The sequence below is a fragment of the Trichosurus vulpecula genome, chromosome 5 (assembly GCF_011100635.1).
Source record: "Trichosurus vulpecula isolate mTriVul1 chromosome 5, mTriVul1.pri, whole genome shotgun sequence".
In the NCBI taxonomy this organism is placed as follows: Eukaryota; Metazoa; Chordata; class Mammalia; order Diprotodontia; family Phalangeridae; genus Trichosurus; species Trichosurus vulpecula.
The window spans coordinates 207,996,770-208,068,858 of NC_050577.1; the positions used below are offsets into that span (position 1 = coordinate 207,996,770).

A 72,089-nucleotide genomic window follows, 5' to 3' on the forward strand; every position below is an offset into this window, starting at 1 on the left:
GAAAACTGATGCTCTGAGAGATTAAGGTGACTTGCCAATGGTCACACAACTAATAAATATCAGAAATAATATTTGAACCCAGATCTTCATGTCTTTCAGTCTAGCACTGTATCCTCTATGCCATTCTAGAGAGATAATAAGAAAATAACCTTTGATTAGTTACATCTTAGGGGTATTGAAAGAGGGGTCAAATGTCTTTGCTGAGCCACTGTCAGTGACCTCTGACAAATAATGTGTAGCAGGAGGGATACTATAGAAAGGCATATGTTGTCTTCCCTTTTTGAAAAATCAGGACAGTATAATCTGCAAATGGTAAGCAAGCAAGTTCGACTTTTATTCCTGACAAAATTTTAGGTTTGGAATAAGTTGAATATAGACCGAAAGAGTAGTTATTAATAGTCTGGTGTCAAATTAGAAAGAGATCTCTAGTTAAGAGGGCACCAGGAATCTGTGCTTGATGTTTTTATTAATAACATGCATAAATGCATAGATGGCATGCTTTTCAAATATGCAGATAAGACAAACATGGGAGGGAGAGCGGGGTCAGGATTGAAAAAGACCTTGACAAGCTAGATCACTGGACTGACAAATAGGATATAACTCTGAATATAACTCTGAACTCAGGATAACTCTGAAATCAATTTCACAAGTAAAAGATAGATGGGGTAAAGCCACTCAGTAGTTCATCTGAAAAAGTTTTAGTAGACTTTAAGCTCAATATGAGTCAGCAATGTGATGTGGCAGTTAGAAAGACTTTTTCAGTCTTGGGTGACATTTAGAAAGCAATATGTGCCCTGTCCTGGTCAGACTGCATCTGGAATACTGTCTTCTCTTCTGGATATCATAGTTTTAGAGGGTCGTTGTTGAGCTAGAAGTCATTAGAGATGCATTTCTCTATAACAAAGTGCTTTTAACATGTAAGTTCATAACATAGGATTATTGAATAAAGGAACTAGGGATATTTAACCTGAAGAGATTTCATGAGTGACATATTAGATATTCTCAGATATTTGAAAGGATTACTGTATAGTAGAGTATTAACCACTGATTTTAGGCACAGCATCCACATGAGCCTCACTTTTCTCATCTGTAAAATGTAGGAAGAAAGTAGGAAGAGAGAGAGAGAGAGAGAGAGAGAGTGTGTGTGTGTGTGTGTGTGTGTGTAATACATGGTAAACTGAAGTGGAGTACTAGTAGCAAGGGGACTGGGATAAGAAGAGGTAGTGATAAAAGTGGGAGTGCGTTCTAGGATGCACAGAAAGTAGCTTTACACAAATATATTTAGGAAGGAGATAAAGCATCAAATTTGGGGAACAGCTAGTAGTCCATTTTGGATGGTTCCTAGAGTGTATGAAGGGTACTTGTGTTCATACTCTTGAAAGTTGAAGTTGGAAGTGACTAAGAGTTTATACTCTAGATCTGAGTTAGTAAATACTTGGAGATCAAGTACCCAGAGACCACATTGCTCTGTAGCTACATGTTCAGAAGAGACAATTTGAGAACATATCCACACATGACACATCCATGTTTTATGTCAGGCAGAGTCCATATTCAGATGGTTGTGCACTTGGTAAAGTGCAAAATACTTGTATAAATGTAAACTGTTATTCCTTTACTACTTCACATATCTGTGATTTCATTGATATGAATCCATGCACAGAGATTAGATTCCCATACCTATATGAGTTAGTGAATAGTCTTAGAAAGTTGTTGTGGCCAAAAATTCATCAATCTGCAACCAACCTCATGATAAGCCTCTTATAATGTAATTAGGCTAGTTAGGGCAAGCCAGCAAATGTTTATTAAGTTCTTGCTATGTTCCAGGCCCTGTTTTAGAGATACAAAGCCTAAAACACGGTTTCCTACCCCAAAGGAGCTATGTAATATAAGATGTTTAGAGGATTACTTGGAAATAATTTCAGAGGAAAGGCGCAAGCAATTGGAATTGGGGGTGGAGGTGGGGGTCTTTTTGCAAAAGGTAGGATTTGATCTGGGTCTTGAAGGAAGACAGGAGGCAGAAATGAAGAGGGAGTGCATACCTGTTATAGAGGATAGCCAGTGAAAAGGCACAAAGTTGGGAAATGAGGAAAAGTAAGAAGGGGCCAAGTTGCAAAGCTCTTGACAAATAGAATTTTATATTTGATCTTGTTGGTAAGAGAGCCATGGTCAGACCTTCACTTGAGAAAAATTACTTTGGCATCAGAGTAAAAGGTGGACTCAAGTGAGGAGAGATTTGTGACAGACAGACCCACCAGGAAGCTATTGCAATAGTCTAGACGTGAGGTGATGAGGGCTTGCCTCAGGCAGTGTCCAAGGAGACAAGGAGGTAAGAGATGTTGTTGATTCATTTTCAGGAGTGGATGAGTCCTTGTGACCCCACTTGGGGTTTTCTTGGCAGAAATACTGGAGTGGTTTGTCATTTCCTTCTCCAGCTCATTTTACAGATGAGGAAATTGAGGCAAACAGGATTAAGTAATTTGCCTAAGGTCACAGAGCTAGTAAGTTCTGAGGCCAGATTTGAATTCTGGAAAACAGGCCTTCCTGACTGTCAGCCAGGCACTCTAGCCATTGCACCACCTAGCTGCCCTCTCTAGAGATGTTAGCAAGGTAAAATTGACAAGCCTTGGCAAAGGTTGGATGGGAGGTGGGGGGAGGGGGCGGGGGGGGCAGTTGAGAAAGAATACAGAATGTAGGATGATGCCCAAGTGAGGAACATGGGAGATTGAGAGTACGATGGTGCCCTCAGCAGTATTAGAGAGGTTTGGAAGGATGATAATAAGTTTGGACTTACTGGACATTTGAGACATACGTGAACTGATGCAGAGTGAAGTAAGCAGAACCAAGAAAACAATATATACAGTCACTACAACAATGTAAATGAAAAGAACAACAATCGCAAAACAATCAAAAGTGAATGTTGCAAAATCACAAGAAACAAACACAGCCCCAAAGAGGAGATGTGATAAGACGTCCTTCACCCTGCTCATCTGCAGAGGTGGGAGTTCAGGGGGTGTGGAACACTGCATTTGTTTTCAGACTTTTGTGGTGTATTTATTGATTTTGTAGGTGTTTTTTCTTTTTTCTCTTCCTCTTTTTCTGCAAAAACTATTTGTTAGATGGGATGGGTCTGGGAGGGTTGGAAAGGAAGGGATATTGAGATAAGTTTTGTTAATACCTAAACAAAAGATAGCAAGTTAAAAGTACTTATTCTTTGCCAACGTGGAGAGATAATGACTGAAGGAAAGCCAGCAGGTTGGATGGTAGTAGAATATGAATGCAGGTTCTTTGGGTACTCAAAATGGCCATGGGAATTAAGGCTTTAGTTATACTTAAATAAGGCACAGAGGCTACAGAGGCAAACAGCACAGAAAGTACAGAGAAAGGCAGTGAAAGGGTTACAGAGATAGACCACATGGAGACTGGGAAGGGTTGATGGAGGAAGGCAGGAAGCCTAGGGAAGAGAATGGGGAGGAGAGGCACAAAGAGTAACTCACATAACCATGAATTAGAATTAGGAGCATTCTGCAGCTTAGACTGATGGAGATGGAAGAGGGCTGGGGGAGGGAGGCCAGAGTTCAAGGTCTCATTTTTATAGGTTTCTCTTTTGGGGGAGGGAGACACAAACCCATTTTTGTCACCTTGGCGTTATTCCATTAACATATTCATGTCATCTCAAAATTGTCAGTAACGTGCTGGTCTTAACTATAAGATGTCTGGAACTTATCTGAGATTTACATATCATTGGGGGAAAAAAAGGCCCCTGACAGTGAAGCCTAAGTGGCTTTCCCTAACTTAGCACATAACTCCAGGATGTGAGTTTTGGTTAATTCTTAATACAGTTTGCAAATTATGCTCCTTTGACATTTGGAACAGTCAGTATGTGACTTGTAGGCTTCCCTTTGCAATCTTACTTCCTGCTATTGTTACTTTATAGAAGCTACTTATAAACTTACTGTACTGGGAGGGAGGGGGGTGCAGTGGTAAGGGGGCCCAGAACAAGATAAAATTTTAACATTTTAGATCAAATCTTAGTAGAAAATATCTGTTGGTATCAGAAAAAAAAAACAGTACGTGAAGGATCTGTGATTTTGTTTGCATGAGAAACTCTCTCTGTGGGATTTCCCACTTGTAAGATGATAGTTTTAGACCTGGAAGGGACCTTAGAAACCATTGAGTCTAACTCATACCATTTTACAGATTAGGAAACTGAAGTACAGAACAGTTAAGTCCCTGTATCCTCCCTCCTTCCAAACCTCCCTAAATACTGTTGAGGGTACCACGGGACTCCCAGTCTCCCAGGTTCCTCACTTAGGCATCATCCTCCATTCCTTACTCTTTCTCACCCCTACCTGCCACCACTGCCATCCCCCAATCTTTTGCCAAGGCCTGTCAATTTTACCTTGCTAACATCTCTTAAAGAGGGCAGCTAGGTAGTATAATGGCTAGAGTGCCTGACCAAGAGATTCCTCTTCCTGAGTTTAAGTCTGGCCTTAGGCACTTACTAGTTCTCTGACCCTGGCCAAGTCACTTAACCCTCTTTGTCTCAGTTTCCTCATCCATAAAATGAGCTGGAAAAGGAAATGACAAACTACTCCAGCATCTCTGCCAAGAATATCCCAAGTGAAGTCATGAAGAGTCACACACGAATGAAATGACTCAACAACATAATAAAATAAAGGCAGCTCCTATTTGTCAAGAAGCTCTGATTCTGGGGAAGATAACACATAAAAGAAAATTCAGCTCCAGGCCATATGGAAAGGCCCCAGCTATCCTAGATAGGCTCTTTCTCTGTCTCCCTAAGGGATGAAGCAGAGAGGCAAGACAGGGAAGGGCACTTTCAGTGGTGGAAAGAAAAAATGATTGTGTTTTAAGACTTTTTCAGTGGTGTCCAATTCTTTGTGACTCCTTTTGGGGTTTTCTTGGCAAAGATATTGGAGTGGTTTGCCATTTCCTTCTCCCATTTATTTTACAGATGAAGAAACTAAGGCCAACAGGCTTAAGTGACTTGCCCAGGGTCATACAGTTAATAAGTGTAACTTGGTCTTCCTGACTCCAGTCCAGGCATTCTATCTACTGCACCACCTAACTACTGGAATTGTTTAAAAGCCAAAAAGTTGAAAATAGTTTACAATTTTCAATCTTAAATATAATAACATAAATATTACATTGAATAAGTATTACATCGAAATAGCATGTAAAAAACTTTACTGTTTTGAGTAAACAGTTAAACATGACCCATCTATTTAGAAACCCTATAACAAGAAATTAAAAAATTTTTTATTACAATTTAATATTTCTCCTAAGTGGCTAGTTTATGTTATAAATCATCACTGAACTATGGTCATTTCGTATTTTTTTTTCTTAGCTAAAGTCTTATTATACTCAGTTGTAAATCCATCCGCCTTTACTGTTTTATTAGGTTTTAGATCAATCATTTTGAAAAGAACACGATGTTTATCTTTCTCAAGGTGTGTCCTTGTTAGCAGCCCTTGCCATTGTTATCGAAAAGAAGACACAAAAGGTACTGTTTACCTTCAGGAAGTAAAATGATACCATGTTGAGAAACATTGAGTCAGGTTGTTCCTTGACCAAAGTTCTTCAACTGTGATCAGCAGTTATTAAACTGGATTTCTTACAAAATAAATTCTATTACTTAGGAAACAAATGTTAAAAGATAATGTTTTGTTTTACCCCTTTTTAAAATTTTTATTTTATGGAATAAAACAAGCAATTCCATGACATAGTACAGTAAAAAAAGATGATTGCACATGAAACTGCAAATCTACTATGCACAACCTGCTATTCCTTTCAAATGTACAACAAAATTGTCATGTAAATTTCTTTTTTTCTTCCCTCTCCCACGCAGAGGTGGCTATCATTAGACCCAAATAGGGTATGTGTGTGTGTGTGTGTGTGTGTGTGTGTGTGTGTGTGTGTGTGTGTGTAAAATTATTCTGTACTTCTACTTATCAGTTCTTTCACTGGATGCAGATAGCATCTTTATGTCCTTTAGTGAATTTGAGTATTTATAATATTCAAAATAACTTTTTAGGTCAAAGTTGTTCTTAAAACCAAATTTCTGTTACTATATACAATGTTTCCTTGGTTCTGATCATTTCACTCTTTGTTATTTTGTGTAAGTCCTTGTTATTTTGTGTGAATCCTTCCATGTTTTTCTAAAAGCATTGTGCTCATCATTTCTTTTTTTTTTTTTGCTATTTTATTTTATTGTTTTTAAATTTTTAATTATTTATTTAATATTTTTAGTTTTCAGCATTGATTTCCACAAGAGTTTGAATTACAAATTTTCTCCCCATTTCTACCCTCCCCCCACTCCAAGATGGCATATATTGTGGTTGCCCGGTTCCCCAGTCAGCTATCCCTTCTGTCACCCCACTCCCCCCCCATCCCCTTTTCCCTTACTTTCTTGTAGGGCAAGATAGAGTTCTATGCCCCATTGCCTGTATATCTTATTTCCTAGTTGCATGCAAAAACTTTTTGTTTGAACATCTGCTTTTAAAACATTGAGTTCCAAATTCTCTCCCCTCTTCCCTCCCCACCCCCCCTCTCTAAGAAGGCAAGCAATTAAACATAGGCCACATATGTATCATTATGCGAAACCCTTCCACAATACTCATGTTGTGAAAGACTAACTATATTAAATATAAATTCTGAAAGAATTTTAACATTTTTTATAAAATTTTGAGTTCCAGATTTTCTCCCTCCTTCCCCTCCCCTCTTCTCTCCTTAAAATGGTAAGCAATTTGATATAGGTTATATATGTGCAATTATGTAAAACATACTTCCTACATTAGTCATGTCGTGAAAGAAGAAACAGGCCAAAAGAAAAGAAACACAAAACAAATAAAGTGAAAATAGTATGCTTCAATATGCATTCAGATTCCATCAATTCTTTCTCTGGATGTGGATACAATTTTCCATCATGAGTTTTTTGGGATTGTCTTGGGTCATTATGTTGCTGAGAAGAGTTAAGTCAATCATAGTTGGTTATCACACAATGTTGCTGTTACTATGTATTATGTTTTCCTTATTCTGCTCATTTCACTTTGTTTCAATTCATGTAAGTCTTTCCAGGTTTTTCTGAATTCCTCCTGCTTGTCGCTTGTCATTTCTTATAGCACAATAGTATTCTATTACATTCACATACCACAACTTGTTCAGCCATCCCCCAATTAATGGGTATCCTTTCAAGTTCCGATTCTTTACCACCACAAAAAGAGCTGCTATAAATATTTTTCCACCTTTTAGGTCCTTTTCCCTTTTTTACAATGCCTTTAGGATACAGACCTAGTACTAGTATTGCCAGATCAAAGGATAAGCAGAATTTGGTTGCCCTTTGGACTTAGTTTCAAATTCCTCTCCAGAATAGTTGGATTGGTTCACAACTCCACCAACAGGGCGTTAGTGTCCCAATTTTCCCACATCCTCTATAACACTTATCATTTTCCTTTTCTGTCATATTAGCCAATCTGATAGGTGTGAGGTGGTATGTCAGAGTTGTTTTAATTTGCATTTCTTTAATCAGTAGTGATTTAGAACATTTTTGCATATGACTATGGATAACTGATTTCTTTATCTGAAAACCATTCGTATTCTTTGACCATTTATCAATTGGGGAATGAACAGTATTCTTATAAATTTGATTCAGTTCTTTATATATTTGAGAAATGAGGCCTTTGTCAGAGACACTTGCTGTAAAAATTGTTTCCCAGCTTTCTGCTTTCCTTCTAATTTTGTTTGCATTGGTTTTGTTTGTGCAAAATCTTTTTAATTTAATATAGTAAAAATTATCCATTTTGTACTTCATAATGTTCTCTTTCTCTTGTTTGGTCATAAATTCTTCCCTTCTCCATGGAATCTGATAGGTAAGCTGTTCCTTACTCTCTTAATTTGCTTATGGTATCACTCTTTATGTCTAAATTATGTATCCATTTTGACCTTATCTTGGTTTATAGGTTAAGATATTGATCTATACCTAGTTTCAGCAATACTCTTTCCAGTTTTCCCAGCAGTTTTTGTCAAATAGTGAGTTCTTGTCCCAGAAGCTGGCATTTTACGTTTATCAAACCCTAGATTACTATGATCATTTGCTACTGTCTTGTATATCTAATCTATTACACTCATTCACCACTCCGTTTCTTAGTCAGTACCATATTGTTTTGATGATTGCCACTTATTAACATAGTTTTAGATCTGTTATGGCTAGGTAATCTTCCTTTGCATTTTTTTCATTAATTCCTTTATATTCTTTACCTTTTATTCTTCCAAATGAAGAATTTTTTTTTCTAGATCTATAAAATAATTTTTGGTAGCTTGATTGATATGGCACTGAATTAAGTAAATTTAGGTAGAATTGTCATTTTTATTATTTTGGCTTTTAAGCAGTTGATATTTTTCCATTTGTTTGGATCTGACTATTTGTGTGAAAGTGTTTCGTAAATATGTTCATATAGTTCCTGGATTTGTCTTAGTAGGTAGATTCCCAAGTATTTTATATTGTCTACAGTTATTTTAGATGAAATTTCTCTTTCTATTTCTTGCTGCTGGGCTTTGTTGGTAATATATAGAAATGTTGATGATATATGTGGGTTTTATATGCTGCAACTTTGCTGAAGTTGTTAATTATTTCAACTAGTTTTTTAGTTGATTCTTAGGATTCTCTTAGTATACCATTATATCATTTGCAAAGAGTGATAGTTTTGTTTCCTCATTGCCTATTTTAATTCTTTCAATTTCTTTTTCTTCTCATTACTGAAGTTAACATTTCTAATACAATAGTGAATAATAGTGATGATGATGGGCATCCTTGCTTCACCCCTGATCTTATTGGGAAGGCTTCTAGCTTATCCCCATTACAGATAGTGCTTGCTGGTGATTTTAGATAGATTTTAAGGAAAGTACCATTTATTCTCCATCTCTCTAGTGTTTTTAATAGGAATGGAATGGATGCTGTATTTTGTCAAAAGCTTTTTCTGCATCTGTTGAGGTAATCATGTGATTTCTGTTTTGTTATTTATATGGTCAGTTATGCTGATAGTTTTTCTAATATTGAATCAACCTTACATTCCTGGTATAAATCTCACCGAGTCATAGTGTATGATCCTGGTGAGATAACTGCTTGTAATCTCCTTGCTAGTACTTTATTAAAATTTTTTGCATCAATATTCATTAAGGAAATTGGTCTATGGTTTTCTTTCTCTATTTTAGCTCTTCCTGGTTTAGGTATCAGCACCATATTTGCATCATAAAAGGAATTTGGGAAGACTCCTCTTCACCTATTTTCACTATTAGAATTGATTGTTCTTTAAATGTTTGGTAGAGTTCACTTGTAAATCCATCTTGGCCCTGGTGAATTTTTTCTTAGGAAGTTCTTTGATGGCTTGTTCAATTTTTTTTTTTTTCACTAAAGTGGGGTTATTTAAATATTCTATTTCCTCTTCTGTTAATGTAGGCAATTTATATTTCTGTAAATAAAAATCTATTTCATTTATATTGTCAGATTTATTGGCATACAAGTGAACAAAATAGCCCCTAATGATTGCTTTAATTTCCTCTTCATTGGTCGTGAATTCATCCTTTTCATTTTTGATACTGGTAATTTGTTTTTTTCTTTCTTTTTGAATCAAATTAACCAATGGTTTATCTATTTTTTTTTCATAAAACCAAATTTAAATTGTATTTTATTAATTCAGTGGTTTTCTTACTTTAAATTTCATTAATCTCTGATAGGTAAGCTGATTTTCAGGATTTCCAGTTTGGTGTTTAATTGGGGATTTTAAATTTGTTTTTGTTGTTTTTTGTTGTTGTTGTTGTTGTTTGGTTGGTTGGTTGGTTTTTGGTTTTTTTTTTTGGTTTTTTGCCTAAATCTTTTTTAATCCATGCCCAATCCTTTGATTGTTCTTCCTCTGTTTTATTGATATAAGCATCTGGAGATAGAAATTTTTTCCCCTAAGTACTGCTTCGACTGCATCCCATAAATTTTGCTATGTTGTCTCATTGTCATTCTCTTTGGTGAAATTATTGTTTTCATGAGTTGTTCTTTGAACCACCCATTCTTTAGGATTAGATTAGTGTCCAGTTAATTTTAAATCTGTCTTTCCATGGCCCTTTATCAAATGTAATTTGTGTTGCATTATGATCTGAAAAGGAAGCATTTAATCTTTCTGCATTTGATTGTGATGTCCTAACACACGGTCATTTTTTTTGTGTCGATGCTATATACCATTGAGGAAAAGGTATATTACTTTCTGTACCCATTCATTTTTCTCCCAATGTCTATATCATATCTAACTTTTCCAAAATTCTGTTCACCTCCTTAACTTCTTGTCTTTATTGTGGTTAGATTTATCTAGTTCTAAAAGGGGAAAGTTGAGGTGCCCCCACTAGTATAGTTTTATTGTCTATTTCCTCCTGTAATTCATTTAACTTCTCATTTAGAAATTTAGATGCTATACCATTTGGTGCATATATGTTTAGTATTGATATTACTTCATTGTCTGTGGTACCTTTTAGCAAGGTATAGTTTCCTTCCTTGTCTCTTTTAATTAGCTCTAGTTTTTGCTTTTGCTTTGTCTAAGATCATGATTGCTACCCCTGCTTTTTTTTTATACTTCAGTTGAAGCATAATATATTCTTCTCTAGCTTTTACCTTTATTCTCTGTGTATCTCTCTGCTTCAGATGTTTCTTGTAAACAACAGGATTTGGATTTGGATTTTTAATCCACTCCGCTATCCATTTCCATTTTATAGGAGAGTTCATCCCCTTCACATTCACAGTTATGATTACTGCCTGCCTATTTATATCCACACCCTCTGTTTATGCATACTTCTTCTAACTAACTGCCCTAGTGGAGATACAGTTCTTAAGAGTTATAATTGTCATCTTTCCGTGTGAGGATATAAACAGTTTAACTTTACTGAAGAACTTGTTTTCTCTTTCCTGTTTACCTTTTTATGTTTCTCTTGAGTCTTGTATTTGAAAATCAAACATTCTATTCAGCTCTGGTCTTTTCATTGGGAATGTTTGAAAGTCCCCTATTTTGTTGAATGCCCATTTTTTTCCCCTGAAAGGTTATGCTCAATTTTCCTGGGTAGTTGATTCTTGGTTGTAATCCAAGCTCTTTTGCCTTCTACAATATCATATTTTAAGCCCTCCAGTCCTTTAATTTATTAGCTGCTAAATCCTGTATAATCCTGACTGTGACTCCTGCATTTTGAATGTTTCTTTCTGGCTGCTTGCAGTATTTTCTTCTTCACCTGAGAGATCTGAAATTTGGCTGTAATATTTCTGGGAGTTTTCATTTTGGGATCTCTTTCAAGAGGTGATCAATGGATTCTTTCAATTACTATTTTAACCTCAGGTTCTAGGATATCAGGCCATTTTTCCTTGATAATTTCTTGAAAGATGCCATCCAGGTTCTTTTTTTGGTTGTGGTTTTCAGGTCATTCAATAATTCTTAGATTATCTCTACTGGATTTATTTTCTAGGTCCGTTGTTTTTCCAATGAGGTGTTTTTCATTTTATTCTATTTTTTAATTCTTTTGATTTTGATTGACTGATTCTTGATGTCTCATAGAGTCATTGGCTCCCATTTGCCCAATTCTGATTTTTAAGGAATTAGTTTCTTTAGTTAGCTGTTGTACTTTCTTTTCCGTTTGGCCCATTATGCTTTTCAAGGAGTTCTTTTCTTCAGTGGATTTTTGTACATCTTTTTCCATTTTTTATGCTTCCTGTATCAAGCTGTTAATTCTTTTTTCATGATTCTTTTGTGTAAACTCTCATTTTTTTAACCCAATTTTTCTTCTTCCTCTCATCTTTGATTTTTAAAGTCCTTTTTGAGCTCTTCCAGGAGGACTCTTTGGGCCTGAGACCAATTCACATTCTTTTTAAGGCTTCTCATGTAGGTGTTTTGACGTTTGACATTTGATCTTCCCAGTTACCATAGTAGCTATCTATGGTCAGGGCTTTTTGTTGTTGTTGTTGAGATGGTTTTTTTGTTTGGGGTTTTGGGTTTTTTGGCACATTTTCCAGCCTATTTTGTGACTTTCAAAGTTGGTAGTCCAGGACCTCTAGGGCTAGCAACTTGCCTGCTGCACTGGAGCTAGAGGCCTCACAGCTGACTCACTGTGCAACTGGCCTGCTGAGCCAGGACCCCAGAGCCTTGGTTGCTGATGTGTGCTGGGGCTAGAGGCCTCTTGCTGGTTTGCCCAGACACTGCCTGCACTGGGCTGTGCTCCCCTTTCACCCAAGTAAGATAGACCTTTCCTGCAGTGTTTCTAAGTTATCTTGGGCTAGAAAATTGTTTCACCCTGTCCTTTTGTAGATTCTGTTGCTCCAGAATTTGTTTTGAGACTTGATTGAAAGTTGTTTTGGGGGAAATTGGGGAGACTTCGGTCAACTTCCTGCCTTTTCTCTGCCATTTTGGCTCCACCTCTTTATTTCAGTATTAAGTGTATTTATAATTTCATCATGGTGGATATTCCCTCCAGCTGTACAGACCACAATCTGCATATGCATCCAGCGAGATCCTAAACTCTTATAAATCTTCCTTAAGGAGTTAACCAACATGTACTAGATGCTTCGCTCTAGGTCTTACTTGTGTGCCAGAACAGGATACAAACTATCCATCTTTTAGTAACCTTTTTTTACTCCTTTTACTTGACCAGCCCATCTTCAGTCATACACTACTTCTTGTGTATAGATTGGTAATATATTGTAGCCTATTTAACCTGTTTCTTGCTTTGGGATAGCCCACATTATTAATTCTTTAGAGAATGTGTTGTTCAATGGTTTGTAATCATGTAACATCAGTGGAAATGTTTTAAAATGTTAAAAAAAAAACATAGCCTTTTTGTTATCCAGAAATGTATTGTTGAAAGGGGGTTGTAGAATTTCCCAATTCCTATTCTAGTTCACTTTCTTATTACTCAGTTGTAGAGCCAATTCATTTTTCATCTTTACTATTTCGACTAATGGATCAGCTCAATGAGTTACCCATCCAGTTGTCTAGTCTGGTTGTCTCCAAAGTGGGGTTCATGTATCTCAGAAGATGCACAAAGATATTAAACTCAAGTTGTGAGAAGACAATATCAGAACTTCTAATTTTACCTAAAAAGAATGAAATTGAACTTTACGCTAGTGCTCTCACTTAGTCTGTATGTTTGATATTCATGTGTCACATATGGTACTAAAGGTATCTGGAGGAAAGAGTGTGGAAGGACTGACAGTGGTGCCTTTACTAGTTCTTTTACTTTCAGCATGTTGTAATATTGGCATCTCCTACCTCTAGTACAAGTTCTTTGTAAGCCGTGTTTAAGAGGTATAAACAAAACGAAAATCTAATGAGGCCTAAATAATTTGGAATTGCCCAAGATTTGAAATGAAGATTTCAGGAAGAACTGAATTCAAATTCGGCCTCAGAGCCGTGTGCCCTAGGACAAGTCATTTAAGCTCTCTCTGCCCCAATTTCCTCATCTGTAAAATGAGGACAGTAATAGCAACTACCTCCCAGGGTTGTTGTAAAGATGAAAGGAGATAATATTTTTGATGTACTTCTTAGCACAGTGTCTGGCACATATGAGACACTATATAAATGTTAGCTTCTCCTCCCCCCTCTTCTTCCTCATTCTCTTCCTTTTCCTGATAGTAATAATAATAATAATAATTTATATCCACTGTCCTTAACACTGAACCACTCCCTTTGTGCATATTTTGCACTGAGATATCATCTAATGATAGTATAAAGCCATCATGATTAGCAAAATATTTAAAGGCTTCTACAATTCTTTCAGGTTTAAAGTCATTTGGTCCCCAGTCCAGTGCTTTACAAAATTTTACAAAATTCAGTTAAGAATGTTTAGAAACCTCTTTGGGGGTTTCTTAATAGCAAAAGACATTGGGAAAACATTTTTTATAAGGTATTACATGAAAAACAACATGATAGCAAAAAATAAAATGCATTTCTTTTTTCAGCAAATACACAAAGCGTTGCTAAAGATGTGAATAAAACAACTTATGCAGTATAGGAGGTTTTCTATGCAGTTGAGTGAAAATATAGATGCTTTTGATATCTCAGTTTATGATATTTGCTAGATTCTGTTTCAGTAAGGAAGTACCCAAAGAACTGTTTTCTCCCTTGATCCACTAAACAATGATTTGCCGGAGAGATAAATTCTGAAGAGTTACTGTTTGTATGCGAATCATTTGTGGAATAACTAAACAAAATATAGTATCTAAATGTAACGAATACTCCTGTGCCATAAGAAATGATGGGGACCATTCCAGAAGAAAGACTTGTATGAACTGATCCAAAGTGAGGTGAGCAGAACTAGGACCACAGTTTATGAAATATTTAAGTACTTTCATCAGCTCTTTGATCAACCATGATTCCAGAGAACTGGTAATACAGGTTGTATAACTTCCTGAGAGGTGATGGATTAAATATACAGAATGAGACACACGTTTTTGACATGGCTAAGATTGGAATTTGTTTTGCTTGACTATGCATATTTGTTACAAAGATTTCTCCCTCAGTTCCTCCATTCTTCCTTCCCTCCTTTTCTTCCTTCACTCCCTCCCTCTCTCCCTTCCTACTTGTCTGTATTCCTCTGAACTTCACCATGCCCGAAAAACCTTTTTATCCTGCAAGATTTATTCAGTCCTTGAACTCATCCCATCAGTACCCTGTTGCCCCCACCCTTCTTCCCTCCAATTGGAGAGTGGGGAGCTTGTCCCAGAACCTCCAATTAAGGAGGCATACCTAGGCTAGATATCTCTTCATTTACCACTAGCTGCACTCTTCTGGACTTCATCATGTCCCCACATACTCCCCAGCCCCCTTGTTCCTCATGCCCCACTTTTCAGTTTCTTTTCATGTATCTTCTCCCATTAGATTGTAAGCTCCTTTCTTTATATCCCCAGAACTTAGCACAAGTGCCTGACATTTAGTAAGTATTTAATAAATGTTTGTCTAACTGACTTCATTTTTATAGGGTGTAAGACATGGAAGTAAAAAATTAGGTCCTTGTTTAATAAAAAAAATTAATTTAAAAAAGTAAATTCATTTTTATGGAAAAACTGTGTAAGTGTAGTCACTAATAGAATGACTCCTTTGGCCAGAATTAATAAAACGATCTGGAAAAAGATTATAGAGATAGAATGTGGAATTTGTTCATGGACAAGCTATTGCAGCAAAGATGTTGGAGCCATGGTCTACAAACCGCTACCAGATATGGTCTGTTTTATAATAATTCAACCTTTAGATATTAGAACTATACAATAATAATAAAAAGCATTTATGTAGTGCTTTACCATATGCAATTGTCATCTCATTTTATCCTCTCAATAGCCCTGGGAGGTAGGTGCTATTATCCCATTTTACAGATGAGGAAACTGAAGCTAGCAGAGCTTAAGTAACTTATGCAGGGTCACACAGCTAGTAAGTATCTGAGATCACATTTGAACTCAGGTCTCCCTTACACTATCTATTGTTACCTAACAGCTAATTCTTTGTAATGAGGTAGAAAGTGACCATGAAAATCTTTTGTGTCTCCCAGAGGTTCAGTGGTTATCTCATAGCAAAGTACTTAAAAGAACTGTTTAACTTAAAGATAAGTTACACATACCAAAAAGAAGTGTTTCAAACTTATTGGTCTCTTCTATGGTGGCAAGTTTCTCTTGATCATATGCTACTTAGCAGATATTTTTGAAAGAAATAAACATACCCTCCCTTCAAGGAAAAAAATCTGTGCGTATGGGAAAGAGCATTTTGAAAATGGATGTGTACAAAAATTTTCATTTTTATGTGATTTTATTGACCAAAATGATTCATTATCTATAAAAATCATCGAAATTATCATATCTGTACCTTTAAACTGGGAATAAGACTATTGTGGCCTCTTCACAGATAATCTGAAGAGTTTCAGTCGGTTTTGAGCCCAATTGTTTTAAAAAAAAATGTAACACCTTCTAATTAGTTTTCAAGAACAACTGATAAGTATTAGGGAAGATGGAAATAACTTCACTGAATTTCAACAAAAACTTTTGTGTAATTAGTGATCACAATTGGAAATATATCTTTTTTTAAATAAGCACAACCAGCCATGTGCTTCTTCCATTTGGATTTTTCTGAGTTATCTCTTTCAGCTATGTATCAACTAAGTGTCATACTAAGTTGTTGAAACAGTAAGGCAATAATTACAATGTAGATGATACCATATTTCCCCATGTATAAGACGCACCTTAATTTTGGGACCCAAATTTTGAAAAAAAAATTTATTAAAGTTATTGAGCTCAAGTTTTATTCATCCGCTCATAGCTTTCAGGCACCTTTTGGGCAAGTCTGGTGCATACACATGCTTAGTCCATTACATTTCATGAACCTGAAGCACCAATTGTGTCCTCCTTTGAAATCAGTAACTTCTTTTTCATCAGCAATTCTTCTTCCCTCATGCTGAACCATCTTTGTGGACACAGGAATTCCAATTGCCCTTTGCTGTTCAACCCATATCTTCAGTTCCCTCTCTAAATCAGGCCATTTTGCTGACTTGCCTCTCATGGCCTTCTTCTGCCGTGGCCAGTCTCGGATTGTTTTTTCAGTTGGAGGAGGATCAAACTTATGTTCAGCAGCATGACTGTCATTCACTTTTGCAAACTGGATCACTTTTAACTTGAATTCAGCACTGTACGAAAATCTTTTCTCAGCCATTTCTGGGCAGAACGTGGCAAAACATAACCTAATACACCGGTAACAAATGCAAAACAATGAGTGCAAAGACAACAAGCGCGAAAAAGTGGGAAATGCAAGTAAAAAAAATCTACAACCACTGTATAAAATTCACCCAGTTTTTAGACCCCAAATACATGGGGAAATACAGTAATTGTCAAAAATATCTTACATAGTCTCTATCACAAAGTATATGAGACTCTCCATATAGAAGGTAGAAGAAGTATTTATTCAGACACCAGAGAACCGTATCCCACAAGCCATTATCCAGTCTACCACAGAGGTAAAACATTCCACATACCATATCACAACCTGAAACTTGCCATCCCAAAACCTCTCTGACCCCCTGCTGGGGTCTTCCCCAAAACAAACTCATAGTACAGCTGAGTCAGCCTGTTCAGTTCTAACAATCACGAGGGCAGCCACTAGCAGCCATAACATCTTAATCTATCTCTCTCTCTCTCTCTCTTTCCCTCTCTCTCTCAGGATTTTCTGAAACATAACTTCCTTGTTCCTGTCAGGAAGCTCCTCCCACCATGTAACTTGGGCTTCCTGTGATGTAAGCAGGTCACATGGCCTATTAATGGGTGGGAAAGATCTTCAAATCTAAATTGCTAATATCACTGTGTATTCAACTAAGTATCAAAATAAACTGAACTTACAGTAATTCAAAAGTGTGATTCTATATCACAAAATGTTAAACCAAGATTTTGAAACATAATAAAGCATATTCAACCAAATTAATTTCATCAAAACTATTAATAATAATAGTTTTTAAAATATTGTTTATTTAACCTAATCATTAAAAAATTTCTAGATTTGTTTTATAGTATACATATGTAGTAAATAATATATAATGTATATATGTAATAAACTACTTTTAAAAAGTTGTACATATACACAATATATAAATATATGTAAATATGTACATACATGTCTGTTGTGCTCAAAAAAATTTTGCTGATAAAGTATATGATCAAAAACGTTTGAAGACCACTTATGTAAGACAATAGATATTTTTCATCCACTTAGAGTTTTTATTTTGTAGATTTTTTTTTAGATTTTTTTATTTTTAGTTTACAACACTCAGTTCCACAGGTTTTTGAGTTCCAAATTTTCTTCCTTTCCCTCCCCTCCCCCCAAGATGGCATGGAATCCAATATCTGTTCTACATATACCTTCACATTAAACATATTTACACAATAGTCAAATCATAAAGAAGAACCATGATCAATGGAGTGAATCATAAGAAAGAAGAAATAAAACCAAAAAAAAAAAGAGAGAGAGAGCAGAGTTTCCTTCAATCCTTATTCAGACTCCGTAGTTCTTTATCTGGGTGTAGATAGCTCTTTCCATCATGAGAGCTTTGGGGCTGTCTTTGAACTGTCTATTGCTGAGAAGAGCCAAGTCTATCAAAGTTAGTCATCACAGAATCAATATGGCTGTGGCTGTGTACAATGTTCTCCTGATTCTGCTCCTCTCATATCATGTAGTTCTTTCCAGCTTATTGTGAAGTCCGTTTCTTAATAGCACAATAGTATTCTATTATATGGTATTCCACTATATTCATATATGACAACTTATTTAGCCATTCCCCTTGATTTCCAATTCTTTGCTACCACAAAAAGAGCTGCTGTAAATATTTTTGTACATATGGGTCCCTTTCCCCCTTGTGTGATCTCTTTAGGATACAGTCCTAGAAGTGGTATTGCTGGGTCAAAGAGTATGCACATTTTTATAGCCCTTTGGGCATAATTCCAAATTGCTCTCCAGAATGGCTGGATCTGTTCACAGCTCCACCAACAATGTAACAATGTTGCAATTTTCCCACATCCTCTCCTCTTTTGTAGATTTTTAAGCCAGTGTTCAATTCATGGTGATGGAATTTGTAATTTGTCTGCTAAGATATATTGGGGGGAAGGGAACAATAGAAACAGGGGACATGAAATTGTACGTAAGGATCCCTGTGGGCTGCATATTCATTTTGTTGTTCAGTTATGTCCAACTCTTCCTGACCCCATGGTCCATAGCACACCAGACCCTTCTATCCTTCAGTATCTCCTTAAGTCTATCCAAGCTCAAGTTCATTGCTTCTCTATTCATCTCAGCCTTTGCTTGCCTCTTCTCCTTTTGCCTTTAATCTTTCTCAACATCAGGATCTTTTCCAATGAGTCCTGGACTCCATTAAGTCCAGTCATACATGTGGCCAAAGTTTTTCAGTGTCAGTATTTGTCCTTCCAGTGAAGGTTGTTACTGTTGTTGGATTGTTTCAGTTGTCTTTCTGACCCAGTGCTCTATCCACTGCACCATCCAACCACCCATTCAAATGAATAGTCTGAATTAATTGCTTTAATTTATTCACTGATTTGATCTACTTGCTGTCCAAGAGACTTGCAAAAGTCTTTTCTAGGACCACATCGATTCTGTGGTGTTCAGGTATCCTCATTAATCCAACTTTCACAGCCATACATGACTACTAGAAAAAACATAGCTTTTACTAATATGGACCTTTGTCAGCAAGGTGATATCTCTGCTTTTTAGCGTGCTGTCCAGATTTGCCATAGCTTTCCTTCCAAGAAGCAGCATCTTTTAACTTCATGGCTGCAGTCACCATCTACAGTGATCTTTGAGCCCAAGAATATAAGATCTGACACAGCTTCTTTTTTTTAATGTTGAGCTTCAAATCAGCTTTTGCATTCTCCTCTTTCACTCTCATCAAAAGGCTTCTTAATTCTTTTTCACTTTCTGCCATCAGAGTGGTATCATCTCCATATCTGAAATTGTTGATATTTCTCCCAACAACCTTAATTCTGGCTTTTGATTCATACAGCCTGGGATTTCACATGATGTACTCTGCATATAAGTTAAATAAACAAGGTGACAATATACAGACTTATCTTACTCCTTGCCCAATCTTGAACCAGTCGGTTGTTCCGTGTTCAGTTTTAACTGTTGCTTCTTGGCCAGCATACAGGTTCCTCAGGAAACAAGTTAAGTTGATCTGGTACTCCCATCTCTTTGAGGACTTGCCACATTTTATTGTGATCCACATAGTCAAAGTTTCTGATATAGTCAGTGAAACAGAAGTACATGTTTTTCTGGAACTCCCTTGCTTTCTCCATAATCCAGCAAATGTTGGCAATTTGGTGTCTAGCTCCTCTGCTACTTCTAAAACCAGCCTGCTCTTCTAGTAATTCTCAATTCACATATTACTAAAGCCTAGCTTGCAGAATCTTAAGCATAACCTTGCTGGGTTGTGAAATGAGCACAGTTGTTTGGTAATTTGAACATTCTTTGTCATTGCCCTTCATTAGAATTAGGGTGTAAACTGATCTTTTCCAATCCAGTGGCCACTGTTGAGTTTTCCAAATTTGCTGGCACATTGAGTGGAGCATTTTAACAGCATCATCTTTTATCATGCCCATTTATGAATGAAACATTCCCTTGATATCCCTAATTTTCTTGAAGAGATCTCTTGTCTTTTCTATTCTGTTGTTTTCTATTTCTTTGCATTGCTTATTTAAGAAAGCCTTCTTATCTCTTTTTGCTATTCCCTGGAATTCTGCATTCAATTGGGCATATCTTTATCTTTATCTTTTCTTCTTTCTTCAGCTACTTGTAAACCCTCATCAGAAAGCCATTTTGCTTTCTTGCTGTTCTTTTTCTTTAGAATGTTTTTATGGTTACTGCCTATACAATATTATGAACCTCTGTCCATGGTTCTCTAGGCACTCCATCAACCAGATCTAATCCCTTAAATCTATTCATCACTTCTACTTCATATTCATAAAGGATGTTATTTTGATCATACTTATATATTCTGGTGGTTTTCTCTTCTTTCTTCAAATTAAGTCAAAATTTTGCGATAAGAAATTCTTGATCTGAGCCAGTTAGGTCCAGGTATTGTTTTAATGACTGTTTAGAACTTCTCCACCTTTGGCTGCAACCAATATAATTAATGTGATTTTGATATTGACTATCTGGTGATGTCCATGTGTAGAATTACATTTTGGATTGTTGAGTGTTTGCTATGACCAGTGAGCTATCTTGCCCGGCTTCATTTTGTACACCAGGGCCAAACTTGCCTGTTATTCCAACTATCTTTTGGTTTCCTACTTTACCATTCCAATCTCCTATGATGAATGTGACAGTTTTTTTCTTGGCGTTATTTCTAGAAGATTTTTTAGGTCTTCATAGGCTTGAGCAACTTTGGCCCTTTGGTATCAGTTGTCAGAGCATGGACTTCTATTATTTTGATGTTAAATGGTTTGCCTTGGATTTAAACAGATGTCATTCTGTCATTTTGAGATTATACCCCAGTACTGCTTTTCTCATCCTTTTGACTGTGAGGGCTTCTGCATGTCTTCTAAGGGATTCTTGCCCACAGTAATATATATGTAATGATTGCCTAAATTAAATTCACCCATTCCCATCCATTTAAGTTCACTGACATCCAAGATGTCAATGTTTAATCTTTCCATCTCCTGTTTTACCACATGCAGCTTACCTTGGTTCATACATCTTACGTTCCAGGTTCCTATGGAATATTGATCTTCACAGCATTGGACTTTCCTTTCATCATCACAGTTCATACCCACAGTTGAGCTTCCTTTTGGCTTTGGCCCAGGCACATCATTTTTTCTGGGACTACTTGTAGTTGTCCTCTCCTTTTCCCCAATAATGTGTTAGACACCTTCCTATCTGAGGGGCTTATCTTCCAATGTCATATATTTTATCATTTCAATACTGTCCTTGTGGTTTAGTTGGCAAAGATACTGGAATGGTTTGCCATTTTCTTCTCCAGCAGATCACCTTTTGTCTAAAACTCTCCACCATGATCTGTCCATCTTGGGTAACCCTGCATGGCATGGCTTATAGATTCATTGAATTACACCCTCTAATACAGCAAGGCAGGAGGGGGTATATTCACTTAGAAAATCACATTAACATTATGTACATTCTATTATATTTTTGTTTATATCTACTACCTATATTTATTTCTATTTATAACATTTTAATCTGGTTCCTTCTACACTCTGGACTGTTGCAGCCAAGTGTTTGATGCTTCTGCTCCAGAATACTAGTCCAGTGCTAGAAGTAGGGAACAGGTGTTAGTCTTTCCTTTCTGGCAACCTTCAATCCCTCTACCTAGACCTCACCCAGGACTTGGCCTGAAGTGATTTGGTAGAAAAATAAGTGTGGGAACCAGGGTTCAAGGAAGATAAAATAGAATTCACATATATTGGTATTGAAGGGAGGCGGTGTATTCCTCAGGGGTGTCTGTGTGTTGGGGAAGAAAATTAGTATGTAATGATTGATTCATGGTTGATATGACAACAGTACCCTATTGGTTGAGATTCAGTGTTGAGACAAAATGAGGCACTCATAGGTCATTGAACAGTTAACCAGAGGAGGTTTACTTAGCCCTAACATAGCAAGGATATGCTGTAGCACTTAGCTTAGGGGTAGCATCTCCATATGGAAATGTTTCTGGTCATGTAGACTAGGCATGGTGACTCATGCTGGCATCAAGAATCCACCTAAGTCTGTAAAACTCCAACTCCAATGTGGATGGATATTTCCCTAGGTGATCAGGAAGTCACATCAACAAAACCAGGGGTCACCAGGATGTTTTCTCAAGAAAGACATAGATTTGAAACTTGTTCCAATCAAGTCATGGCTGTGTGGCCTTTTAGGGAAAATTTAGGCTAATCCATGCTGTGGGGAGAAAGGAAGAATTGGTCCTCACACACCACTCCGTGATGGCAAAATCCCAAAGATCTCTTAGGCATAGAGATCTTCCACCATTTGAATTCTTTTAAGGAATCCTCCTAGAATAGATAGTACTAAGAAGAAAAACATTTTCCAACACTCTCCTTCCCTGTAAGAATCACCATAAAGAAAAAAAAGTTGAAATAAATAAAGCCAGAAACTCCCAAGTTTGTTCACCTCCCCCACCTGAATATCAAGTTGCAATCTCAACAATCTAGTCCATGTGGTATGTGATACCACATTTTTGGGGTTCACAGTAGATATCCTAATGCAGGGTGGTAATAGTTAGCTAGAACAGCATCAGTAACATCAGGGCAATAGCACAGATGTTGATTCTTCTGCCAAAGTCAACTAATTCTTATCATACATCAGGGTCATCTGTAGTAAAGTGGCTAAGAGGTCGTAAACCTCTTGCATGCAACCTGTCCCAGGATCTAAGTTGATACCAGTGCTCTCCCTGTACCACCAACCATACAGTATTCCCTAGCCCACCTGCCAAAGTCTCTCCCTCCCTTAGAGCTATACCAGGGAAATCAAACAACATCTTTGTCCACTTAGGGGCCTCTGTGGAGGGGACTGCCTCCTTCTACAAGGGCTAAAAAAGGACTCTTACATCCAGGGGGTCAGAATCACTGCCAGATCAACTGAGCTTGCTTCCAAATAAATACACACCTATGATAGTTATATAGCAACAGTTTCACCTCTCCTCTGCTATTAAAATGCACAACAATACCACCCCTTTGCGGGGGGGGGGGGGGGGGTCACTAAGAGGAGTGTAGTTTCCCCCCCTTTTCTGTCAGTACTGCCTGTATCAGAAAGATTGTTTAGTAAAAGACCTGAAAGAAGTTAAATGAGAGAAGGTCCTTTGTGAGATCCTTCAGACCTTGCCCCTCTGGGATTGGTGTGGACATGATCCTCCATTTTCTCCCAACAGGGATTAGTTTTTCTTAAAGGGCATGTCTCACACCTATTCACTTTTCTCCATTCACATACTCATATGCCCATTTAAAGCCTTCATTAATCACTTTTTTGCCTAGACTTTTGTAATAGTCTCTTTAACTCCATTCTTTCCATTTCCAATCCTCTACAGAACTGCTAAAATAATCTTCCTGATGCACCGGTCTGACCATACCAATCCCTAACTCAGCAACCTTCACATTGATCTTCCTAAGGCACAGGCCTCCCTAGGACCTAGCACAATGGCTCCGTGTTGCCTCTAAAATCAATTATAATGTCCTTATTATGGATTTAAGAATCTCCACCACCTTTCCAACCCTTTCTCACATAATTCCCCTTTATATATTATACATTCCAGACAAAATGTACTATTTCCTGAACTCAGCTATCCCTTCCTCGTCTGTTCCTTTGCCTTTCAGAATCTTCCTTTATGAATCAGTTCAAATACTATTCTTTTCTTGAAAGGCTTCCCTATTCCCCCCCCCCCAATTTTCAAGCTTTCTTCCTCTCCTCAAAGTTTCCTAAACAGCTTTGATTTCTTTCCTTCTGTCACTCCTTACCTTGTATTATAGTTATCTGTATATATGTTGTTTCTGTCTAGTAAAAGGGTACAGACTTTCATTTCTGTGTTTGTATCCTATCTCAAACGTCTAGTATAGAGGTCAACAATTATTAAACACCTACTGTGTGACAAGTCTGTGCTTATTTCTGGGGATACTAAGGCAAAAATACTATCTACTCCCAAAGAGTTCATAATCTGATGGGGGAGACAACATATGAACAACTATGTGCAAACCAGAAATATACAGGATAAATTGGAGATAATATTAGAGGGAAAGGCATTAGCGTTAAAGGGGATAGGAAAAGACTTTTTGAAGACGCAGAGACCTGAAGTAACCCCAGAGATGGATATGAAAAGGAGAGGATTCCAGGGAGGAAAACCAGCACAACTTCCTGGAATTAGGAGATAGAGTATCTTTTGTGAGGCCAAAGTAACTGATTTGCAGAATATAGGGAGGGGAGTAAAATATAAGGAGACTGGAAAGGTAGGAGGAGACCCAACTTTAAAACCGGAGAATTTTATACTTGATCTTACAGGTAAGCCACTAGAGGGAGCCACTGTATTTTATTGACTAGAAAGGGTGACATGGTCAGACTTGTAGGAAGATCAGTTTGATTAGTAGAGAGGAGGATATTTACAGCGATGAAAGGCATAGAGCAGGGAGACCAACAAGAAGGCTAAGTAGGGGGCGGTATCAGAGGAGAGAAAGGTGCTTTGATTTTTCTCTTCCTTCAATACCAGTCCTATCCCTTCTTGAGTATCGATTAGCAAACAGCTAGTAAGAACCTACTAAGTGCAGTGCACTGTGTTAGGTGCTAAGGATACAAATATAAAAATGCAACCCCCTGAGTTCAAAAGTTTACATTCTCCTGGTGGGATACACAGCTTACAGATAAGCTCATCTCTTGCTCCAAACCAGAGCACTTGAGGTCATGGGGAGGTGCCAAGCCATTAGACTTTGTTATTCCCTAGAACCTTAGAAACACGTCCTGGCCTTTTTCTGCCCTGTGTGTGTCCCACCCCTTTTCACTCCGCTTCCTAAGAACTATAATCTTTGCTACCTTTGCCTTAGAAAAGGCTGTGTTGTGGACTGCCTTATCCCACTTAATTATTGTTGTGACTTCCCTAGCCACCACTCCTCCTTATTAGAATGTAAATTCCTTGAGGGGCAGGGTAGAAATATTTTGTCTCTCTCAGTAGAATGCACGTTCCTTGTAGGCAGAGCTTGACCAGCTTAAGTATTTATATCTCCTGAGGTTGAGTTTGTCACTTTCACTGTGATAACCAATAAGTGCTTCTCATTCATTCATAAGTAAATGCAAGATAATAAGAAAAATATAGTGCAGTGAAGCATTTAAAATTACATATAAAAAAGCATGTGAAAATTCTGAAAAGAACTTAAGTTTTATACATTTTTTTAAAGAGTCAACAAGCTTTAAGTCCAGGGCTCTATGCTAAGCACTGGGTAAACAAAGAAAGGCAAAAAATATGGTCCATTCTCTCAAGGACCTCACATTCTAATGGGGTTGATGTAACTGTATATTTTGTGTGAATAGCAAATAATCTCAGGTAAGGGGGCAAAGGTGGGGGTAGGGTGGGGTCAGCCAGCAAAGAAAAGAAGCCTCTTATAGAAGATGAGATTTGAGCTGAGTTTTGAAGTAAACCAGAGGGGCAGGTGAGCATTCCAGGACAGCCAGTGACTATTATAGTTTCATATACAAACCCCTTTTTTAATGTTCTTTGTACATTAGAAAGGTTTGTTGTTGTTGGTTTTTTTTGTTTGCCAAGCTAACAAAATATCTACAAAGGGAATGAGGAAGGGCATAGGTGGTTATGACAGTTGCATAAATTACTTATTTATTTTAACCTTTATGCCAAAGGTTAAATACTAAATTAAATAATTTAGTATTGGTATGGTATTATATATTTAGTATTAGTATAATGTTAGTATTTTGGGGGAAGCATTTTTAAATCCTTCATTATAATGTAAGTATGCTGAAGGAGTTTCAGCTATACATTAGGAACATCTATCCTACCCAAGCCTGGTATCCTACAGAATAAGAAAATATTCATTGAAATAACTATATACATTCCACATGTCTTGTATAAAGGATTTTCTCCTACACAGTGAAAACTGAGTAGCCTAGGTGTGCCAGCAGCTGTCAGTTAACCAGTGTCATGTGATTCCTGGAGCCAGCCTATTAAGCTAGTTTGCTGCTGCTGCTGCCGCCCCTCCTCCTGAGGTTCCTGTACTTTGAACTCCCTGAAGTTAGTGAAGCTGTGAGCTTTACCACAGCAAGAAGCTTGGGCAATGGCAGATAAGGGTGGCTGAATGCTTAGGCTGAAAAAAAAAAAAACCCATATAATTTCATAGTAATTCTTTGTAGACCCAAATCTAATGTGGATTATTTCAAAAGATCGTTTGCGAAACTTGGTAAAGCATGGTGGCTCATGATGAAATTGGAAGTTTCCTGCCTATCAAAAGGACTATTCGTGTCCTAGATGTTAATAATCAGTCCTTTAGAGAACAAGAGGTAAGGCTTTGAAAATGATTTTAGTGCTTTTCTCAGTTTTAAATGTTACAGTCTTACTTCTGTGAATGTTTAAAGCTGATTTAAGGGCCAGAAATGTAAATTTAATTACTGTATATTTTTAGTTTAAAATGTGTACATTACTTTAAAATTTATAGTTTAAAATGTGTACATTACTTTAGATGCCAGGCTATTAAGTACTTTAAGAAATATAAAGAAGAATATGTTTCGTAGTGGGAATTAGAAGTAGAAAATAGTCTGTCTTAACTTTTTTGATTCTTGATCTGTTAGCTTCTTTTTTATGTTGTGTCCTTCCTCAAAAGGAGAGCAATATGTTAAACTGTTGAAAGCATAGAATCTTTTAAATCCCCAGTCTTATTTTAACTGAGATAGTTACTTATAAAATTCCTTGTAAACATAGCTTTAAACAAATTAGTGAGTGTTTTATCTGACAGTTTTTAAAGCAAGATTTGTGTGTTAGACATTCTCCAGTTGTTTTTAGAAAGGCAGATTATGAACACTGACAAATGCCTTTTTTGTAACTTATACCTATTGGTGTTTAAAACTGCTTCCTTCCTTTATAGATCAGGTTTTGTTTGGGTTTTTGGGGTTTTTTGGGTTTTTTTGGCTTTTTGTTTGCTTGTTTTTTTACTTGTGTGTTTCATCACAGTGTTAAATAAAAGGGCTATTTATCAATAGTGTTTGAAGTGAAGTAGTGTGTGATGTGGATGGGAAGGTGAGACAGGGCCAAGAGTTGATAGGGAGCCACCAGAGTTTATTGGGGGGCTGGGGAAACGGGGTTGGATTGAAAGAGTGTTATAGTGATATGATCAGACCTATGCTTCAGTGTTTTTGTGGAAAATAGACTTCAATAGGGAGAGGCTTGTGACAGGGAGACAAATTAAAGGGCTATTGCCGTAGTCTAGACTATTAGTAACTAGGGTGAAGGACTGAGCTAGGGTGATGGCTGTGTGAGTACATAGAAAGATAGACATGAGAGAAATGTGACAATGCTAGAGGTGCAATAGAAATTTATATTGCAGAGTTTTGTGTTGTTTCCCCTCCTCCTCAGCAAGTGACCTTTACTGTTGGTTAAAGGTTGCTTATAGGAGAAAGTCCTTTAACGCATATAATACACATTGTTGCTCTTTGTACTGTAATGAAAACTTCATGAAGTGGAAAATTATTCTCCTTGAGGTGAAGGTTTTTATTATCCATTTCTTTGTTTTCATGTATGTAATCCCATCTTAACCCCACACAAGCATGCACAAAACCTTCTGCCATCCATGCCTTGGTTGGGAAATGAGGATTATTCAGTTTATCAGAAAACTAGCATTTATTAAGTGCCTACTATGTTTGTGTTTCAGGTAGTGTTAAGTGCTGGGGGTGCAAAGAAAGGCAAAAAAACAAGATAAAACAAAAACCTAGTCACAGGAGTGTGAGTGTGTGTGTGTATACACATATACACATCTATACACAAACACTATATCAGTTACTGTTGCCAGCTTGGACTTAGCATTTTGTGACACCAGGGACATAAAACCAAATTCATTGCAAACGTTCCTGTGAACCTACAAAGAGTAAAAAGTGGTAATTTGCAAAGAAGCATGACAATTTCTGTTTTAAAGAAAAAGAAGCACTCTCAACAGCACCTCCCCCCCAATAAAAACTGCTTCAAATGATAATTCATCCCTAAAAGAAATCTCTTTTAAACAATATAAATTCATTTTAGAAACTTGTATTTTGTTTAACAGGATAAAATATTCTGGTCCAAAATTGAAAGGTTAATAAATTGTATGGATTAGCAGCCCTAATAATGCTGATAGGGTACAATTGAATGGGAAAAGTGGCAACACTGGGTGGTCTTTGACTAGAGTTCACTCTCCTCTTAGGTGCCAAGTTGGCCCCAGTATAAACCTCTGTATGCATGTGGACAGTGCAGTGGCTTTGGTTGTATCAATCTGATTGGTATAGCAGTCATAAGTTTCCTTCAGTACTTGGAAATAACTAATTGCCACCTGATTGTTTGAACATCTGTTGTATGCATGTTGGAAATAGGAAAGATAGCTTAAGAAACCAAAATCAACTCCCTATCCCACCCCCACCCCCACCCCAATCCTAAAGCTAACCCAAGCCCTTTCTTGTTTAATAAAACTAGTTGGGTAATGGCCAAGCCTATGACTTGCACAGTAATTATGTAATTTTAGTACTAATGTGGCTCAGACTTGTGCAAGATATTTGATGTTTATTTTCTATGTAAGTTTGCAAGATCATTTATAAACTTTGTATAATCCTAAACTTAGCTGTTCAAACTCAAGCTGTTCAAATTTCCAAGAGAAAAATAAAAGCTATACCTATTGTTTGCGTAAGGAAAAAAGAAACTTGTATTTTTTAGATTTGCCTTTTTTCAGCATTTGTTTTTACTGTAAGGAAATAATTTTTTGTTCCTTAAATTGATTTACTATATAGTCATACAGTACTTAAGTTGTAGATAATATTAAGAAATTTTCCTTTCCTCTTAGCAAAATTTCTTTACCTTTTTAAATTCACTGGAAAAACATCTAGGAAAACCAAAAATCCTTTGCCTTAAGGAAAGGAGTTAATTTAGTTCCCAAAAAAGAACCAAACTGACACCTGTTTTGTTTCTACTTAATATTAGCTTATCTTAATATGAATCTTAGTTTGTTCTAGGGGAATGGTAACTATGTCTCTATTCTAACAGAAGTCCCTTTGTACTGTTTTTACTAAATGGAAAGGAATGCCTTATGTGAGACTTTCTGCACATGCATGTGTCACTTCAGTCTTGCACAGATGTGTAAAGACATTCACATATGTCCTTTACAACAAGTGTCAACTAACTACATATCTGGAAGGCCTCTTATTTTTCAGTTCACTTAACATTTGCCCTATTTATTTAATATTCTTAAAGTTGGAATTCATTTTTTTTCTGAAACTATAACTATGCTCTTGGAATTAACACTGCTGTTTTTAATTACTATGAAGTTCTCTCACTACATATTCTAATGAAATGTAGAAACTTTACTAAATACAAGTTTATGGTCCTTTGGACTTTGGGATTGTTTGTTAAGAAGATTTAGTTCTCTCCCCAAAGAGCATAGAATATACTAATATTATACACCTTATTTCTTTTGACAGTAATTTTATAGACATCTTTTCCCTGCTCCCCCTTATTTCTTGATTAATTCCAAGCATTAAATGTATGTTTATTTTGTTTTGGTTCTTTTAAAGTAAAATATTTGTGATGTTAGCCGTTACCTTTAATTTTAGAGGCCAAGGCCACAGGATACTGGCAAAAAATGTGTGCTGATAAATTAAGTAATCGCATCTGATTGTGATCAACTATTAGAATACTACAGTTATTGGTTTACATGAACACTCCGGAATTATAAACAACACTAATACAAACAGTAACCCTAAAATAGAGACATTACAAAGAAAGAATGAGTCTGTTCTTGAGTCTGAGCCTTTCTTCCTCTAAAAGTAGAAGAATCATCAAATTTCAAGCATTACTAAAACTAGAATAATGATAATTATTATTCAATAGTTTTATGATATGCTTTGTAATCCCTGGATGAAAGGTAACTTTCCATTCAGGAGGTATTTTATGCTAGGGGCTGAAGAGATAAGAAAAAAAATGAAAACGTTCTGTCCTAGAGGCTTCCATTCTACTTATCTAATAGCATTATCTTCTAGAATAAAGGACTTTAAATGCACTGTAATGTAATATTTCTGCATTTTCCTTTGATATTGGAAGATAATTAACAAAGTTTTCAGGTGTTGACTTAGCAAGCATTTGTAAAGCATTTTCTATGTAAGAGAAATCAGAAGCAAACCCTGCCCTCAAGGAGCTTACATTCTCAAAGAGAAGACAATGTACAAGATAAATACAAAATTGATGAAAAGGTGGTAGTGGGATATAAGAGAACCAGGAAAGGTATCTTGGAGGATATGATTCTTGAGCTAAATCTTAAAGGAAACTAGGAATTCAGGAGGCCAAGGTTGGAAGGAAAGAGCAGCCAGTGTGAAGGCTCAGAGGTGGAAGGTGAAGCAAGGAACAGCAAATAAGTCAACATGGGCTAAGTCATAAAAATGCAGGGAGGGTATTAGAATGTTAAAAGATTGGAAAGGTAGGAAGGACAGGCTATAAAATGCTTTACATGCTAAACAAAGGACTTTAAATTTGATCCTAGAGGTAATAGGGAGCCACTGGAATTTATTGAATAGGCTCATGGTGGCATCCTGAGACCCAAGCTTTAGGAAAATCACTTTGACAGCTGCTTGAAGGATAAATTGGAGCAGAGAGATTGGAATCAGGTAAGGGGCAAGTGCCCACCATGTGACAGACACTATGCTGGGTGCTTTGCAAATATTATCTTATGAGGCAAATAGCAATTAAATGACTTGCCCAAGGTCACACAGCTAGTAAGTTCTCTGATACTGGATTTGAACTCAGATTTTCCTGACTCCAGGCCCAGTGCTCTATTCTCTCTGCCACTTAACTGCCAATTTGAAGTCTGTTATAGTGGTTCAGGTGAGAGAGCCTGAACTCTATGGGGTTGACTATGTGAGCGAAGAGTACATATGTGAGAGATGTAAAGAAAAAAATTATAAGATTTGGTAACTGGTTAGTTATGTGGGGTATTCCAGAGAAAGGAGTCAAGGATAGCATTGAGCTACAAATCTGGATGGCTAGAAGTATATTTGTACCCTCAATAATAATAATAATGATGATGATAGGGAAATTGAGGGAGGGGAAGATTTAGAAGTAAAGTTGTTTTGGACATGTTCATTTTGAAAGGCAGCAGTCAAAATGTCTAATAATTCAGGACTAGAATTCAGGAGAGAAACTAGGGCTAGATAAATACATTTGACAATCATGTGCATAGAGATGACAGTTGAACTCATGGGAATGGATAGAATACAAGTAAGAAGGTATAAACAGAAAAGAGATAAGGGCCTTGGGGGTCAGGGGGAAACACCCACAGAATAGTTGTAACATGGATGAAGATCTAGCAAAAGAAATCAGGAGCCAATTGTTAGGGAGAGATTAAAGATTTGAGACAGAGAATAAGGAATGGTGGGAACAGCCTTTTGGAGAAGAAGGGGTCTGGGATCCAAAGGTATGTGTAAAGGGTTGGAGTTGGCTTTGACAAGTCAAAGGTCCATCTCATTGTCAGAAACTAGAGTGAAGGAGATGGTGAGAGGTTGTGTCAGAGGGAAAGACAAGAGAGTTTACTGTGAATGTCATCAACTTTGGAGGCAAAGTATGAAGTGAGGAAGAGAGTAGGGAGAGAGTAGCATGGAATGCTTGAGGAGAAAAGAAAAGGTTTGGAACTCCTGTTGTTGTTGAATAGGAGATCAAAGGGAGAACCGATAGGATTACCTTGTAGTGAGAGCCAGTTTGATATTAGTCAGTATGAATTTATAGTGGATTCAGCACAATTTCATGATTTCTTCTAGTTAGTTCCATTCAGAAACAAAAGAATAGGTACAAAGAAGTTAGGTGGTAGGAGCAACCCAGAATTCAGATTTTGGAAAGTGGTAGATTATAGAACAAGAGAACAGGGGATTTAAGAATATAGTGTAGAGTTGAATAGGTTCACCAGATGATCAAGATTGTGATTGAAGAAGTACTGAGAGTAGGATTAATGGCCTGGGTTAATACTGAGACATGGAGAGATAGAAGTCATGCATGAAGAGGACAAAGAGTAGGTTTAGGAGGACTAGGGAAGCTTGGGGTGAGATGGAGAGATGAATGATTATGATCAGAGAACGGAAATTAACTACTTGAACATAGAAGTAAACCTTGTGAGTGATGTCAAGATCTAGGGCATTGTCACCCATCTTCTTTTGAAGTAAAGAATTGATCTGTTGGTGAACTTGAAAATAGGATATTTGACAAATATTAAAATGTATGAAGAAGCCTTCTAGAATGAGAAAATTGGAGTGGAGAAGATCACTGTGATCTAGGCACTGAACTCAGTGAGAAAGAGACTTGGGTGTCATATAGCTACCAAATCTTGATTGGGTTCTAAGGAGAGGTTGCTCAATGGTGGCAGCAGAGGCAGAATCTGGAAGCAGCAATAGGGAGCAAAGAGTATTCCATCTCTATCGTTTCCATATCAGTCTGCTCCTTATCAGCCTGATCTCAGGAACTTAACCTCTTATTAGTGCCGTATATATAAAATGAGGGATTTGAATGAAGGGATTTGGGTCTTGCCTTTGTTGTTTATTTCCTATATAACCCTAGGCAAATCACTTACCATTCTGGACCACAGTTTCCTCATCTACAAAGTGATAAAATCAAGCTAGATTGCCTTTGAGGGCCCTTCCAGTTCTTGACTTATTGACAAGGTGATGTCTAAGTTCTCTTCCAGATAAATTCTAATGATTCCAATCTTGCTTCATCCTATTATAATAATGTAGCATAGAACAAATACAACAGCAATGTATTCTAAGACACCTAGATGGCAACAGTAGATAGTGTTAGACTTGGAATTAGGAAGACACACACACAAAGAGTGCTTTCACCTTGGGCTGCCTAGGCATGCTCCAAAGTCCCCTTTGGACATCTCCATCCATGTTAGGTGATCTGGGTGTGCTACCTAGGCTGCATTATGCCCAAATACAATAAACAGGGAAACAAACAGGGATGGTGAGATGGAGTGCTTCAAGTGGGAAGACAGTACGGGGGAAATAAGTGCAAGCAAAGCAAACTTCTAATCCCAAAAGGTAGGAGTAAAAAGGGGAAGTGGGAGAGGGGGAATGGTGGTGGCGGGGAAGCAAAGAGCTGAATTGGCTGAACATGCTGTGGTATGTAGTGGAGAGTTGTTGCTCCATAAGAAATGACAGGGTTGATTCAGAGAATCTTGGATAGTATGAACCCCAGTGAAGAGTGAAGTGAGTAGAACCAGGAGAACCATTTATATAAGGACCATGGTAGAGATAGCTTTGAAAGCCTTAAAAACTTTGATCAATGAAATGACAAACCCTGTCCTCAGAGGATCTATGATGAAGCATGTTACCCGTATATTTCATCACTATGAGACAATGGGCAAAATGTACAGAATATATACATATTTTGGACATGGCCGTTGTATGGGTTCATTTTGCTTGACTATGCTTATTTATTATTCCATTTTCATTGAGTGTTACGGGGAAGAGGAGGTTAACAAGTGATGCTCAAAAAAGAGGTCCGTTGTAATACTTTTAAATATACAGAAGACAAAAGGAGGAAGCACAGACAAGCAGGACAGTACTGGAAGTAATGTGTAGACTTCGTTATTCTTTTTTTAAAAAAGGATAAACATTCTGAAATAGAGATTCACAATTTCATAGAGAATTCTCTTGTGTTCTGTATGTATGGAAATTTTTCTTTCTTTTTGGTATTTACATTTAGAATTAAAGATAAAAAAGAGAAATTCAAAATCTCTGAATAACTCCTACACAGTAAAAATTGAGAAGCCTAGGTGTACTGAGGATACCTCAGTTCTCAAAATTTAATCAGTAGAACATTTGTTCCTTCTCATTTAAAAAAATTCAATAGTGGCCTCATTTTGTCCTCCACTATACAGAAAAATACCTCCTTAAGAGGTGTTATGCCAGCTTTTACTATTTGATAGATAGGAGGAATGTTTTTGATTCTTCTCTGGCTTCCTTTAAGATTCTCAAATCTAGAGACCTTTCTGGTCCCAAACCCACCTTCCTTTTACTTTCCCTCTGAGATTATTTTCCATCTGCTTTGTATTTAGCTTTTTTATATACATAGTTATTTATATATTGTCTTCTCTATTAGAATGTGAACTTCTTGAAGGACAAGAAACGGTATATCCAAAGAGCTTACCCATAGTGCCTGGCACAAAGTCAGCACTTAAGAAACGCTTAACTGATTGTCTGAGTATAGATGGTAGAACAAATTGTTCCTACTTGCTTTTAAATTAATAATTTGTTGATTGACCATAAGAAAAGTTATAAAAGTCAATTAGTAAATCTGATTTTCTTATATCTACAGGTATTTTTCTCCCTCAGCTATTTAGGCATCAATCCATTTCTAGGTATTGAGGAGCAGCACTCGATTAAAGAAATTAATATTGATATATATACAATTTTAGAGACCAAAAAGGGATACATACCTTTACTTATATACATTACTCTATTCTAAAACTGATATAAATTTGTTGTTTCCTTTGTTAATATTAAATATTTGACATTTTCAAGTGGAATTAGAACAATAGATACTTTGGTATATCCCTGGTACTAAATGTTGTGTTCTGAAAGTGATTTTTGGACTTTTTCTTTCAATTTTTAGCTAAGTATAATGTAGTTGTTTCAGAAAATCACATTTCTGTTCTTTGTAATATGCAAACATGTATTTTCTCATTGCTTCAATATTGTCCTGGCTTGTTTGCAAAAAACCCATGTTTAGTATGACGTGTTTTTGCTTTCACAGGAGCCAAGCAATAAAAGAGTTCGTTCTCTGGCCCGAGTCTCATCTTTGGCAAATTTAATCTCTCCTGTGAGAAATGGAGCAGTCAGACGTTTTGGTCAAACAATCCAAGTAAGAAAAAAGTTCCTTTCTGAAGAAATGGAACTATGCTTTTTTGTAGAAGTTTTTGTTTTGCTTCATTTTTGGTCTGGGCCTGTGAATTCATTGGCATGGGGAGCTCCTGTTGGAAAAATTCCCTCTACCACTGTAGGCAATTGTTCTTTAACTTGCATTCTTAAATAAGTTACCAAGGGCATACAGTTTGCGTCAGAGGCACTTGAACCCGGGTCTTACAGATTCTGACTTTATTTCTAATACTTCCACTTTAATGAGAAATGGAAATGTGGTAACATATTTTGGAATAATTAAGTAGCTAAATAACATTGTCATTTAAACAAAATCATAATCTGTAACAAGAATTTTCTTGAATGATCCGTACTCCAAAATTACAGTTCCAGAATAACAGGTTTGATCTAATAGTGATAGACTGTGTAATGAGAGAAAAATTTTGCCCCTTTTTTTAATGATTTTTAATTTTAAAAATAAAAAATGCCCATTGAAATTTCATTTCCTGCTAAAGTATTTTCTGATCATCAGGCATTTTTTTTGTTCCCTGCCCTTTTAATAGTCATTTACACTTCGCGGTGACAACAGATCTCCTGCTTGTGCCCAGAAATCATTTAGCAGGGCTACTGTCCCAACTCCTTCTAAAAGAAGAAACAGTGTAAGATGGTCAGAGATGTTAGATATCAACATGAAAGAATCCTTAACCACCAAAGAAATCAAGCGTCAGGAGGTAAGTTGTGTATCCAAGAATAGAACCAAACTCATTAATGCATGACATCTATCATAGGAAAAAGACCTGCTAGAGTTTTAGGAAGTTGTTAGTACATGTAAGTGCATTTCTCTAAATTTCTCGACTTCCTTTGCAAGACTAGCAAAAATAGCTATGGAATAGTGATTAACAGAATGTTAATTCTAATATTCTAATTAGCTTACATGTTAACATTACTGATTCCATATACCCTAAAGTATATGTAATCATTTCAAATGATTTCATGAGTCTTTCACTAAAGTCATACCTCATCATGGCATGGAAGGTGATGCGGAATTTTTTTAAAGCTATGCCAGTGAAACGCTAGCAGTGACAGAGCCTCCGTACTAGAAAGGAGCAGTGAGATAGCCATATGTCTGTAATCCAAGAAGCAGCCTCAGTAAACTCAGTGATATCATCAGTGGACTTAGCCCCATAAAGTGATGATTCTTTCAGCCTCAACAACTCATAAAGAAAGGCCATGCATATACCATAATTGTGATTTGCTTTGGTAAAGGGAACACCTACACTGACAAAGAATCACAGGTCCTTGAAGCAGTGATGTAAGGGTTGTGAATTACCAAAAGTATAGCTTTAATGTAAACATCTCTCATATCCACCCCCTTCTTTTGACTCACATAAGCCATTGCCTTAATTCAAGCGCGCATCACCTCTTGCCTATATTATTTCAGCAGCCTCCTAATTGGTGCTCTTGATGCTCTTCACTTCGGCCTATTGTCCATCCTACTGCCAAAGTAATTTTTCCCCTAAGTACAGATTTGACTATGTCATAGCCACATTCAATGAACTGCCTTCCTGTTGCCTCTAGGATAAAATATAAAGTCGTTTGTTTGTCTTTTAAAGTCTACACTTTGTGATCCAGCCAAACTGGCCCTCACTCTGTTGCATCAAGTGTGACGGCTCCATGCCTTGGCACTGGCCACTCGCCCTGCCTCACCTGTGCCTCAGAATGCTTCTTTTCCTTCACAACAAAGCACAAACACTGCTGTCTATGTGAAGCCTTTCATGATACCCTTCTCCAACTTTTAGTGACAAGGTTGTGTTTAGTTATTCTTCTTAAATTTGTTCTATATGCACGTCTATTTGTACTTGTCATCTATTTCACCCCTCACCTCCCATTAGATTGCGAGCTCCATATGAATAGAGATTGTTTCACTCTTTGTATCTCTAGTGCCTTAGAACATAGTAGGCAGCTTAAGAAATGTTTGTTGGCTGATATAGGTCTTTTAGATGGCATTGCCATAAAAATCAAAGAATTGTAATGGTTATAATTCTAAAAAAGTCTGGTAGTCATGTTATTAGAGCTTTTACACTAAAGAACTTAACCATTTTCAAATAATTCGAGATGGTATACATTATTTCAAATCACGTAATGGTCTCCAAGTGTCTAATACCTTGGTGCTCCTTTTATTATACCAAACACTGAATAATAATATGTGTGTTGCATAGATTATACATAATAATTAAAATACGTATACATAGATAATGATGGTGATTATCATAACTAGCATTTATATGGCACCTATTATGCCAGACACTATGCTAAGCACTTTATAATATCTCATTTGATCCTCACAATATCCCTTGTAGGTAGGTGCTATTATTATCCCCATTTTACATTTGAGGAAATTGAGGAAGACAGAGGTTAAGTAACTTGCCCAGGGTCATAGAATTAGTAAGTGACTGAGGCTAGATTTTCACTCAGGTCTTCCTGAATCCAGGCCCAGCATTCTGTGCCACATAGCTGCCAAACCAAAAAAAAAAAAAATTACGAACCTAAGTCTTTTAAACTAGTGTTTTGAATTTAGTCTTTGATTATGATTTCCATATAAGCAATTTTACGTTAGCTGCCCTTTTTTAGAGAGAGGTAAAGAAGAATTGATTTGTGTAATGCACTTCCATTTCAGGCAATATATGAAATGCTCCGAGGAGAACAGGATTTAATTGAGGATCTTAAACTTGCTAGAAAGGTTAGTAAACAGTTTTTGCTTTCAAGAATACTATTTCCCCAATTTCTACCTCAACTTCACCAAAATGATTAAAATCCCATCACTTTTTCAAAAATTCTTCAAAGTACTTATATTAATACTTATACCTGGAAATAGAAAATATCTGTTCCTAAATCCTATCTTTTGAAATAAAATCATGTTACATGGTTAACACCTCTACATGTAACATTTAACTTGGGCCATTTTGTGGCTGACTGTACTCAGATGTATCTTTGGTAATCTTGATGTAATTTGCTAGTTCTTCATGTGACAAGTTTCCTCCTCTACCAATAGGCCTACCATGACCCCATGTTGAAGTTATCTATTATGTCCGAGGAAGAACTCACACACATATTTGGAGATTTAGATGCCTACATACCTCTGCATGAAGGTAAAACCTTTTATTTAATTTTCAACTGTGTGTGAAGATCTGTAGCATGTTGTTTTAAGAACAACTTTAAAATTTTAATTATAATTAAAATGTTAAATTTTTCGCCTTCTTAAAATTTCAGATCTATTGGCAAGATTAGGAGAAGCAACAAAACCAGATGGGACAGTGGAGCAAATTGGTCATATTCTTGTGAACTGGGTATGTGATGAGTCATTTAATCTAATTGATTTGTTGAAAGGATAGTTTATTGAAATGTATTGGCAGATTTTTGAAAAATCTGAATCATTTGTATATCTGATCTACAAATAAGACACTATAACTGAGCATATTAAATAACAGTAATAGTAATTGCTTTATATACATGTATATATACACATATATATGTATATATAGCTTTACAAAATGCCTAATGTGTTACATCATTTAATCGTCATCGAGAGGAGGCAAAACAATCTCTCTCCCTCTTCCCATCCCCACCCCTCTCTCTTTTTTTTAATCAGATGTGTTCACCAAGTCTTACAGGAATTAGGCGACTTTCTCAATGTCACCCAATTATTAAATTACAAATCAGGAACTTGTACCCATGTTTTTTGTTTCCTCTCCAGAGGGGAGATCTTGTTATTTAGTTAGAATTAGGGAAATTCTCTCTTCCCAATTGGACAAAATTCATGATGGGATTGTAAATTTAGTACTACCCAAACCCATCATGAAAAACACGTAGATTTTGTAGATAGCATTTACTATGAAAATTGTTATGTGTATGAGGCTTTTGGTGATGATGTTTATCCTAAAATCATTTTAAGTTTTGTTTTATAATCTTTTAGTTGCCAGGTTTAAATGCTTATAGAGGATACTGCAGTAACCAGCTTGCAGCTAAAGCTCTTCTTGATCAGAAAAAACAAGATGCAAGAGTTCAAGATTTCCTTCAACGATGTCTTGAGTCTCCTTTCAGTAGAAAATTAGACCTCTGGAGCTTCCTGGATATTCCTCGAAGTCGCCTAGTCAAATACCCTTTGTTGTTAAAAGAAATTCTGAGACATACACCCAAAGACCACACTGATATAAAACCTCTAGAAGAAGCTGTAAGTAATAAAAGAGATTTAATCATGTGAATTTTTAGAAATGTTTTATTAAATTACCTTAGAATGATGTAAAACAGTATCTTCAAGCTAGTCATCAGCATCAACAAATGTTTAATGTGTACTCTCTTTGAATAGATCATTTTGCACTGTGCTTGGATGTATAGGAAGATGGCAAATTCTGCCTTTTTAAATATAGTTGGGAAAATGGAATATTAAAGATGTTATAATATTTACTAAAATTGTCACTGCTACAAAGGTATTTTTGACTTTCAGCTGTTAGTAATACAAGGAGTACTCTCTGATATCAACTTGAAGAAAGGAGAATCAGAATGCCAATATTATATTGACAAGCTGGAATATCTGGATGACAAGCAGAAGGATCCTAGGATTGATGCTAGCAAGGTGTTGCTTTGCCATGGTGAACTGAAGAATAAAAGTGGACATGTAAGCTTATCTCCTTACTGGTATAAAGTAAAATTAGAAACAGTTATTAGACCTGTTTTCTTTTCACCACTTTTTTATATCTTCTAAAAATGTCTAGAGATGTATTTTGAAAGGTAGCCACTGTATAAAAAGGGATCATTATTTTTTCCTTTGTGTAATCAACTTCAAGTAATATTTTAAATATTTGATAAAGATAAGATAGTCAAAACTATTTTCTAAATATTTTTGTTTAAATCATGGAATTTTTCAGAACTACAAAGGACATTTAAAGATCACTTTCATTGGCTATTGCCCATTTGTGGAACTCCCTGCCTCCTGGCTTCCTTGGCTTCCTTCAAGTCTTAGCTAAAGTCTCATTTTTGGCCAGAAGCCTTTCCCAGTCCTTAATCTTAGAGCTTTCCTTCTAAGACTATACCCCAATTTGTTCTGTATATATTTTGTTTGCATGTTGTCTCTGTACCCCTCCCCCCATTCCCCATTAGACTGTGAACTCCTTGAGCACAGAGACTGTTTTTGTCTTTGTATCTTCTATTTAGCTAAGTGTCTGGCACATAGTAGGAACTTAATAAATGCTTGTTGACATGACTTGATTATCTATTCCAAATTTCTTGTTTTATGGCCAAGAAGATTGAAGCCTAGATTGAACTAATTTTTCATAAGGTCCCACAGATAGCATCATTTTCTCAACTTAGATTCTTACTGTTTCTCTTTAAATGTTATACAGAGGAAGCAAAAAGTATATCTGATCTTTAGATTGGACTATCCTAAATTTACTTTGAAGGACTGATCACATAAATCATTCAATTTTCAGCTCTATTAAAATGGTAACACAAATTATCAGCTGCTCCTGCCCTCCATCCCCAACTATTTGTATTTATTTTATACTTATTCTTTATGTACTTATATATGTAGTAGTTGTCTCCTCCATTAGAATGTAAGATCTTTGTGATTAGAGATTGTTTCATGTCTCAGAGCTAGGCATATGCCAGAGTCTTAAAATATGTTATCTGATTGAATGATTGATTATCAGGATTACTATCATGAATTGATTATCAGGATTACTACCATGAATCTGTTAGTATTTTTTTTTATATCTTACTTTTTTTGAGGATGGGGACTGTCTTATTTTTGTCTTTGCATCTCTAGCACCTATCCCAGTGCCTTGCATATAGTAGGTACTTAATAAAATTACACTTAATTGAGTAGTGATTTGCATCTCAAGAACAAAATGCATAAATTGATTTAATGTTTGTGTTCTTATACTTGTAATCCTTACTATACTGGAAAACATGTATAATATAATAACATTTCAAGTTATGTTGCTACTAATAGACACTCTATTGTTTCCTTAGCTGTCTCTAACTTTAACGATATATACCAATTGTTGAAGACAGGAGTCGTACTCTGATATCAGACATTTTCTAAAGAAAATATATTTGCACTTTGAAAACTAGACCATTTTGAGAATATTTTCCTCGGATAATGAAGATAGTTTTCAATAAAATAATTTATCGAGATAAATGGTATTGTTGAATCAACTCAGTATTAGCATTATGGTTGTGATGGTGGTTGTTCAGTCATGATTGACTCATCATGACCCCTGGACCACACTGTCCATGGGATATTTTTGGCAAAGATACCGGAGTGGCTTGCCATTTCCTTCTCCAGTGGATTAATGCAAACAAAGGTTAATGGACTTGCCCAAGATCACACAGCTAGTAAGTGTTTGAAGCTGCATTTGAACTCAGATCTTCCTGACTCCAGGCCCAGCACTCTATCCACTGAGCCACTTAGCTGCTCCTAGTAATATGGTGCCAGTCTTCATAAATAATAGTTTCATATTTTTTAATTTTTTTTCTCTCCTTTCCCCAGAAACTCTATATTTTCTTGTTTCAAGACATCCTTGTCTTGACTCGTCCTGTTGTACGCAACGAACGCCATTCTTACCAAGTCTACCGTCAGCCTATTCCTGTCCAAGAGCTGGTTTTAGAGGACTTGCAGGATGGTGATGTGAGAATGGGAGGTTCATTTAGAGGTGCTTTTAGCAACTCAGACAAAGGTAAAGAAAAAAGTTTTTGATAATTTCATTTTTTTAAATGTTAATGTATGAATGAGCCTTTGAGAGGTTTAAATAAGTTGAATCCCTGGATTTCTTTTGTAAGCATAAGTTGTTAGATCACTAAGCATAAACAAATGTTGTCAATTAAAAATAATTGTGCTGATTAATTTTAAATCATTTTAAATGGTGTCTGGTACTGAGATGTGGCATGTTGTATCTTTTCCTGTAATTCACCAAAGCATAACCCAAGGTTTCTTTGTTCTAGGAAAACATTTTTCCTCTGATTGTTCAAAATAAAACCATCTTGTCCAAGTATTCTTTTAAATGGTCTAAAACTTCAAAAGTGAAAGGTAGAACTGGCTTTGGCATCAGGAAAACCTCAGTTCAAATTCTGCTTCTGACACATAATAGCATCTCAGATGAGGTGCTGATCTGCTTTAGAGGGAGTTCCTTCATCAATAAACAGGGAAAGATTTCTTCCTCCACCCCTCTACCCAAAAAAGTACTAGATTTCACAGAAATTAGACCAGACTTCAATCAACTAGCAAATAATTAAAGACTGGAAATATTCTTGTGTTTGTATCTTTTGAGATTTCTAATGCATACCCAACATCCATCAGACTGTTCTCATATTAGTAAGGTGAGAAGGGCAGAAAAATTTAAAATTTCCTTTTGTGTCTGTAAGATCTTTTAAGGGCAGTAAGATTGTCAGTCACAATCTTTTTACAAGTATAATCTCTTTTTAAAAATAAAATTTCCTTTTCTTTTCTTATTTTTTCCAGCTAAAAATATCTTCAGAGTTCGTTTCCGAGAGCCTCTGCCAGGGCAGTCCCATACTTTACAAGCTAATGACGTGTTCCATAAGCAACAATGGTTCAATTGTATCCGAACCGCTATTGCCCCCTTTCAGCAGACCACCAGCCCCACAGAGTTTAAGGGCTTGTCGGAGCTCAATAAGGGGTGTGAAAAGAACAACTCTTTGGGATCACACATCAAAGCCCAAAGGAAGTCATCAGCACTTTCTGGTCTCATTCCTCTAGAAGTGGATGAAAATTCCCCAGAATATACTCCCAGTGTAGCTGTAAATGAAGACTCCACAGGTATAAAAGCATACAGAATACAATCTGGGTCCCAAAAAGCACAAGAGAAGGCTCAGCTGAATGATAAAAGGAAAGAAACTTTGGTATAAAGGGGACTGTGTACCAACTGAAGAAAAGACTTTATAAATATGTACATTTTTTTTCATGTAATGTGAACATGCTAGGGTTACTTTATCCCAATGTGTTGGTTTTTTAAATGGCAGCTACTGGTATACTAATAACTTTTTTAAACTAAGGTCTGTTTTCTAAAGAATATGGAATTTATCTTTTCTTAATTTGTCAAACATTTTTAAGGCTTAGCATAATTAGATTGTTCATAAGTTCAGATCTCCTGTGGCTTTTTTTTCCATTTTTTTTCCCCAATTATATGTAAAAACAATTTTTACCATGTTTTTTAAAAGTTTTGAGTTCTGAATTCTTCCTTCTCACCCCTCAATGAGAAGGCAAGCAATTTCAAACAAGTTTTACATATGCAGTCCATGCAAAACATTTTCATATTAGTCATATTGTGAAAGGAAACACAGACTAAAGGGGGAAAAAAAACAGGAAAAATCCTACCGTGGGTTCTTGATATTTGAAATGTCAGCAAAACTCACAACTTCACAAACATTAATTCTTTACCAGTATTTTTTCCAAAAACCTTGCAACTGAACTTTTCTTAAAATTGAATTTTTACACAGGCACTTAAAATCTGCATAGTACATATCTGTATTTAAAATCTGAATTGAAATAGAAATTCTTTGGAAAACAGACCATGGAATTCAATAGTTTCTATTTGAACAACTGGAACTGTGTTATTTTTTACTGCACATTCTTCGTTTTTCATTCACATAACCTGCCAATTATTTACTTATTTTTTTCATTGTAAAGTAGTATTAAGGGGTTTCTTTTTAAAAAATTTTTGATGGTTGTTCGAGTTGGCATTTTTTTAAAGTTTGACCTTCCTTGTCTTAAAATATGTGTATATTGTCTGTATACATATATATTTTTTAAAAGTAATTTTAGCCATACTATTTCTTGAGCTATTAAAAAAAAAGGTGACATCTTTTAAATGTAACATTTGAGGAGTTGATAAAGTCATATCAGAGAGCTTGATTGTGCTATATACCACTGAAAGAGGGCTACAGTGAAAGTCTTAGGGCAAAAAAAGAGGAAAGGAGAAGGTCAGGTTGACTGGTAACAAGCTTCAAAAAGGAAAAGGGGAGTGGTTTTGTCTTAAAGTAAAATGGCTGGTCTCTGCCAGAATGTGAAAGAACAAAGTATTGAGGACAAACCAAAGGGGTATACAGCAAGTTGAAGAGGGCTAGAGGGAATTGAACTTTATTTGCAAGGTGTTAAGAACAGTGAATAAGAAATAAATTTGGGAAAGGAAATGACGTGGGGAAAATTAAATCTTGACAAAATAGGTTAGTGGTATTATTTTAGTGGTTTAATTTCACAAGAAGGAGTAAAGGCTTGGGAGGTCTTTGCAAAATGTTTCCAAGGTAATATATCAAAGTAAAGTCATTAGAGTTCTGTTTTCCATCTGTTAAAAAAAAAGCACATGTACAAGTCCAGTGCATCCCTACAGTGGCTAAAATTTTAGTTATGGCTTATATATTTTGCAGTGTAAAGGAGAATTGGAAAAGTCTGTAAATACATAAAACCAAATGAGGGGGTGTCTGTATAAATGAATTATATTATTAAAAAACCCAAACTCACCCCAAAAGTTTCTTGTATATGTGTATATTTGTATATATATATATTGTGTAATGTAAATATGGGGCATGTTGGTGATACTTCTTTTCAGATCCCCTACATCACTCTCTGTCCTCTCCCTCAGCAGAAGACCTTAACAAATACTTCACTTAAAAAAATGAAGTTCTCTCTCCCAAGCTCTCTTTTTTCCACAACTCTGTACTCCAAATCACCTCAACATCATTCCCCACTCTCTTCGTTTACTTAAGTCTCAGAGGAAAAGGTGCACCTTCTTATAGAGCTGTCCCCCCTACTTGTGTGCTTGATCCCATTCCCTTCTGTCTCTCCTGGGGGCTTTCCCTTGACATTTCCTCTCTTCTTTCTCATCTCTCCTTAGCCATTAGTTCCTCAATGCTCAAATATTTCCCATCCTTTAAAAAATCTTTACTTGATGCCCCTCAAGCACTCCTTTATTTCTTTGTTCTTCCACAGGCAAACTTCTACAAAAGGTCATATTTGTACTAATTTCCTCCATTTTCTTGCCTCCCACTCACTCCTCAGTTCCTTGAAATCTGGCTTCTGAACTCATCACTCACCTGAAACTATTCTTTCCAAGGTTAGCAATGATTGCTTAACTGACAACTTTGATGGCCTTTTCTCAATCTTTCTCTGACACGTTTGACCACCTTCTCCTAGAGTCTCTCTCCTCCCTGTGTTTTCATAACATTGCTCCCTTCTGATTCTCTCCCACCTGTTTGACTTCTCAGTCTCCATCATTCTTGTTCTACCTCTATGCAGGAGTGTACCAGAAGGCTCTGTCTTGGGATGCCTTCTCACTGTACTCTTATTGGATCTGTTCACATCCAGTGGGTTCAGATATCATCTCTATGCAGATGACTGCTAGATCCTTATATCCAGCCCTAATGTACATCTCCAACTGGGTATTATATAGTCATCCCAAACTCAGTGTGCTCTAAACAGAATTCACTTTCTCTCCTCTGTTTCTTCCCCGCCCCGTTCCCAGCTCTTCACTCTTCCTAACTTCCTTATTTTTGTTGAGAGCACTGTTATCTTTGCATTTGCCCAGCTTCTCAGCCTTGGGTTCATCCACAATTCCTCCCTCTTTCTTAATCTTCACATCTAATAAATTGCCAAATCTTGTTCGTTCCATCTCCGTAATATATCTCACATCAGTTTTCCACTCATATGACCACCATACTACACCTTCATCACCTCTTGCCTAGAGTATCGGACAATCCCCTCCCCATCCTCCATACAACTGCCAAATTGTTATTTCTAGAACAAAGGTGTGACCAGGTCACTCCCCTCCTTGAGAAGCTCTAATAGCCCCCTCTTACCTCCAGAATAAAACACAAATACCTCTATTTGGCTCCTCATGATCTGATTCTGAACTGTCTTTCAAGACTTACTGCATGTACTTTACATTCCAAACTATTTAGCATAATATTTCCCTATACCTGACATTCCATCACCCTTCGCTGTGCCTTTGTACACTGTCCTCAATACATCCGATGCACTTCTCTACCTCAATCCCAAGTTTCCTTCAAAGTTTGGCTCAGGTGCCACCTCCTATAGGAAGTTAGACTGATCTTCCTGGTTGCTGTTGTCCTGTCCCTAGAAATTACTTTGTATATCTAACAGATACACAAACTGTTTTAAGCTTCCCCTGAACATCCAGCAGTTGTGCAATATTGCTAATTAAGCATTTCACATTTTATTTTGGCACTGCGTACTTTCCAATCAAACAGCCCAAATTGGTCTTTTTGGGAGGATTGTCTCATGGTGTGGCTAAATTCTCCATTGGCAGCAACTTCTGCCATCAGCCACTGCCACTTTCCTCTAGACTTTTTGAAACTCACAAGATCGCTTGACACTTTCATCTTGGGTTATTCATTCACATAAGATCAAGAAAGAACAAACACAAAGAGATGTGAAAGCAGCCAGCCCCTCCCCCCCCCAGCAAAATCTTCCTCATTAAATCCTGCCAGATGGGCAGGATTGCTGTTGGACAGTTCTAGAGAAGAATCTTGTCCTTTCTGGAGTCATCTTGTCACGTGGAGAGCCACAATGAAGAGACCTCAGCCAGAAACTATCTTTTCACAGATCCCCTGAATTTTATAGCTAAGCAGCCAATCATAGTATGCTTCACCGTCTCCTAATACAAACCCCTCAGTCACATGTATATATAGAAATAGATTCATATCAGAGTTCCACAAGGTTCAACTAAAATCAGGCAGGGACTAACCTCACATGCTCCAAGGAATGGCCCTTCTAGGTCAGTTCATCTGCATGACATTCATTCATATATACGTTTATTATATATGTACCTTCCAGTATGATTTCATTTTCTACATGCGTATTTTTCCTCCCAATAGTATATAAGCTCCTTAAGGGCAGGGATATTTGGGGCCTACATGTTTAGCACCTAGCACAGTTTCTGGAACATATGCGCTTAATACTTGTCATTGTTCTTCAAAATAACCCATAGCATTGCTAAAGGCAATGTCGATCTATAAAAATTATCTCCCATTCATCTTCTCCCTTTTCCACTTTTTTCTCTTGTAGTTCTACCGTTTAAAATACTTACAAACAAGAAAGATGTCTTGACAAATGAAAATTAAAATCAAGTTTTCCTAGTCACTAATTGCAGACTAGATCTATAAACTCCACGAAATACTACAGCAAGCCCAAGTTGATTTATTTACTCTGAAAAAGATGAAGCCAAAACAAGTGATGCCAACTATAGGACCTTGTATACACGATGTCCCAATTTTAATAGATTAAAACTGCACTACGGCTTTTGGGTAGCCCTGTACGTAATTCTGTGGACTGATCCACATCACAGAAGATGAAGGACTAGATTCGAAACTACTTACCTGAACAAGCTCAGAAGTTCCAGCATAGGAATCCGCAACCAAAGCAACCTTCTGTTTTCTAAGCCCTAACTCATGAGCATCATAGATTTAGAGCTAAAAGGGCCCTAAGAGAACATCTAATCCTTTGACACATGAGGAAATTGAAGTCCAGTGAAATGACGCTGTGGCATACAGAAAGTAGAACCGGTATTTAAACTCAGGTCCCTTGACTCAATATCCAGGCAAAAGAAACCTCAGAGCTCATCTAGTTCAACCTTGACAAGAATCACCTTTAGAGTCATCTACTCTTTGTTTGAAAATTCTAGTGAGGAAAGCCTAGTACTTCAAGTTTGTGCTTGTACCAAAGCTGTTTCCCTCTCTGCAGCTCCTGGTGCCAAATTGAATAAATCTAAACCCTCTTCTAGAGACGGGTCTTCAAATATTTGAAGACAGATAATGGGTGTCCCCTAAATCTTTTCCAGACTAAATTTCCTTAGCTTCTTTAGCTAATCTTCATATTGCACGGTCTTGAGGCCCTTCAATTACCATCAGCTTTCATTCAGCAAGTTAATACGGCAAACGGGGGGGTGGGGGGGTTTGCTTTTAATTTCTAAAATCATGTTACCGTCTTTTATTTTTACATCATTCTAATTTCCAAGTACCTTTCTTCCCTCTCTTAGGCAGTGAGCGATCCCTTATAACAACAACAAGAAAAATTAAAGTCACGAAAACAATTCAGCAAAGCTCACCATCACACATCTGATGATTTATGTCCCCCCACATCTGCCAAGAAAGAAAGATGCTCTTTCTCAGCTTTTCTCTGGTACCAAGATAGGTCATTATAATTATAAAACATAGGGTGTTTTTGAATCCATTTACATTGTTATAGTCATTTGGTGTATTATTTTACCTGCTCCTCTTATTTTGTATCATTTCATCTAAGTCTTGCGTTTCTCTGAATTCATAATATTCATTGTTTCTTATGGCTCATTGATATCCATTACAATTTATGTACCACAATTTGTTTAACCATTCCCTAACTGAAGGGCATCTACTTTATTTACATTTCTTTGCTATTGTGAAAAGATGCTGCTACAAATATTTTAAGGTATATGGGACCTTTTGGGCTTCAACCTCTGTGGGGTATATACCTAACAGTGGGAACTCTGGATGAAAGGTATTTTAGTCATAAAAAGATATTTTAGTCATGTGTTTACTTTAGTCTAATTCCAAATTGTTTTCCAGACTGGTTGGACCAATTCACAGCTCTACCAATACTGTAATATAACATACTTTCAGTTGTTGGGCAACTCCATTCAATCTGTACCCTCAGAATTTCAGCTGAGAAGCCAGTAAAGAAAAGAGAGTTTTATTATCTGGTGGTGTCTGTATACTTCAAATGAAACAGAAAATATAAAGACCCAGATTCAAAGAACTAACCACCCCCCAGGAAATCTCAGATTTCTCAATGGCTAATGCCTAGTGTATTTGTATTGTGTTTTCATCATGAATCAGAATTTGAGAGCTAAAAAAAATTTAAGGACCACCTAGCCCAACACCCTCATTTTACAGATGAAGAAACTGAAATTAAAAAATGTTAAGTGACTTGCCTAAGATTACACAGTGGAAAATAGCCTGTTTCTCTTGGCTCCTGGGCTAGTATTCCTACTACACCAACTTTTATGGTTTCGACTAGATCCTGTTTTTGTTGATAAGCATTTAAAGAATAAAGGAGGGGGGAAGGGGAGGTGTGTTGTTTGTTTTTTGGATTTTTGTCTTCTAAAAAGAGGATGGGAAGATTAATTGTTCCACAACAGTCTAAATTGCTATGAAGAGGAGCTTACGTGAATTTCCCGTCTAGGAAGCTTCATCCTTCCTTCCCACAATGTCAGAAGCAGCTGGAACCCAAGGTTGTTTACATCAGAGCTGTTTCAGTTGCAGTCACCAGGTACTGGGGTTGAGAATCCCCCTGGTTCTCCAACTAGATTTTCATAATCCTATCACCTTTTACTTAATGGCACTTTACATATAATATTTAAAGCACATTCACATCCCAATTAGTTTTATTTACAGTAGCCAACAAGATAAGGAAGTTATTTCTATCTAGTCAGTAAGCATTTTTTAAGTGCCTACTATGTGCCAGTCACTGTGCTAAGTTCTGGGGATACAAAAAAAAAAAAAAGGCAAAAGACAGTCTCTGCCCTTAAGGAGCTCACAATGTAATGGTGGACACAATATGCCAACAACTATTTACAAACAAGTTATATCCAAGAAAAATTGGAAATAATCAATAGAGGAAAGCCATCAGAATTAAGAAAGATTTTGAAAGACTTTCTGTAAGAAGGTAGATTTTATCTGGGAAGGAAGGAAGCCAGAAGGCAGAAATGAGGAGAGCATTCTAAGCATGGAGGACAGAAAAAGCCTGGAGCAGGCAGAGAGATGGAGTGTCTTTTTCATGAAACAGCCAGTAGGCCACTGGATCAAAGAATATGTGGCAATCAATAAGTAAGATTGGTAAGGCAAGTTGGGGGGTCAGTTAGGCTGGGTTATAAAGGGGCTTTGAATGCCAAATAGGGGTTAATTATATTAGACCCTGGAGGTCACAGGGAACCCACTGGAGTTTATTATGGGTGGCATGATTGGACCTGTACGTTGGGTAAATCACTTTAGTGGTGGGATGGAAGACTGGACTGGAATCCAGGCATGAAATGATAAGTACCCTGCATAGGGTGATGGCAGTGTCAGAGGAGAGAGGGTGGCATTAACATGAGGAAATTGGGGTTAAATTAATTGCCCAAGGTCACCCATCGAATTAGAGATTGACCTAGAACAATAATCCAGATCTTCTGGCTCTTGTTTGAGGTCCCCTTCTACTTCACATATTAATTTTGTTCTTTGAGGGCAAGAACTGGGGGGAGGGAGGGGGCAGATATCCCTCATGCCTAGCATAGCAACTTTCACATAGTAGGCACTTAATAAATGTTTGTAATCTTTTGAGGGAACTTCCAGAACAGTGACATTATAGATCCATTTGAACATTTGAGAGAGTCACCTGCTCAGTTTTATTATCTACAAACTTAACTGAATCCCCAAATTCCTGAACATAGGAACACTAAGACATGTATTTGAAAAAGACATGTGAGAAGAGATATGCAATATACTGCAAAAACATTTTCAAAGTTCTGGAGTCAAGTATTAGGAAAAGCACACTTTACTGTGTAGTATTTATTTGACAGGTTACCAGAACAAGCCAAAAACCTCCAAAACATTTTTAACCTAAAAAGATTACTTACTGTTAACATTTTCTCCACATGAGTATTTCCTAGTTATCTCTTAGCAAAGACCTTAAAAGTGTTGTCGAACTTTTAAAATGCACTATCATGCTAACCAGAAGATATTTTTATTACTACATCTTATCTTTATTTTACCTTCATTTCCCAATAGATCCCTCTCTTTTTCACACAGAAATTTGTAGCGAAGAATTTTTTTTAAAAAATTTAAAAGGTAAACAAAACTAACAAATGCAGCAAATCAAGTCCAACACTGTTATGCAATATTCCTCATCAATAATCTCCCATTTCTGCAAAGAAGGGAAGGAAAATGTTCTTGGTGGAGAGTGGGGAGAGGGTGGCTGGCCTCGGATCATCATGTTTACACTGCGTTCAGTTTTTATTTTTGTTGTTGTCCTTGTCCATCTGCATTGCTGTTATTGTGTATATTGCTTATTTGTTTGCTAAACTTTGCACCAGTTCATGTAAGTCTTTTCCTATGTTCTTCATATACATTTCTTATGGCATGGATTAATTACTACCATATTCACATACCACAATGTTTAGTCGTTCCCCAGTTAATGGGCATCTACCTTGTTTCTATTTCTTTGATATTACAAAAAGTGCTGCTATAAACATCTTGATACATTTTGTCCCTTTCTATCTTTGACCTACTTGGGTAGCCTCATGATGAGCTCTCTGGACCAAAGCATGTAGACATTTTAGTCACTGAGAATATAATTCCAACTCGGAATTCCACCAACAGTGCCTTAGTGTACCATCACCCTCCAACATTGACTAATCCCATCTTTTGTCATCTCTGCCAATATGCAGATTATGAGGTGAATCTTCAGAGTTGTTTGGATTTGCATTTTTCTTATTGGTGATTTGGAAAAATCTTTCATATGGTTGTTAATTTGCATTTGTCAATAACCTTTGACATTATATATTTGTATTACTTCCCTATACATCTATTATTCTGAGTTTATGCACCCAATAAGGAGCATTTTCCATTTATATAGCAGAACAAAAAAAGAGAATTTTTATATGAAACTGAATTTCCATTTTATACTCCTTGCTTTGGGGAGAAAAAAAAGGTACAAGGAAGGATAAAAAATAAACTCTACATATTACTTCTGAAGCTTCTGGTTATCTGTCTTTCTTTCTGAACTTCCTTCTCTTTTCTGTGGAAATTCATAATTACCCTCTTTGGGGAGAATATCACTGTTGCTAAATCCCTTCTTCCCACCCCTAATTAAAAACATCCAACCAGTTACCATGTCCAGAAGTGTATGTCTCTGCACTGTGTCCATCATCTGTCATGAGGTGGGTAACATGCTTTATCACAGGTTCTGTGAAGATGTGGTTGGTTATTGCATTTATCAGTTCTTAAGTTTGTCTTAAGATTATATATGAAACTGTGAATCTCTGTTTCCTACTATTTGCTTTATATATATATATATATATAATAAATTCTACAAATTACTTTCAAAGTGTTCAGTTTATCTGTGCTTCCTTCTGAACTTCTTTGTTCCCTTCTGTGAATATTTTTTTAATATTAAAAGGTACTTTTTTGTTCATCTTTGTTCCTAACCTTTGCCCCCTGAAGCCTCCACCCCAACTTTAAAAATGATAGGGGAGAAGAAAACTGTAACAAAGAAGCATAGTTGAGCAAAGTGAATCCACGCATTGGCCATTCCCAATGTTTCTTCACTTTGTGTCTATCTCCTCTCTGTCAGGAAGTAGATAACATGCTTCATCAAAGGTCCTCTGGAGACATTGTTGGTCTCTGCATTGATCAAAATTCTTAAATTTTTTAAAGTTGTTTTTCTTTACAATGTCACTGTTCTTGGGCAAATTTTCCCTTGGGTCTGCTTACTTCATTCGCCATTAGTTCATACTACCCATGATACTTTTGACATAGTCCCTTTCATCATTTCTTATGGTGCAATAATATATACTCTGCTATATTTAGCAACTGAAAAAAAATCTAAAGCAATTATAAAATACTTTTCACCCAAATAAAGAGAGTAATAGAGAAAATTGGAAGAGGGGAATTGTTAGTTGTTGGTTTTTTTTTCTGAGATTTGGGGGCAGAAAATGGGATCAGTTTTAGACATTGAATTTAAGATATCTATAGGACCTCTAGTATGAGATGTCCATTAGTCAGTTAGAGACAAGACTGGAGGTCAGGAGAAAGTATAGGGATAAATACATCTGAGAATCATCTGCATGGATGCATAGAGATCACAACTAAATCTACTGGAGCAGATGAGATAACCAAGTGAAATAGAATAGAGAAAAGAGGAGGGGAGCCAAGATGGCGGCTGGTAAGCACGGACTAGAGTGAGCTCCGTACCCGAGTCCCTCCAAAAACCTATAAAAATGGCTCTGAACCAATTCTAGAACGGCAGAACCCACAGAACAGCAGAGGAAAGCAGGGCTCCAGCCCAGGACAGCCCGGATGGTCTCTGGGTGAGCTCTATTCCACACAGAGCTGGGAGCTGGGAGCTGGGAACGGAGTGGAGCAGAGCCCAGCCTGAGCGGCATGGACGATCCAGACCAGAAACCGGGCGGAGGGGGCCCTAGCGCCCTGAATATGTGAGCTGCGGCAGTTACCAGACCCCTCGACCCACAAACACCAAAGACTGCGGAGAAGGTTAGTGGGAAAAGCTGCAGGAGTGGAAGGAGTTCGCGGATCGGCTTCCAGCCCCGGGGGCAGCGGAGGTGGGGCAGCTACAGCTGTTGTTACTTCCGGCTCCAGGACCACCTGGTGGGAGGAATTAAGTGGCGGATCAGAGCAGGAGTGCAACAGCCTGCTGAAGATCTAAGCCCAGTCTGGACTGGGGGTCCTTGGGGAAGGAGGACTGCGGCTCTGACAGAGCTGGCACCTCCCCCCCAAACGTAGAACATAGAACTCGTTAGTCTACAAGCAGTCATACCCCACTGAAAAACTCAAGGGTCAAGTTAGTTGGTTGGGAATATGGCCAGGCAGCGAAAACGCACCGAGATTCACTCTCAGACTCTGCATTCTTTCTTTGGTGACAAAGAAGACCAAAACATACAGCCTAAAGAAGACAACAAAGTCATAGAGCCTACAACCAAAGCCTCCAAGAAAAACATGAACTGGCCCCAGGCCATAGAAGAACTCAAAAAGGATTTGGAAAAGCAAGTCAGAGAAGTAGAGGAAAAATTGGGAAGAGAAATAAGAAGGATGCGAGAAAACCATGAAAAACAAGTCAATGACTTGCTAAAGGAGACCCAAAAAAATACTGAAAAATACACTGAAGAAAACAACACCTTAAAAAATAGACTAACTCAAATGGCAAAAGAGCTCCAAAAAGCCAATGAGGAGAAGAATTCCTTGAAAGGCAGAATTAGCCAAATGGAAAAGGAGGTCCAAAAGACCACTGAAGAAAATACTACTTTAAAAATTAGATTGGAGCAAGTGGAAGCTAGTGACTTTATGAGAAATCAGGATATTATAAAACAGAACCAGAGGAATGAAAAAATGGAAGACAATGTGAAATATCTCCTTGGAAAAACCACTGACCTGGAAAATAGATCCAGGAGAGATAATTTAAAAATTATTGGACTACCTGAAAGCCATGATCAAAAAAAGAGCCTAGATACCATCTTTCAGGAAATTATCAAGGAGAACTGCCCTGATATTCTAGAGCCACAGGGCAAAATAGAAATTGAAAGAATCCATTGATCGCCTCCTCAAATAGATCCCAAAAAGAAATCTCCTAGGAATATTGTTGCCAAATTCCAGAGCTCCCAGATCAAGGAGAAAATACTGCAAGCAGCCAGAAAGAAACAATTTGAGTATTGTGGAAACCCAATCAGAATAACCCAAGATCTGGCAGCTTCTACATTAAGAGATCGAAGGGCTTGGAATGCGATATTCCGGAGGTCAATGGAGCTAGGATTAAAACCTAGAATCACCTACCCAGCAAAACTGAGTATCATGTTCCAAGGCAAAATATGGAGTTTCAATAAAATAGAGGACTTTCAAGCTTTCTCAGTGAAAAGACCAGAACTGAATAGAAAATTTGACTTTCAAACACAAGAATCAAGAGAAGCATGAAAAGGTAATCAAGAAACGGAAATTGCAAGGGACTTACTAAAGTTGAACTGTTTTGTTTACATTCCTACATGGAAAGATGATGAGTATGATTCATGAGACCTCAGTATTAGGGTAGTTGAAGGGAATATGCATATATATGTGTATATATGTATATATATATATATATATATGTTTATGTATATATATAAGTGAATGTGTATGTATGTATCTATGTGTATATGTATGTATGTGTATGTATATATGTGTTTATATATATATGTGTATATATATATATGTATGTAAAAGAGAGAGAGCAGACACAGGGTGAGTTGAGGATGAAGGGAAGATAGCTAAAAGAAATAAAATGAAATTAAGGGATGAGAGAGTAACATACTGAGAGAGGGAGATAGGGAGAGATAGAATGGGGTGGATTATCTCGCATAAAGGTGGCAAGAGGAAGCAGTTCTATGGGAGGAGGGGAGAGGGCAGGTGAGGTGGGAATGAGTGAACCTTGCTCTCATCAGATTTGGCCTGAGGGGGAATACCATACATACTCAGTTGGGTATCTTACCCCACAGGAAAGAAGAGGGAGGAAGATAAAAAAAATAAATAAAAGGCGGGGGGATGATGGAGTGGAGGGCAGATGGGGGTGGAGGTAATCAAAACAAACACTTTGGAAAGGGGACAGGGTCAAGGGAGAAAATTGAATAAAGCGGGATGGGTTGGGAAGGAGCAAAATGTAGTTAGCCTTTCACAACATGAGTATTGTGGAAGGGTTATACATAATAATACATGTGTGGCCTAGGTTGAATTGCTCAACTTCTTAGGGAGGGTGGGTGGGAAGGGAATTTGGAACTCAAAGTTTTAAAATCAGATGTTCAAAAACTAAAAAAGTTTTTATATGCAACTAAAAAATAAGATACACAGGCAATGGGGCGTAGAAATTTATCTTGCCCTACAAGAAAGGAAGGGAAAAGGGGATGAGAGGGGAGGGGTGTGATAGAGGGGAGGGCTGACTGGGGAACAGGGCAACCAGAATATAAGCCATCTTGGAGTGGGGGGGGAGGGTAGAAATGGGGAGAAAATTTGTAATTCAAACTGTTGTGAAAATCAATGCTGAAAACCAAATATGTTAAATAAATAAATTGCATTTAAAAAAAAAAAGAATAGAGAAAAGAAGAGAAGCCAGGACAGATCCTTGGGGACACCAATTATTAGTGAGCATGACCAGTATGATGATCATGCAAAGGAGATGAAGGAGTAGTTAGACACATAGAGGAAAAGGTATTGAGGAGAAGGTAATCAACAATTTTAAAGGCTGCAAATAGTTCAAGAAAGAAGAGGATTAAGAAAAGTCTCTTTGGGATATTAAGAGACACTGGTAACTTTGGAGAGAGCAGTTTCAAATGAATGATGTTGAAAACCAGAATGTATAGAAAGAAGAAAAGAAAAGAAAGTGAAAGAAGTGTAGACACCAAAGAGCCATTAAATAGAAGAGAGACATAAGATGATTATTAGCAGAAATGGACATATCAAGTGAGCTTTTTGTGAGGATGAAGGAGATATAAGTGTTTGTTGGCAGTAGGAATGGATTGAGGATAAGCAAGTGAGTGAAGATGAAAGAGGAGCAATCTGCTGGAAAAGTGTATTGGCAATTAAGTTTGGACTTAACTGTTTTAGAATTATTAATTAGGTGTCTTTGATTGTGCCTTACAAGGTGCAAAGACCAAGGCCCAAACCCCTAGCTACTAGGTGCTAAGCCTATGTGGGCATGAAGCCCTCAGGGTCCTAAAGGGAGCTGCTAAGACCAGAGCCAATAGTAGGAGGCTGAGTTCTGGTCACTGAGATGACGTTTGATGATGGCTAAAGAGTGCATAAAAAGAGAGAACAGAGCTATTTGCTTGGGACTCTCACTCTTGGTGGTGTGCTGATGTGGAGACTCTGGGCAGCTGTAGTTAAGAGCCCTTCAGCTTGTAAACCCAGATGTTGGGACTTTGTTAAACCCTGGTAACTATGCATTGAAATTTGAATCAGAAAGGTCTGTCTGTTGATGTTTGTCATTTGTTTGTATTTGCTCTGAAGTTCAGGGTGCTGGCTTTTTCCCCTGGACTAAGTGAATGATATTTGTATGTTGGATTGAAACAAGATTGTTAAGCCCTTAACGTTGCTTTCCTTAGTAAAGCAGATCAAAAGAAACTGCTGGCAGCTTTCTGTGTGCTGGTTGTTGCCGGGTCTTATACCCTTACAGCAGGTGCCAGTCGAATTGTTGGAACAAAAAGGTGGGATGAAATGGGATCACTAGTGCACTTAGAAAGGTTTGCAAGGAGAAAGGCCACCTCTTCATGTGAAAGAGGTGAAGGAGGAGATAGTAACTGAAAGCAACTGTCTGATATGAGATGACAGAAGAGGGAACTTTCCCAAAATGGCCTCAGTTCTTTTCAGATGAAATATGAGGCAAAGTTCTCAACTGTAGCATGAGGAATAGGAAGCTATAGAAGATTTAAAGAGAAATGAAAGGTTCAGAAAAGCTCATTGTGATGAGTGGAATAGTCAATTGATTAGAGAGGTGTACAAAGATTGCCTTACTCCAGTTCTATTTGATAGTATGTGAGTAGAAGTGCAATGAATGCTAAGAGTAATGCAAAGCTTTAGGCTTGGCAGGGCAAGCATAAGAGGACAAGGACAGGGGTGGGGAACCTGCAGCCTTGAGGCCACATGTGGCCTTCTAGGTCCTCAAGTGTAGCACCTTGACTGAATCCAAACTTCACAGAAAGGGATTTGTTCTGTGAAGTTTGGATTCAGTCAGAGGGCCACACCTGACCTAGAGGGCTACATGTAGCTTTGAGGCCGCAGGTTGCCCACCCTTGTAACTAGAATGAAGAACAGAGGGTAGAGTTTAACTGGCTCACCAAGGGGTCAAGATCAGAAAAGAGAAGCATGTTTAGTCAATGTAGGGGTAGTGGCCTGGAAAAAACCTGAGGGGTGGAAGGTTTGGAGGTTGTGGTAAGGATGACAGTGCTTGGAGTTACAAGGTAGAGGGGAAAGTAGAATGACAATAGATTATGATCAGAGATTGGCTAAAATAACAAAACAGGGAAAATGATAAATACTGGAGAGGATGTGGGAAAATTGGAACATTGTTACATTGCTGGTGGAGTTGTGAGCTGATCCAGCCATTTTGGAAAGCAATTTGGAACTATTCCCAAAGGGCTATAAAAATGTTCATACCCATTGACCCAGCAATACCACTTCTAGGGTTGTATCCCAAAGAAATCACACAAGCGGGAAAAGAACCCATATGGTACAAAAATATTTATAGTGGCTCTTTTTGTGATAGCTAAGAATTGGAAATCAAAGGGAAGCCCATCAATTGGGGAATGGCTGAACAAGCTGTGGTATATGAAGGTAATGGAATACTATTGTGCTATAAGAAATGGAGATGATACGGACTTCATAACAACCTGGAAAAACCTACACGACATAATGCTGAGTGAGCGGAGTAGAGCCAGGAGAACGTTGTGCACAGCCACAGATACATGGATTCTGTGAGGACCAACCCTGACAGACTTCGCTCTTCTGAGCAATGCAAGGTACAAAGACAACTCCAAAAGACTCACGATGGAGAATGCTATCTACATCCAGAGAAAGAACTATGAAGTATGAATGCAGATTGAGGCACACTTCATGCTAGCCTTTCCCCCCCCCCTTTTTTATTCTTTTTCCTCTCTTGTGTTTTTGGGTTGTTTTTTTTTTTTAGGTCCTGTTTCTTCTTTCGCATGATTCATTTCGTTGATCACAGTTCTTCTCCATAACTTGACTAGTGTGTAAATTAATTCAGTGCACTATATGGGATTCCATGCTGTCTTGGGGAGGGAGGCGGGGAGGGAGGGAAGAAAATCTGGAACTCAAAATTATGTAGAACTGAATGTTGTAAACTAAAAATAAAAAAAGTTTAAAAAAGAAGGAAATGGCAAACCACTCCACTATCTCTGCCAAGAAAACCCCAAATGGGTTAACAAAGAGTTGGACGTGACTGGAAAACAACTGCACAACAAAGGATCAGATGATGAAGGAATTTCGGCATTCATGAACTTGGAGGTAAATCACTTATTCATGATGACAAGATCAGTGTCTGCGTGTTAGTGGAATGGGATGGAGGAATAGGTCAGGAAAAATAAGCAAATTGAAGAACTGGGTAGTTAGGGCGCTTGAGGGAGTATCATTATGTATTTTTCCATCCTGTAGTATAAGGGCAGGAGTTGTGGAGGAGAGGAACCAGAAGGACAGCGAGCCAGGCACTTAATTAGTTGAGGAAGAGTATCTTGAAGATTGGTGAACAATAGCTACCAGAATCTTGGCTGGGTGATAGATATGGATTCACATCATATACTACTTCAAAGGAGTGGTTTCTGAGTGATGGTGGTAGAGCAGATGGAGAGCTTGGAAATGATAGCAGAGAATAATGAGTTAGGCAGTTGGGTATGAATGAAAGAATAACCAGTGCTAGAAAGGAAGACCATTATCAAGATGGAGCCAGGTCTTGGTGAGAGACAGAAGAAGAAATGAGTAGGAAAGAAAAAAATTTTAAGATGAAAGTTAGTTTGTTATCTTTGGAGCAGGCATGCAGTGGATAGGGTAGGTAGCTTTTAAGTGTGACTGGGGCGGGGCGGGGCAGGAGACGGGTTGAGAAGGAAACATCCAGTGGGACCAGAGGATGAAATTTGAACAATGACAGTAAGGGTTAGGAATCACTGGGATGAGATGGGATGGTATTGGATGGGATGGAATGATGGGTAGAAGTATGTTAATTATTGAGGACTTAAAGTAGGTTATCATTGTCCACTGGGATTCAACTTCAGAATGGAGTTGTCCCAAAGTGTCAGGAAGCTGTGGATAAGTGGGAAACAAGGGAAGAGGAAGGAAGGAGGAATGCAGGGTGCCTGAGTGGGGTCAAGACAACTATTGTGGCGTTGTTGGAGGTCAAAGATGGTGCCTGAAATGGCTGGGTGGCTTGGAAACTCTCCTCCTTCCCAGGCAAGTGCAGAGAATGCATTTGGTTAATTTTTTTGGGGGGGGGGAAAGAAGGTCAAGGTGTTATGGGTAGGGTGGGAGTGGGAGTTAGTGAAAGTAGTGTGACTGAAAGTGTCAGTACCTAACAGTAATGTCTCTCAGCTAACATTTTTCAGTTCTCTTGGTTCTCTCAGTTGGCGATTGTTTCATATCAGTTTCTATATTCTTTAAGAAATTATGATAATCTGCGGGGGCGGAGCCAAGATGGCGGCAGAAAAGCAGGGCCTTGCGTGAGCTCCCCGCCAGGTCCCTCCAAAAAACTATAAAAAATGGCTCTGAAAAAATTCTAGAACTGCAGAACCCACAAAATAGCAGAGGGAAGCAGGGATCTAACCCAGGACAGCCTGGATGGTCGCTGGATGAGGTCTATTGTGCATGGAGCAGAGGAGAGTGGAGCTCAGCGTGGGCAGCGGCAGGACCAACCAGACCAGCAGCAGGCTGGAACAGGCCCTAGCGCCCTGAATCAGTGAGCTGTGGCAGTTACCGGACTTCTTAACCCACAAACACCAAAGACAACAGAGAAGATTAGTGGGAAAAGCCCGGGGCACAGAGTTCATGGTTTAGCCACCACCCCAGGGGCAGCAGGGGAAGTGCAACTACAGAACTACAGCTGCAGTTACTTCCGGCCCCAGGCCCACCTGGTGGGAGGAATTAAGTGGCAGATCAGAGCAGGAGTGCAGAACCTGCCGAAGATTTGAGTCAGGTCCGGGTTGGTGGTTCTTGAGGAAGGAGGAGTGCTAGTGTGGCAGAGCTGGCTGTGTAGAATTAGCTCTTAAAACAACAGCACATCCCCTCAAGCTTGGGACAAAGTACTCTCTACTCTACAAGCAGTCATACCCCCACAAAAAAACTCAAGGGTCAAGTAGTTGGCTGGGAACATAGCCAGGCAGCGAAAACAGACTCAGATTCAGACTCAGACTTTGGAATCTTTCTTTGGTTACAAAGCAGACCAAAACATTTAGCCAGAAGAAGTCAACAAAGTCAAAGAGCCTACATCAAAAGCCTCCAAGAAAAATATGAACTGGTCTCAGGCCATGGAAGGGCTCAGAAAGGATTTGGAAAAGCAAGTTAGAGAAGTAAGAGGAAAAATTGTGACAAGAAATGAGAATGATGAGAGAAAATCATGAAAAACAAGTTAATGACTTGCTAAAGGAGACCCAAAAAAATACTGAAAAAAATATTGAAGAAAACAACATTTTAAAAAATAGACTAACTCAAATGGCAAAAGAGCTCCAAAAAGCCAATGAGGAGAAGAATGCCTTGAAAGGCAGAATTAGGCAAATGGAAAAGGAGGTCCAAAAGACCACTGAAGAAAATACTACCTTAAAAATGAGATTGGAACAAGTGGAAGCTAGTAACTTTATGAGAAATCAAGATATTATAAAACAGAACCAAAGGAATGAAAAAGTGGAAGACAATGTCAAATATCTCATTGGAAAAACCACTGACCTAGAAAATAGATCTAGGAGAGATAATTTAAAAATTATTGGACTACCTGAAAGCCATGATCAAAAAAAGAGCCTAGATATCTATCATCTTTCAATAAATTATCAAGGAGAACTGCCCTGATATTCTAGAGCCAGAGGGTAAAATAGAAATTGAAAGAATCCACCAATCGCCTCCTCAAATAGATCCCAAAAAGAAAACTCCTAGGAACATTGTCACCAAATTCCAGAGCTCCCAGATCAAGGAGAAAATACTGCAAGCAGCCAGAAAGAAACAATTTGAGTATTGTGGAAAAACAATCAGGATAACACAGGATCTGGCAGCTTCCACATTAAGGGACCGAAGGGCTTGGAATACAATATTCCGGAGGTCAATGGAGCTAGGATTAAAACCAAGAATCACCTACCCAGCAAAACTGAGTATCATGCTCCAAGGCAAAATATGGATTTTCAATAAAATAGAGGACTTTCAAGCTTTCTCAGTGAAAAGACCAGAGCTGAATAGAAAATTTGACTTTCAAACACAAGAATCAAGAGAAGTATGAAAGAGAAATCATAAGGGACTTACTAAAGTTGAACTGTTTTGTTTACGTTCCTACATGGAAAGATGATCTGTATGATTTATGAGACCTCAATATCATAGTAGCTGAAAGGAATATGCATATATATATATATGTATATACATATATATATACATGTGTGTGTCTATGTATGTATATATGTAGTTGTGTGTATATATATGTCTGTCTGTATGTATACACACACACACACACACACAAAGGGCACAGGGTGAGTTGAATATGAAGAGATGATATCTAAAAAAAAATCAAATTAAGGGATGAGAGAGGAATATATTGAGAGAGGGAGAAAGGGAGAGATAGAATGGGGTAAATTATCTCCCATAAAAGTGGCAAGAAAAAGCAGTTCTGTCAGAAAAGAAGAGGGGGCAGGTGAGGGGGAATGAGTGAATCTTGCTCTCATCAGATTTGACCTGAGGAGGGAATACCATACACAGTTGGGTGTCTTAGCCCACAGGAAAGAAGGAGGAAGAAGATAAAAAAGGGGGGACGATAGAAGGGAGGGTAGATGGGGGGAGGAGGTAATCAAAAACAAACACTTTCGAAAGGGGACAGGGTCAAGGGAGAAAATTCAATAAAGGGGGATAGGTTAGGAAGGAGCAAAACATAGTTAATCTTTCACAACATGAGTATAGTGGAAGGGTTTTACATAATGATACACATGTGGCCTAGGTTGAATTGCTTTCCTTCTTAGGGAGGGTGGGTGGGGAAGGAAGAGGGGAGAGAATTTGGAACTCAAAGTTTTAAAAACAGACGTTCAAAAACAACGGCAAAGAAAAAAGTTTTTGCATGCAACTAGGAAATAAGATACACAGGAAATGGGGCATAAAAATTTATCTTGTCCTACAAGAGATGAAGGGAAAGGGGGGTGAGAGGGGAGTGGGGTAACAGATGGGAGGGCTGACTGGGGAATGGCGCAACCAGAATATACGCCATCTTGGAGTGGGCGGGAGGGTAGAAATGGGGAGAAAATTTGTAATTCAAACTCTTGTGAAAATCAATGCTGAAAACTAAATATGTTAAATAAATTAAATAAAAAATAAAAAAAGAAATTATGATAATCCACATCAACATTTTCCTTCTTTATTTCCAGTTTTTATGTAGCCCATCTTTGGGCTACCTCCCCACTCAGTGCTTAAGAGTTTGAAAGTGAAGTTCCCAGGAGATCTCTAATTTAGTGTTCTAGGGTACCCTGTGGTCCAGGTTCCTGCTACTCTTGCTCCCAGCCCCCTGCCAGTGTGCTTTCAATTAAGAGTCAGACACAATTACTTTTTATTAAAGGTATTTTACTAAAGTAGAATAATGAAAACAGTGCCTATAAAATATTCCCCCCATAAACTTGGGGCACATTTTCCCACAAATACACAGTGCCCTAGAGAGACTGAATGGATAACCTTAAAGTACAATGGTAGTAAGACAAATATGGAAAACACATGTGGCCAAACCTACTCACTCACCCAGTACTGCATTGCCTAAAAGTCCTTTCTCTCCCAGTGAACTCATAAAGCTCAGCTCTCTATTGCCGAGCCTCATTTCCCCTTGAACTTAGAGCTAACTCTCCATTTGCTTGCAGAGTCGTGCTCTTTGAAGCTACTTCTTGTCACAACTGGTTGCCTTTTATATCCATATCTTTGGAGTATGTGCAGCCTCTACTCCTTCAACTATGCCTCCAGCATTCTGGAACTGACTCTTGAGTGGTGAAATTCTCTCCCTCCCCTCAAGAGGTAAAAAGCTTTGTTTGTTAGAGGCTGTTATATCTTGCCTCAACTGCTCTGAACTGTGGAACTGTCTCCAGAACTTAACTGTGTAAAGCACCCAGGATGTAGCTAATTTTTGGCACAGCTAATCATGTTGCCCCTTCTGATTCAGAGAGTAAAGCTTCATTTTAAAAAATTCACTTAGTGCTAGCACCTTAAACCAATTCTGGCAGCTCCCTTAATTTGCCCCTCAAAGGAAACCCTATGAATACTTCCATTCAGCTGGAATTTCCTTATATCCTTCTCTTCTTTTTTCTAGCAAGAATGTCAATATTGATATGCCTTAATTCCTCTAATAGTATGTCAATTTGTTGGATCTCACATCTGGAACAATAGCAGTTAGTTTGTAGATAGTCTGAGAACAGTGGTTCTTAGCTCTTTCTATCCTCCTTTTTAATTTGCCATTGTCATTGCAGAAGCACAAGTGATGAGCACACAGTGTAGAGTGCCATATTGCATTTTACTTTGTTTCATTGGTTGCCATGGCCAAGGAATTGATAACCTAATGACCAATCTACTCATAATGAGTCTGTCTGTATTTAGCTAGGTTCATCTGTGCATAGCAAACCTGATTGATCTATCACTGGAATCATAATTGAAACCTTTTGAAAGCAGTGTAATGTGGTAGAAAGAAGATATCTGGGTTCAAATGTTACCTCCCGAATTTATTAACTCTGTGACCATGAACAAGTGACCTAATTTCTTTGAACCTCACTTCCTTATTTGTAAAATGGGAGTGACACCAATTTGTTTCACAGGGTTGTTGTGAAAGTCAAATAAGATCACAACACATAATGTGATTTGCAAACTTTATCAAGAGATAAAATACCAGCTTATTTTTGCCACTGTTTCCATGTTAGTGAATCTGTTAAAGTCTGCATTCCATTGTCATAACCTATGAGCACCTAGAGTCATTTTCCATGCCATGATGAGGCATCAGAATGGAACATAAACATAGTAACAAACACAAGTCAGTACACAGACTTTTTTGTTAATTACTTAGCTAAGAAGCAAGCTTCACCCAGTACGGGCCTGATGACAGACTATTTGTGTTGTTACAGACTGCCTCATGAAGTCTTATACTCTGAGTCCTTGAACCTGGTCCTAGAAATTTTTTTTTCTTGTGGAGAATACCAGGGGCTCAAAATTGTATTGATCAGATACCTCCCATCATCTCGGTTTGGCCATCCTAGCTCCATGGGAACTGGCACTGGAGCCCAGATCCATGCAACCACTCCAATACCTGCCTCTAACCATGCCTATGCAGGCGTAACCCAACTCACTCTAAATAGAAGTTTGGGGGCTCTTTGCCTAAGGTCCTTAAATGTACCCTCAAATTCCCTAAGGATCTATAACTAATACACCCCATTAATCTGTCTCTCCTATACCTCAAATCGTTCTAATATCACTGTCACTAAAAGTAAACACTAACTCTCCATACTCCACCCACTCAAATACATAGGAAAGAGTATATCAAGTACACTGTATGCATACCTGTACTTGCTTACCACCTCATACTTCATCACAAATACATAGGAGTTAGGTTACTAACAAACCTACTCTATTCATTATCAGAATCAGAACAAAACTCTTATAGTCCTGAGGGTTACTTACATCGGCAAGCAACTGAGAGACATCTTCGTCTTACAGCACAGCTGACCCACTCCCACTAGATAAGTTCAAAGATGCATGTGAGTGAGTTCACAGTAAAGTGCCAAATTTTCAGCCACAGCAACTCTGGAAGACCATCTATGAAAGCATGGACAGTTTACCATCTGTGTTGGTTGGGGAAGAACATACCTCAACAAAACCTGAGAGCTTTGGAATATTAAAGTATCAGGACTCCTATCTCCATGGTTCTGCTCAAATGATGCCCCCTACACCAGGCTGGTCACCAGTTGCTAGCACTTTTTGCAACCCTTTCCTGTTGCATCATTATATTTACTTCATATGTAATTATGTAGCCACGGATATGCTGGTAAATAATTGACAACTGCCTAGGAGAGGGAGGGCAGGAATGTACTTCTGGCCCACTTTTATGTGAAATCTGCTTTATTAACACTTTCTCCATCTCTTTCTTAAGTCTAGACACTCAACAAAACAATAAATTAAGCTCTGATTTGTATTATTTACCAATTTTTGAGGCATAAATAGTCAGCTCTCAAGTCAGTTGGAGCCTTATGCGTAAATCTGGCTTATTGAAACTGAAGACGATAGAGCCTCTGGAGGACTTTGCCAAAATGAGACAATCTTTGGACCAGACTGTTCACAGACATACAGGAAAACTCATTCATTTTGGGGTCGTAGATGGGCTTTCTGTCCAAATTTGGGGGTGGCAGACAGGAGAGGCAGAGAGGTGATAACAAGCTATATGCAGACCTGAGAGCTAGAAGAGGAAAGATGAACACATGGCAGAGAGCAGATTGAAACTGGCAGTTGTGGTAGTTCTTGAGAGCAGAGGCTAGTGAGTAGCTCCTTTAGCTCTTCTGTTCTTCTGTTTATTTCTTGTTTCCCCCAGGACAGGGCTAGGAAAATTTCCACCCAAAATGTTACAACCCAATCCTTTCTTTGGAATCCCCTTTGGACAAGCTCTAACTATATATCCCTCAGAGTTCTGTCTTGGCCCATCTCTCTCTACATTACTTCACTTGGTGATTTCATCAGCTCCCATGGATTTATTTACCATCTTTATGCTGATAACTCTCAAGTCTACCTGTCCTGCCCTCTCTGAATTCCAATATCACATCTCTATCTGCCTTACAGACATCCTGAACTGTATTCCAGTAGACATCTTAAACTCAATATGTTCAAGATGGAACTCATTATCTTCACCCTTAAACTCTGCTCCACTCCTACCTTCCCTATTACTGTAGAAGGCAACACCATCCTCCCAGACACTCAGGGTTACCGTGTAGAAGTCATCCTGGATTCCTCATTATCATGGCCCCTTTATCCAAGTTGTTGCCAAGGCCTATGTATTTGACCTTTGCAGCATCTCTCAAACATATACCCTCTGACACTGCCACCACTCAGGTGCAGACCCTCATCACTTCACACTTGGTTTATTACAACAACCTGCTGGTGGGTCTGCCTATGTCACTTCTCTCCCCACTCGAATCCATACTCTATTCAGCCACTAAAATGGTTGTTCTAAAGTCTAAGTCCAATCATGTATGTGATTCCCCCTACTCAAACTCCAGTGGGTTCCCATTGCTTCCAGGATCAAATACAAAATGCTCTGTTTTGTATTCAGAGCCCTTCATAACCTAGCTCTCTCCTACCTTTCCACTCCTCTCACACCTTACTCTTTACCAAGTATTCTCTCTACTTACTCTACTCCAAGTACTCTCCCCTGGCTGTTCCACAAGTAAGACACTCATCTCTCAGCTCACAGCATTTTATCTGACTGTCCCCCATGCCTAGAATGCTCTCTGTCCTCTGTTCCAACTACTGACCTTCTGGTTTGCTGTTTAACTCCCAACTAAAACACCATCTTTTACTGGAAGCCTTTCCCAATCTCTCTTAATTCTGGTGCCTTCTCTCTTAATTATTGCCTATTTATCTTGTATATAGCTTTTGTGTACATATTTACATATTGCTGCAAGGAAGGAAGCAGAACTTAGAGGATTTGGGAAAAGCAAAAAAAAAAAAAATGAGATTTTAGTTGGGACTTGAAAGAAGCCAGGGGAGCCAGAAGGCAGAGCAGAGAACAGAGAGCATTCCAGGCATTGGGGTCAGAGGAAATGCCCAGAAACAGAGAGATAGAATGTCTTCTTTGTGGAACAATGAAGATGTCAGTGTCACTAGAACAAAGTACTTGAGGGTGGGGGAGATAAGGTACAAGAAGACTGGAAAGGTTAGAGTGGGATGTGGGGAGCCGAGATTGGATTACAAAGGACTTTGAACACCAAATAGAGGATTTTATATTTGATCCTGGAGTTTACTGAGGGGTGGGGATGGAGGGGGTGACACAGTCAGAGCTGTGCTTTAGAAGATCACTTTATCGACTGAATGGAGAATAGATTGGAATAGGGAGAGATTTAGGCAGGCAACCCACCATCAGGCTACTGTAATAATCCTGATGTGAGGAGATGAAGTCCTGCACCAGAGTGGTGACAGAGTAAGAGGAGAGAAAGGGAGTATATTCAAGAAATGTTGCAAAAGTCTTGGCAACAAATTGGATATGGGGGAGGGTGAGAAATAATGAGGAGTTTGAAGATGACATCTAGGTATTGAGTCTGGGAGACCGAGAAGATGGTGGTGCTTTCAACAGTAATAGGGAAATTTGGAGAGCAGGGATTGGGAAAAATAGATGTTGGAATGTTAGCTATTATTCAAAATCTTTCACAGTCTGGTAGCAATATAGCTTTCCAGTGATATAGGATTTTTCATTTTTCCTAGAATATGTTTTATTCTCTTCTGTAGCTTTATTCATTCCATTCTCCTTACTTAGAATGCCATTCTTCTGTCTTAATGTCTATCCTGATGAAGATCCTCTTTATCATTCGAGTCCTATCTCAAACATCATCTCCTCCTGGAAAAAAATGTGTTGGGAAATATATGTGTGAAGGGCTTTAAATGCCAAACAGAGGAATTTTAATTTTATCCTTGTCGATCAATCATTTTCAGTCATGTCCAACTCATTGTGACCCCTGCTGGGGTTTCCTTGGGAAAGATACTGGAGTGGTTTGCCATTTCCTTCTCCAGCTCATTTTACAGATTAGAAAACTGAGGCAAACAGGGTTAAGTGACTTGCCCAGGGTCACACAGCTAGTAAAGTTTTGAGGCTTGATTTGAAGTCAGGTCTTCCTGACTCTAGGTCCAGTACTCTATTCACTGTGCCACCTAGCTGCCTAATTTTATCCTAGAAGTAGTTTATTGAGTAGGAAAGAGAAACAATCAGACTTGTACTTCAGGAAAATCACTTTAGCAGATGTGTGGAGGATGGATTAGAGAGCGGATATCAAGAAAAGGAGACCAACTACAAGGATATCAAGGTAGTCCGTGTAACAGTTATGAAGGCCTAAACTAGGATGGTAGCTCTGTAAATAGAGAAAATGGGATGAATCAGAAAAATGTGTAGAGTTAGAAATAACAAGACTGCAATTCATTGGGTACGTGGAGTGAGGAAGAGCAAGGAGTCAGGAATGACACCAAGGTGAGTGACAGCGTCCTTGGCAGAAAGAGCAAAACTTGGAAATGAAGTGGGTTTGTGGGCAAAGTTAATGATTTATACATATTGAGTGTGAGATGTCCATGTAGTATCTGCTCTAAAATATTCCAAAGGCAACTGGAGATATGGAACTCATGTATAAAGGACAGTAAGTAAGAATATGACAAGACTCAAAGCCATGCCATACATGCCATATATATAGATCAATATAGATTTAGATATAGATATAGATGTGTTGCAATATAATTAGTTTCTGTTCGAATCCTACGTGTTTTATTTCATGCATGTAAAAACTGAGGTTTCACCACAATGCCAAACGGATTCATTATGCAAAAAAGATAAAGAACCCTTGACCTAGAAGGAACTGGATGACTATCTTCAAATATTTAGGGGAAGGTCACTATGGAGGAGAAGGAGGAAAAGTCCAGAGAGTCAATTCATGAATGAGAAGAAAAGACTTTCTATTACCTTTAAGCTGAAATCTCTCTCTCTCTATGACTTGTTCTCTAGCCTCTACCTCTCTCTTTCTATTCCCATTGTTACCAGCCTGATCTAGGTTCTCAAGCCACCATATTTAGACTTCAGAAATAAGTCTTGTAACTTATGTTCCTATTATGCCTACTACTAATCACTCTTCTTTGAGAGTAATCTTTGTAAATTACAACTGTCATAGCCCCATGAGATAATGTGTGACCTGATCATGTCATGTTTAATTATGTCTCATGTCTAATCACGGGACGGCAAGATGTAGTAAAGAGGACACTGGACTTGAGTCAAGAGAGAGCAGGGATCAAATATTGCCACTGGCACTCCCTACTTGTGTGACCATAGGTAAGTGTCATGGCGAAACCAAAGCTCAAATTCCTCATCTATAAAATGCGGATAATAATACTTGTAATAGCAAGCTCATAGGTTTATTGTAAGGGTAAAATGACATAATGTTTGTAAAGCACTTTATAGATTTAAAACACTAAAGAAATGTCAGTTATCCTTGTTAATAGTATATCACTCTCCCCTTCAAAAAAAAATCTGTGGTTTTCCATTGCCTACTGAGGAAGGTTCAAACTCTTTAGTTTGGGATAGCTAGGTGGCACAGTGGTTAGAGAGCCTGACCTGGAGTCAAGATGACCTAAGTTCAAATTTGACCTCAGACACTTTATTAGCTATGTTACTCTGGGCAAATCACTTAACCAATGATTGTCTCAGTTTCCTTCACTGTAAAACGTGGATAATGATAGCCCCTACCTTCCAGGATTGTTGTGAAGATCAAAGGAGATAACAATTGTAAAGCACTTAGCACAGGGCCTGGCACATAGCTGGTGCCATATAAATGTTAGTTATTATTATTAGCTATTATTCAAAGCCTTTCAAAATCAGGTACCAATAAAGCTTTCCAGTGATATGGGATTATTCATTTTTCTTGGAATATGTTTTATTCTCTTGTGTAGCTTTATTCATTCCATTCTCCTTACTTACAATGCCATTCCTCCATCTCAATGTCTATCTTTATGAAGATCCTCTTTATCGTTCAAGTCCTTTCTCACATGCCATCTCCTCTCAGATACCTTCCCTAATTATCCTTCCATACTTGGTGCTTATACAGCAGTGACTGACAACATTCACAAGGCACAAGGGTCTCAGGTGGTAAGTCTTTGTTTATGTGCCTAATCTCCTTGACTAGACTGTCTTCATCTAACTATGGAACTCTCTACAGAGAGAGTATTTGCCTAGAGCCTAATAGGTTGGTGCTTGTTAAGTGAATAACTAAATGAGCGAATGTCTGTTCAGTTGTTTCAGTTACCCCATTTGGAGTTTTCTTGGCAAAGATATTGGGGTGGTTTGCTATTTCCTTCTTCATTTTACAGATGAGGAACTAAGGCAAACAGGTAGGTGACTTGCCTAGAGTCGCACAGCTGGTAAATGTCTGAGGCTGGATTAAACTCAGGAAGATAAGTCTTTCTGACTCCAGGCCCACCACTTTCTCCACTGAGCCTATAAACGAAGGAGAAAGAAGAGTCAAAAATGATCCCTGACTTACAAGCACAATAGACTCAAAGGAATAGTGAAGTCATAATTCGGTTTTAGGGAGAACTGGGCTTTTTGGCCATCTCAAGCTTAATAAGCTACCCAACTGGGCAATTTAGGCCAAAAGTTAGCTTGGCAATAATACTAGTGAGTGCTAGGAAGAACAGTTCCTAGGATATGTGTAGCTCTAGGAGGCAAAGGGAGTGGCAGGGTTGGGCAAACTAGGCTGGCATGTAACCAGATAATTTCATCATTTGCTCCAAAACAACAGGATTTGGGCTTGGCTAAACAGCAGAACCTCCTCCCTCAGGCTAGTGGAAATCTGGAAAGTTCTTTGCTTACCCACCTGGAATATTTCCCTAAACTGCTGTGCTGATCTGCCCAGAGGAACAAGGATGGTAATTCAAAATTTCCAAGGACAAAAAAATAGATTAAAGCACATGGGGAGGGGCATGGTTATTGGGTTTGGGTTGGGTTGGGGTGTGTGTGTGTGTGTGTGTGTGTGTGTGTGTGTGTGTGTGGAGGTGGAAAAGAATTGAAAGAGGAGAGTAGTACCAATTTCCTTGGGAGTTGAGGCTATCTGTAACAAAGAGAAAGATTAGAGAACCATAGAGCCATTGAAAGAAGGTAAACACCTCCAAAGAAGGAAGAGAGAATCTAAGAGGCTTTGGTCCCTATACCCCATTACATCAAAATCGAAGAAGCTATATGAGTGGGACACAATGAGGTCATCTATGGGCTGAGTCACACTAGAGGACCTGGTTTTGTTGCTATCCTGCTGGGTGAAAAACTGGATTTAGCTCCTCCTAGAGCCTAATCAGGCATTACCCCATTGTCTAAGGTAAACAAAGTGACCTGTTCTGAACCTTGCATTGTGGATTCTTTCTGAGTATGGAGTAAAGAATAGTGGTGTGACTTGTTCCTGGAAATTTAGCCAACTGGTCTAGCATCATGGATATTTGTTTGGCCTTTAGGATGGTAGTTGCATACCCTACCTGGACCAACTTTCTGTTTAATCTTCCCAGAATATCCTACTCGTCTTCTAAATCTGGAGGTGATGGTTAGTGAACTCTCAGATCTTTATGATGGTGGTAAAAACTACCAATTATAGTACTTAGAAGACTGGCACAAATAGTAGGGGTGATAAAGAAGTTCTCTCTTTCCAATAACCTTAGTTT

The 72,089-nt window shown here is 37.9% G+C and overlaps 1 protein-coding gene across 1 annotated transcript; it reads left to right on the forward strand.

The window, feature by feature from the left end:
* The first annotated feature begins 26,307 nt into the window (after positions 1-26,307).
* Positions 26,308-44,676, forward strand: NET1 (neuroepithelial cell transforming 1). The gene is made up of 10 exons (XM_036761227.1): positions 26,308-26,570; positions 35,038-35,145; positions 35,702-35,869; positions 37,816-37,878; positions 38,191-38,287; positions 38,409-38,485; positions 39,112-39,369; positions 39,643-39,813; positions 41,686-41,872; positions 42,655-44,676. The coding sequence occupies exons 1-10, from the start codon at positions 26,478-26,480 to the stop codon at positions 43,059-43,061; spliced, it is 1,629 nt and encodes a 542-aa protein (XP_036617122.1). The 5' UTR covers positions 26,308-26,477; the 3' UTR covers positions 43,062-44,676.
* The last annotated feature ends 27,413 nt before the right edge of the window (positions 44,677-72,089 follow it).

Bases quoted from the DNA above. Each gene is read 5' to 3' on its own strand.
- NET1 (XM_036761227.1), top strand. From the start codon at position 26,478: ATGGTGGCTCATGATGAAATTGGAAGTTTCCTGCCTATCAAAAGGACT. The intron at 35,146-35,701 runs GTAAGAAAAAAG...CCCTTTTAATAG, and splicing joins GTTTTGGTCAAACAATCCAA to TCATTTACACTTCGCGGTGA. The intron at 39,814-41,685 runs GTAAGCTTATCT...TCCTTTCCCCAG, and splicing joins TGAAGAATAAAAGTGGACAT to AAACTCTATATTTTCTTGTT.